The sequence below is a fragment of the Zea mays genome, chromosome 2, assembly GCF_902167145.1.
Source record: "Zea mays cultivar B73 chromosome 2, Zm-B73-REFERENCE-NAM-5.0, whole genome shotgun sequence".
NCBI lineage: Eukaryota > Viridiplantae > Streptophyta > Magnoliopsida > Poales > Poaceae > Zea > Zea mays.
This window is the reverse complement of record NC_050097.1, coordinates 40,209,008-40,281,096: the sequence shown is the minus strand read 5'-3', so window position 1 is coordinate 40,281,096 and position 72,089 is coordinate 40,209,008. Positions and strand designations below refer to the sequence as shown.

Here is a 72,089-nt window from a genome sequence, read left to right as displayed (position 1 = left end):
TGCGGTCTACTAAGGTTTATAGTCCTCAGTTCATGCTTGTTATTTTGCAAATCTGAGCAACATTCATAGTATCTCATATTTCTTATTTTTGTATATGCATTTGCTAATTATCTTTTATAGTTTCATAACAGATGGTCTCATATGAGACATGAATATGCCTAGTTTATGTCTCTTATATTCTTGAAAATATGCTAAATTCTTAGTGTACTAGATTTTCATTTTTGTGTGGATATTACTTCATATGGAACATAGTGCATTTCCCTGTTCACACCACATGTAGTCCGCTTGGCTTGGGGTTTTATAACTAGAACATAATGCTTTCATCTATGGTGAAGCCATAAATAGAACCTTTGGGTAACTTATAAGCTATTGCATTCTGTTAAATGGCAGTAGTACTATCTGTATTTTCCCTTTCTGTGTCTACCCCAATATAATTTGAATGTCCCACAGTTTTGCTTTTCATGATTGATAGTATAGTATTCTAAAGAATTGTAGTTTGTCCCAATAATGAAAATCCTATAACTTGATTATAGCATAGACACCAATTTGTGCAAGTCGAAAGGAAACGGTAAAAGCTTGCCATATTGTCCTAATAAAGATAGTACATGATCAGGTTTCAAAGTTTAAGCTACAAGTTTTAGATCCTACCGGCAAGAAGATAACAGCTACCACTATTAATATGCAATCTATGTTCCATTATATAGCATGTGCTTGCTCTAGTTACAAATAAGTGATGTTTTGGGTTGTCTTAAGTCACCGGTTTCAATCTTCGGTTGTGTTCTACTTTTTATGGGTTGAGTTTGGATAGTTAAAAATGGACAAATAGTATGAGTAGATTTGTCTTGAAATGTAGTTTTGCAAGATTACTCTTTTACTCTGTTTTATAATTATCTTGTGATAAAAAGTACTAGTGAAAGTTGAGTTTTGAAGATCGTGCGGATGTCCAAAAATCACTTATTTGTGTCTGGAGGGAGTATTTTAGAACCCTCTATCTAAACTATGCAAGTAGATGCTTAACATCCTCTACATTTGGATCTAGATGATGTCAAAACTGACTGTAAATGGTAATTCTGGTCACATAGAAATTGATTCCATGTCGATATGCAGTCATGTGAGGGTTAGGTGTTCATAAGAGGTGAGGATAATCTGTGAATCAAATATTTGTATATTCGAGAAATCTACAATAGAGAGTTTGACTATAGTGCTTGGACCAACTTTAAGAAAAACATGGTTCGATGGTTGTGTGCTTTACTTCTTTATATTTTTTATTTCTCACTCTGTTTTAGATTACGTGATGTTTAGGATAAGCTAATTATTTTATTTTTTATGAACTAATTAGCTTGTCCTCTACTGCATATATTTTAAAAGGCTCTGTAAGTTCTCTTAATGGAAAAAGCTTCCTTTTCTGCCAAGCCTTTTTCTTTGTTGTCTGTGATAATATTTTAATGTCTTCTGATGAAATATGGCTGTGCGCATTATCTTGTTTATTATTATAACATTGCTGATATGATATATGAACTGCTGTAGACCTGTAGTATCTTTCAATGGAAGTAACTTCCTTATTTCACCTTCCCTTTCCTTGTTTCTTTGTGATAATACTTTTTACACTTTTCCAGAGTGCAACACACCCAGTTAATGGTGCACCACGTCGGCTTCTTCAGTTTGCTGTTCGTGATGCTGTCAGAACTGTGCCCCCAGTTACTTCTGGTTCAGAATCAGCTTCCAAGCGACTTTGTTCTGTAGTGTCTACATTGGCTTCAGATTCCACACTTGATATTACTCATATTAGGTTACAGAAAACAAATTCAGATTTGAGAATACCAGTTGCCACAGCAGCACTAAGAGCTGCAGCTGAGGCTGCTGAAGATGCTCTCAAGGATAGCTTTTGTGGAAGTGTTTTTAGTAGATTGGGCAGAATGCCCACAATAAATTCTAGTGAACAATCACCTGATCGTAGATCACAAGATCTTGAAGGCAAAGAATATGAGAATATAGATAACATACAAGCTGAAAATCAAGTTGAATTTTATGGAAGAAATCAACATGGTGGCAGTGATGTTTACATGCGTGATCGGAGAACAGAGGAAGCCACAGGTTCTCTTTCTAATATTGATGAGTATGGTCACAACAGTTCTGTTAGGTATAATGGATTGGGTTCTCTCCGAAGTGCATTGCCTGCTAGTGGAGGTAAAGAGTCATTAGTACTGGGGTACGTAAGAGGAGCTTCTGAAGTACGAAGCGGAAGATTGATAGCTCAGGGGCCACCTGCTGGTTCAGGACCAAGATCATCTGAAAAGATCCTAAATGTTTCTGGTAACACTAAGACACAGAAGCTTCGAACTCATGTAACTAGGGATGCCCTTGCATTTGACCCTCAAGTGCCAATGGAGAAGGTTTCTGGTGCAAGGAAGTCGATAGGTCAGGGGCCACATGCTGGTTCAGGACCAAGACCATCTGAAAGGATTCTAAATGTTTCTGGTAACACTAACACACAGAAGCTTCCAACTCATGTAACTAGGGATGACCTTGCATTTGACCCTCAAGTGCCAATGGAGAAGGTTGCTGATGCAAGGAAATCACATGTGAAGATTGCACATGCTAACGATATGTCCATGACAACTGATAAGTCCAAAGTACGCTTTTTATCTGTATTTTCAAGGGCCCCTATCCCTAAAATTATACATTTGATTTACTTTAAAATTAGCAAATGTTTCATTCCATTATATGTTCAGTGCTTAGAGGTGTCGTCATCCCTAAATTTAATGTTGAGTAAAAATGCACCACAGGTACAAGAACTAGCAAAGTAGCGAGGTGGGTAAACTTATATAACTGCTCAAATCTGTCAGGAAACTTCTTTAAATTATGCAAGATAGGTCAAATTTGGAGACCATGTCATGTCTGTGTGCACGTAGTACTAATTTCCTTTGGATCGTAATAGTGACGTACAAAACACATATAACCAGAACAATGATAATTCTTTCTAGCACCATGAGCAAAACATTCAAATCTTCTGTCAAACTAGCTAGATAATGATAACAAGAGTGGAACAATAGGCATGTACCTATGTTGGGTACCCCAGCCAGTGCTTCATGTGCTCCTTTTTTTGTCATATTTTTTACCTACATGAACCATTTAAACAAGTTAAAAGAAGTTATTTGAGCAATTCCGAAGTTTTATGACCCATGTGTACCCACCTCATAAGTTATGCCCGTGGTGTCATTTACTCTTCAATGTTTGAAGTCAATGCATCTAGAGTCCAGACCGGCATACCATGGCATGTTATGTCAATTGGCACAAAAAATAATCATATCACCAAGTAGAGATTTTAAAATTCAACTCAGGAACTAGTTAAGTCAGTTGTTAAAAGTTTGTTGAGGTCAGTACTCAGTAATTCTCATCAGTTTGTTTGGCTGCAAAACACTTCCATTTGTCAAGAACTGCATCAAAATTTTGAACTGTAGTCTTTGTATCTTATTCATTCTCTTCATTTATACTGTCTATAAATGTTCATTTTGTGATGCTGCATTTTATTTTCTGGGTCATTTGTGATTCATCGTCTATTCTATTTTCAAAATACAATCCAGGATTTGATACAGTCAAGTTCAATGCTGGAGGCACAAAAGGCTACATCAGGTGGTATGTAAAACTGCTTGCTTTTATGAGTGATAACTGATTTAGTTGGTTTACTTTGGCCAGATATGCTTGGAAAGCAGTCCTTTTATACCTTTTTGCCTATGGCAGTGCTTTGATTCTTTTGATTAGTGTTTCCTGCTGTGCTTGATATCAATTAAAAACAATTTATTAGGAATTTGGAAGGCTAGATTCCAGGTCTGGTGTAGGGGTGAGCTTTTTTGCTGAGTCACCAGGTCATGGGTTCAAATCAGACTCTTTGGTGGAAGGCTTGCCTCGGTTTATCCTTTCCCTAGACTCGACTCATGTGCGAGCTTCTGGCACTAGGTTTACCTAAGGCGATGAACCATTCGGTGCATCACCTGGACGACTGGACCTACGGTCCAACCGAACTGATTAACTAGTCAACCAGCCGACCAGTCGGTGGAACCTGCCCACTTGACCACGGAACGGATCTGATTAATCTGCTTAATTGCTCTGTGCTCATCGATTATGTTGGGGCGACGGTTTCAGTCACTCCGTTAGCAGTTTCAGTCTTTCTGTTACAGTTTTAGGAAGTAATTTTTAGTCCCTTCATTTTGTTCCATTTAGTACCTAAATTTTCCGCATTTGGCAATTTAGGACTAAAATGGAATAAAATGGAGGGACTAAAAATTAGTCTCTAGAAACCAAACACCCCATTAATCATTATGTCACAGTTTCAGTCATTCCATTACAGTTTCAGTCATTCCATTACAATTTCAGTCATTCCATAACAGTTTCATCCATTCACTCATTCATCCACTCCGTTACAGTTTCAGTTTTTCCGTTACAGTTCAGTCGTTCCATTACAGTCTTATCCATTCAATCATTTCATTCTGTTACAGCTGCAGCCGTTCCATTACAGTCTCATCTATTTACTCATTCAACCATTCCGTTACAGTTTCAGTCATTTCGTTATAGTTTCTCTTACAGTTTCAGTGATTCTGTTACCGTTACAATTTCAGTCATTTTATTACTGTCTCAGTCATTCACTCATTCAGCCTGTCAGCCATTACGTTACCGTTTTAGTCATTCTGTTAGTTTCAGTTATTCCGTTACAGTTTCAGTCATTTCGTTACATTTTCAGTCATTCTGTTACCGTTACAGTTTTACTCGTCCGATCGGAGCATGGGGGTGGGGCGTGGTGCGCGGTGGGTGCTTGCAGCGTGCGGGCTGATCGGGTTGCGGCAGTTAGCGTGTCGGTTGGCGTGCGGGGATGCGTCTGGCGCGCGAGCTAATTAGACGAAGTCGGTAGCGCGTTTGGGGGGATCGATTTGATTGGTTTAGGTGATGGAACCTCTGATCCATCACCCATAGCGCTGCCATTTGCTATTTGTCACCTCAGGTGATAAACCCAACAATCCATCGCCCGCACTTAATGGCGTAGTTGAACCAATTAACGGGGGCTAACTCGATCGGATAACGGATATGTTTAGTTGGGTTCGGGTGATGGACTATTGGTTTATCTCCCTAGGTGACAAATAACGATATATATATCGTCACCTTAGGTGATGATCACCTACTCTGAAATGACTTAAAAATAACTTACAAAGATCACAAATAACTTAAATTTGTTAAGTCATTTCAGGGTGGGTAGTTGATCATCATCTAGGGTGACGAATAGCATATATATATAACTATTTGAGACTTTATCAGTTTACCTGCAATTTGTTTGGAGGCACTTGTTTTTTCATAAGCACTCTTTTTGTATAGTAGATAATGAAAAAAAATTGCAGAGATTTGACATCTGCTTACTATGCTGATGCATTAGGCTTTGATATGAGGACCAAAAAGTATTTTTTTTCCTTTAAAAGGTTACTATTGTAACATCACTTGACTCATCATCTTTTGAACCCTGTTAAACTACTATGTTTTTCATATTGTTTCTTTGCGTTTCAATCCTCCTTTGTGATTGAGGATGTTTTTGTTCTTCTTTCCCTTTAGCTGCTGGATCAAATACTACAGGTCAACCCGAAGGTGGCTCTGATTCTAGAACTGTCTTTGTTAGCAACGTAAGTGCTCCTCTGCTTTTCTGCTTATGAACATATAGACTTGGATTTCACTAGTTTTTGTTTCTTTTTAGGTACATTTTGGTGCAACAAAAGATGCTCTTTCTCGACACTTCAATAAGTTTGGAGCGATCTTGAAGACCCATATTGTGACCGATGGTGTCACTGGTCAGTCAACTGGGTATAAATTCTAAGTCTTGGATAGAATTCTTAAAAAAGAATAGCTTTGTTGGATTATATTTTGAGTTTTTTAGATCTCCTTTCGATTGATCAGCTCAGCGTATATTGAGTTCTTGCACAAAGAATCAGCAGAGCAGGCGTTAACCCTGAACGGGGCATCATTTATGTTACGCATTTTGAAGGTAAGATTACATTGTCCTACCTTTTTTTTGTAATTGTACAGTAAGGCTTTTCGTGAGACTTTTATGGATTGTTACAAGTGTGACATGGCCTAGCTGCTTTGTTAAGATTTTACTGTACTTTCTATGGTTGAAGATGTTACCATGTCTAGGGATGCCATTAGTTGAGTTGTGTATTTTGTTTTCTATTATTCATGAGATGGTAGCACAAAAATGTGCCAGTAGCTTTTATTACCTTTTTCATATATTGGTAAAATTATGACAGTAGAAATTATACTCAGGCAGTTTATGCTGTCGATTTTGTATTTTTGAGCATTCTGTCTGATCTATTCTCAGCATCTAGATCTTAGAAGTACTTCAATCATTTTTACACAGGTCGTTCGGAAAAACTCCACTGAAGCAACCCGATCGCCTGGCTTGCTTCGTGTTTCGCGGGGATCACCATTTGCTTCAAGGCTCATTAGAACTGCATACCCAAGGCCAACGTTTCCTGGTGCAATCCGTGGACGACTGCCACTCAGGGGTGTTGCCCAGAGCTTACAGTGGAAGCGCAGTGCCACAGATTCCTCAAATGCTGTAAAACCAAGTCAGGCTGCACCTTCAGCTCCTGGGAATCAGTTGGTCACCCCGACCCCACGAAGCTTCACCTACACACGCACGGAGCCAAAACCAAATGACGGTGCGATGGCTTGACTGCTCAGCTGCAGCATGCCGCAGCTCCTGATGAATCTCGCAGAAAGAGTTCGTGATACTGTTACGTGGTTCATTCAGCTGCTTTTGGTAAATATTTAAGTAGCTGCAGATGTTAGTTTGTAGCAGGCTGGTTTTTGTGGACCAAAACCTTTGAGCGATATTCTGTGAGGTTTTCTGTGCTGTTTTTCACCGTCAGCACATATTCTGTGCTGGCTGGCTGTTCGGAGTTCGTGGATGGAGAGTAAAATATATATAAAAAAAGTGGTAGTAAAGGAAAACACGGACGCGATAAAAACGTTGCAACATTTGTTATTATTTTTTGATGGATTATTTAGCCTCCACGGTTTCCTTGTCAAGGGGGGTGATCTGTGAGATTGATCATAATATCCAAACTACCGGATGGTCTTGCTGTCTCAGTTTTGTAAATAGAAAAACCTTCACCTGTGGGGTATGGTTGCCTACTGCACGTCTGCACATTAGCAAGTGATGGTGCGTGTTTCGACTCAAATGTTTTTTTGCATCCTGTCTTGTGTAGAAAAAGAAAACTGAAGACCTGTCTGTTCTGGGTGTCTGCTGTATCTATTTTCTCAGAGAGAAGTGCATTTTATCTTGGAATCAGCGGGACTCACGGGTGGCTGAAGTCCAAGTACTGTTCGCATTCACCATTGAGCCATGAAAATCAAGTGATTGGAGAATCAGAAGAGGACAACAGCTCTGTGGTAGCCCCTAATCTATCAATGTCCCCCTGCGTACTTCGTCCAATAATACAATAATAGTTGTCGTTTTAGACTTTGGTGTGTTAAAAAGAAAAAATATATTAGAACGAGAGATAAATTGAGAATGATAACTATTTTAAGACAAAAAAAATAAATTAAATGTTACTTCTGTTTCTTTTTAGTTGTTATTGGATAGTGCAAAATTAAACTAGAATGGAGAGTCTGCTAGCCGATTCCTGTGTACTAGTATTTGTGGATGCAGCAAAAACAATCCACGCGACAGCCTGTGGCGGTGAGGATTAAAATATCAATCAGGGCGGTGGTTCTCTTCACTATGATTGTACTGAAAGCCGATCGTAGGAAGCTTGCAGGATCTTATCTGCGCCCCGAAATTCACGATCTGCTGGAAGGAACGGATGTCGGATGAGATCCTGCACCAGACCAGACCCAGATTCAAATAGTTAGAGGCACCATGTACCTTGTGAATCGACACTATGAGCATAAAAGCGGCAGGTTCAGGCCACAAACATGACAGGGCAGGGGTATAAATTACTTTCCTCCCGGTGGACGTTGATAGTGCTCTTTGTGTTAACATTTAATTTAATGGCCAGTCAGCACAGAAACTGATAGTGCAATTCAGTACATTACCAATGCCCAGATATAATACATAATCCATCAAATTACTTCGACACAACGTCATGAAAACTAAGCATAAAGAGGAGAAAATAATTATTTGGTTACCTCAAGAGTTCAGAGCATCTATGACAACATAGCCCTTGCTTCTTGCATATAGCAGTGCACTGTGTGTACACATACAAGGGTGTTTGAGATGACTCCAGATTCTAGCTCCAGTGTAGAGCTATAGTTCATAATATCAATTTAAATAGTTTTAAAAATATTTTTAATCTAAATAATAAGTAAAATGATTTATCTAAATTCCTTCTAAATATTTACAGCTCTATCTCACGATTTTTTAGAGCGCCTAGTCACTTGATTCACCAACTCCACCAAATTTTCTACAGCTAAGAGGGTGTTTGAGTTGGCTCTAGGTTCTAGCTCTAGTGTGAAGTTATAGTTTATAATATCAATTTAAACAGTTTTAAAAATATTTTGAAACTAATTAATAAACAAAATGACTTATTTAAATGTCTTCTAAAGTCTTATAGCTCCAGTTCCACGATTTTATGAAGCACCTGATGACCTGCTCCACCAACTCCACTAATTTTTTTAGAGATAGAGCTGTTCTAAATATGGCATAACTCCATCAAATTTCATAGAGCTGGCCCAAACAGGGTCGTCACAGAACATACAAAGAGAAATAAAGGATCAGTGCAATCGCAAAGCTTATTCTGCGATTTAGATTAAATAACGAGCAAGTGCCATAGAAACTGGTAGTAAAATTCGGAGCATTACCAACTCCAAAAATATACATGATCCATTGAATTATGTCAACACACCAACATGAAAAACTGAGTATAGAAATACAATAATTATTATCCGGTTACATGGAATAAGCAAATAAAAAATAAAGAAGCTACAGGCAAGTAAACAAACTGAACACTATTTTAGGAAACAGGCTACACGAGGCAGTTCCTCAGCCTTCTCTACAAGATTTTGTTTCGCCTTGAAATCAAGCTCTGACTCCCAAGACCACAAACAATAAACTCAATTTCCACCAAGGTGCTTGGTGGTCCTCACTATGTCGCCGAGAAGTTCAGCGATGCAATCATTCTTCCATGTCTTGTCCAAGATCTGCTCGTGCTCTTGCTCGAGTCTGATAAACTTTTCTTCCTCCGCTGCTGCTGCTGCAGCTACTGTTGTAGCTGTTGTTGATGCTCATTAAATCGCTCAAGAAGTACCAGCAGATTGTGCTATGTGGATGCCCAGGTAAAAGGCTAACAGGAGGAGCCCTGCACGGCGTGGAGCTCCCAGATTCCATGTCAAAGACCATGCCTTGATCCCTACCGCGCCCACCTATCCAGTATACACAGTTGCCCCTCAATCCTGGCACACCCTCTGCATACATTGACACTGCATTGTTCCTTCCAACAAAAAGTGAGTGACCTCCCAGGTTCTTCACCACATCCCAGCAAGGCTGCCGTCGAGGATAATACCTCAGCACCAATATCTCATTTTCCGCAACGCGACGCTGACCTCCTGTAGGCAGCTGCAGAGTAACAGTGCAACTTGCGTTCCTCCAAACTTGGTACAGATTGCCCTCACAGAACACCAAGTTCTTTGCACTAGTGAACGACGACACTGTGTCATAAGGTGGAGGGAAGACAGTGGCAGGGTCGAACGGGAGGTTGGCCTCACACAACAGGGGCTCAACAGTGGCTGGCGCATTTAGGTGTGGTCCTTGCGATTCAGGTGGAAATTTCTTATATGGGATGAATGTCTCTGCACAGAACGTTACCCTCAGTGGAATAGTTGGATCCTGATCTCTTGTTTGGGCCTGTTCATGGCGCATCATCCGAAAATTGCGCAGATGTTGCCAACGCAGTGGACGGCAATTATTTGTGCGTTCAGCAGGCTGTGGCGGCTGGAGAACAGAGAATGGTGGCTCCGATGGCCCTGCTTCATCGGCGTTGGCAGGCTTTCGGCACCGTCGCTCGGGGAGACGGAGCACATGCACGTCCCCGCACTTGGTGAGGCAGTAGACCCTACCTTTGTCAGTGTAGACGACATCGGTGAGCTGGTCCCCGTTGGTGAGACGGACGGGGTCTATGACGGCCCACCTCCTGGCTCCGGCGGTGACGTACGCGATCCTATCGATATCGCAGATTGCCGCGGCGGCGAAGTCGTCCTTGGCGGGGTTCGGAGTGAAGACGACCTTGGAAACCCAGCGGCTTTCGTAGATCAGCGGCGGGAGGAGGATCTCCACGGCGGCGATGGGGTTGAGGAGCACGAAAATGGTCCCGCCGCTGAAGAGGACAACGGAGAGTGCGAGCCAGCCGTTGCTGGAGCCGACGCAGCGGCTTCCCGAAACGATGGCGGTGAGCTCGAAGGACCTCCGCGTGGGGAGGGAGGCGGCGTAGGGGCACCAGCGGGCGTCGTTGGCGACCACGAGGAGCGCGGGCGACGGCGGCGCGAGCGCGCATCGCCACGCCGTGCAGGCGCCCCGCGCGCTCGCATACCACTTGAGATCGAGCCGGTCTCCGATGCGGCACAGTAGATCTGCCGGCAGGTCAGCCCAGCGCCGGAACGGCGCCATGGCGACTGGCGAATTCGGGATGCTAGGGTTTGGGGAGCGCGGATGCAGGCCATTCCCATGCTGGGGAATTTTACGAACCATTGTTCGGGCGGGGGGTTTTACGAAGAGGCCCTCTCAGTTACGATTTGTTTGCGGAACGGTCCAGCGGCTGAAGGTGAAGGAACCGCACCACTCTTTCCGAGGCGCATATCCCAGCTGTGATTGTTGGCCCAATAAGGCCCAGTTTGGGACCGAGATAAAGGTAAGAGCTGTTTTAGGACTCATTTGGTAGTGTTTTGGGCTTAGAAACATTCCAACTTAACATTCATTTTCTCATTCTTGATTATATTATTTGAAAACGTTTAGCAAGGATATAGATTCAGATTTTTGAAATAAAAAACAAAGAGATGAATCAGAAACATCCGACACACTTCAGGATGATTCACCCTTTGATGTAGTAGTGTAAAAAATTGAGAAACGTTTTAGGTTATTTTTGGTGAAAAGATTCACGATTTAGCAGATTTGGCAGGCATTCTAGACATAACCTGCAAGGCAGGTTGTCCATAAGTATAAACCGAAGTTTTTAAAACTTGACCCATTTTCGCGCGCATTCCACGGGTGCTCGGGCCGTCGCTCGTCCCGACGCGTAGCCGCGAGTAGGACATGAAAACATCTTGCAGTTGGACTGAGCAGTCCGTGCCCTCTGTAGCACCCAAAAAACATCTTTTGATTTTGGAGATCAGATAAGTTTCTTTTCAAGATCTAAAGAAAATCTGTTTTCTCATAGTAACTAGATATATGCTCGTGCGTTGCTACGGAATCAACAAATTTTATTAAGATATATTAAGATTGTGAATATCGACTTACCTACTTACATAGTGGTTGCATTGAACAAATGCAACGACACTACAAAAATAAACATGAAAGCTAGTGCTATATTGTTGGTTTAAAACTAAAAAAATATTCCACAACTACAGACAAAATAATTGTTGCAACCTAAACATTCAACAACAAACTACTCCTAAATTGTATCATAGATGAACATACCAAGCTACTTCTATTGTTGACAATTTAAAAACAGAGCTAAGTTTCACAATTGTAGAGAAAAGCAAATAGCAATCCAACACAAGGTCCATTATGGAAATCACCAAACCTAAAAAAATAGCATTGAGAGTTGAAAAATATGATAAATAAACTTTTTGAGTATATTCTAAAACTCTAACATATAAGAGATTAAACAATGTGAGCATTTTCATGCAGCCAACGGTTGACTGATAGCTTCTTCATGTGGGGAGAGGGTTAGTTCAAAGTAGACACTTGTAGCAGCCTTCATTGCTCAGTGCCATGCATTTTGGAAAAGGTTGAGCATCATCGCCCCTCATCACTCATCAGCAGTTCAGCATGCCTTTCACAAATTGGACCCTACCAACAATCCAAAACTGCATTAGCCGTCAACACCAAGATTTCGATCCGAAAAGGCAAGGGGAGCAAAAGCATTCCTTTCACAAAATTGGACCCGGCCAACAATTCAAAACTACACACCACTTAAATGTTTATGAAGACTTACTTAGGCAAGCAACCAGTAAAATTTTTCAGAAATAAAATACAAATAGCCACACTATGAGAACTGATAAGTGATAAGTCTGTAAAACACAAAAAGGGCTCAGCATCACCCTTATTCTACCATGCAAACTGACTTCTCACTTTTCTTGCAGCACCACCTAATCACCTCAATGTAAGTGGAACTGTGCTGGTTGTCACATATTTGAATGACCATCCTAGGCACAACCACAAACCAAAAAGGGGTGATTAAAACAGGCTTCATGTGGGGAGAGGGTTAGCTCAAAGTAGACACTTGTAGCAGCCTTCATTGCTCAGTGCCATACATTTTGGAAAAGGTTGAGCATCATCGCCCCTCATCACTCATCAGCAGTTCAGCATGCCTTTCACAAAATTGGACCCTACCAACAATCCAAAACTGCATTAGCAGTCAACACCAAGATTTCGATCCGAAAAGGCAAGGGGAGCAAAAGCATTCCTTTCACAAAATTGGACCCTGCCAACAATCCAAAACTACATACCACTTAAATGTTTATGAAAACTTACTTAGGCAAGCAACCCGTAAAATTTTTCAAAAATAAAAATACAAATAGCAACACTATGAGAACTGATAAGTGATAAGTCTATAAAACACAAAAGGGCTCAGCATCACCCTTATTCTACCATGCAAACTGACTTCTCATTTTTCTTGTAGCACCACCTAATCACCTCAATGTAAGTGGAACTGTGCTGGTTATCACATCCGAATGACCATCCTAGGCACAACCACAAACCAAAAAGGGGTGATTAAAATAGGCTTCATGTGGGGAGAGGGTTAGCTCAAAGTAGACACTTGTAGTAGCCTTCATTGCTCAGTGACATGCATTTTGGAAAAGGTTGAGCATCATCACCCCTCATCACTCATCAGCAGTTTAGCATTCCTTTCACAAAATTGGACCCTACCAACAATCCAAAACTACATTAGCAGTCAACACCAAGATTTCGATCCGAAAAGGCAAGGGGAGCAAAAGCATTCCTTTCACAAAATTGGACCCTACCAACAATCCAAAACTACACACCACTTAAATGTTTATGAAGACTTACTTAGGCAAGCAACCTGTCGGTACCCTAAATCAGGGGTACCCTATCCTACAACATGAAGACATCGCACCCTTGCGGCGTCTCCTAGCCACACGGAGGACCGCGCCTGACCCTACCGGATGGGCAGGCCAAAGGGCGCCACGTGGCAGGAAAAGGCACCACACCTCAGTAAGTCCGGACCCCCACGGAAGGACACCGAGCCCCTATATACATACAGGTCTGGAGCCCCCGGGTAGGTCCGAACCCCAGCAGGGTTCCGAAACGAGAAGGACCTTGGTGTGTGCAGGGGTCCGGTGCTGACACGTGTGCGGGCCTTGCTCTCCACTTCCCGCATAGGCGGAGACCCGCTGCTTGTGGTCCATGACATAAGCTACCTGGCCGAACCTGATGAAAAGTCGTGCAACCCCTGCATTTATTGAGGAAAAGACGCGCCGCCTGCCACTGCGCTGACGGGCAACGTGCCCTCTCAGCATTTAATGCGTCCCGTCCCATCCGCTGGCAGGCGGCGTCAGGGTCATCCAGCAGGCGGCGCGCCTGCTGGGTCTGCCGGCAAACAGTATGCCTGGGCCGAGCGGCGCGCTATACTAACCCTCTCTCCCACAAGAAGCTTCCTCTGTACGCCAAGGATACGCAGATCTCGGGCGTCAGGGAAGAGAAGATTGTCTCGACAACAGGCATTAGTATCCAAGTGAGAGCACCTAGAGGGGGGGTGAATAGGTGATCCTGTAAAAACTTAAAACTTAAAGCCACAAAACTTGATTAAGAGTTAGCACAATGAAATCAAGTGGCTAAAGGAGAGCTCTTGTGAAACACAATAGACACAGTGAGAACAAGCACAAGAGACACGAGGATTTATCCCGTGGTTCGGCCAAGTACAACACTTGCCTACTCCACGTTGTGGCGTCCCAATGGACGAGAGTTGCACTCAACTCCTCTCAAGTGATCCAATGATCAACTTGAATACCACGGTGTTCTTCTTTCTTTTAATATATCCCGTTTGCGAGGAATCTCCACAACTTGGAGTCTCTCACCCTTTCAATGAGGATCAAAGTGAAAGCACTAGAGTAAGTGAGGGAAGTAAACACACACAAATCCACAGCAATACGCACACACACGGTCAAGACTTGAGCTCAAATGAATATCACAAGGTTCTCACTAGAACGAAGCTCAAATCACTAAGAATGTCAAACGAGTGCGCAAAGACGAAGTGTGAATGATCAAGAATACTCAAAGTATGCTTGGTGTCTTCCTCCATGCGCCTAGGGGTCCCTTTTATAGCCCCAAGGCAGCTAGGAGCCGTTGAGAGCATTCCAGGAAGACAATTCTTGCCTTCTGTCGACTGGTGCACCGGACAGTCCGGTGCACCACCGGACAGTCCGGTGCACCACCGGACAGGCACTGTTCATTGTCCGGTGCGGATTGCTTTCCTATTTTGGCGCAGCCGACCGTTGAGGATTTGGAGCCATTGGTACACCGGACAGTCCGGTGCCCCCTTCTGACCGTTGGCTCGGCCACGCGTCACGCGCGGATTGCGCGGCCGACCGTTGGCGCGGCCGACCGTTTGCTCACCGGACAGTCCAGTGATTTATAGCCGTACGCCGCCGTCGAGTTCCCGAGAGCGGCCAGTTGACCAGCGCCAGCCTGGCGCACCGGACACTGTCCGGTGCACCCCGACTGAGTAGAGTCTTGGCTGCTCGAGCCAAGTCTTTTCCATTTGTCTTTCTCTGATTCTAGCACTTAGACAAATATGTTAGTACACAAAAACCAATGTACTAAGTCTAGAATCATACCTTTGTATTGATTTGCACTTTGTCCACCCTTTGGCATAGATTAACACATAACCATTTGTGTTGGACACTTAATCACCAAAATACTTAGAAATGGCCCAAGGGCACATTTCCCTTTCAATCTCCCCCTTTTTGGTGATTTATGCCAACACAACAAAAAACAACATATAGAAGTGCAACATCAATGCAAATGAGAACAAGAATTTGTTTTGATTCAAATTTGGCATATTTGGATCATTCTTTGCCACCGCTTGGTTTGTTTTTGCAAATCAAACTCAATTTCCTATCTCTAAGTCAAATTCACTTATTGAGGCATAGAGAAAGGTATTCCAAGAGAAATTGATCAAAGATTCAACCCCCTTTTCCCCATAATCAAACATTCTCCCCACAAGAGACCAACTTTTGACAAGAAGAGACATTAAGAGGATTTTGACAAAACAAAAACTCTAACTCTACTATTTTCAAAATTCTCAAGTGGTAGCTGATCCATTTCTTGCTTTGGCCTTATTTTCTCCCCCTTTGGCATCAAGCACCAAAACGGGATCGATCTTGGCCCTATTAACCTCATTGCCACACCAAAATTGTCAATTAAGAGCAAAAGGCAATAAGAGACATGGAGATGAACTTGGAGTAAGTTACCCTCTCATCGGAGTGCAGTGGAAGTCTTTCATGGTCCAAGTCCACCTTTCCCTTTCAATCCACCTTTGAGACTAAATCAAGTAAACTCAAGCACACGGTTAGTCTCAAAGGGTCAAGTTGTAGCATATCTCCCCCTAAATATGTGCATCACTCACACATGGACTTTTGAGGTCCGGGGAGTGCTTGTGCAACTTGAGCACATTAATTAACAACAAAATGTATAAGGAACATGATCAAGGCATAAAACACATGTATGCTATAGATCAATCCAGGTTCCGCGAATCTAAGACATTTAGCTCACTACGCAGCCTGCAAAAGGTCTTCTCATCTAGAGGCTTGGTAAAGATATCGGCTAGCTGGTTCTCGGTGCTAACATAAAACACTTCGATATCTCCCTTTTGCTGGTGGTCTCTCAAAAAGTGATGTCGGATGTCTATGTGCTTTGTGCGGCTGTGTTCAACAGGATTATCCGCCATGCGGATAGCACTCTCATTATCACATAGGAGCGGGACTTTGCTCAGATTGTAGCCAAAGTCCCTGAGGGTTTGCCTCATCCAAAGTAGTTGCGTGCAACACTGTCCTGCGGCAACATACTCGGCCTTAGCGGTGGATAGGGCAACAGAGGTTTGTTTCTTAGAACTCCAAGACACCAGGGACCTTCCTAAGAATTGGCACGTCCCTGATGTACTCTTCCTATCGACCTTGCATCCAGCATAATCGGAGTCTGAATATCCAATTAAGTCAAAGGTAGACCCCTTTGGATACCAGATCCCGAAGCAAGGCGTAGCGACAAAATATCTAAGAACTCGCTTCACGGCCACTAAGTGACACTCCCTTGGATCGGATTGAAATCTAGCACACATGCATACACTAAGCATAATATCCGGTCTACTAGCACATAAGTAAAGCAAGGAACCTATCATAGGCCGGTATGCTTTTTGATCAACGGACTTACCTCCTTTGTTGAGGTCGACATGTCCGTCAGTTCCCATTGGAGTCTTTGCGGGCTTGGCGTCCTTCATCCCAAACCGCTTGATCAAGTCTTGCATGTACTTTGTTTGGGAGATGAAAGTGTCGTCCTTGAGTTGCTTCACTTGGAACCCAAGGAAGTAGTTCAACTCGCCCATCATCAACATTTCAAACTTTTGAGTCATCACCCTGCTAAACTCTTCACAAGACTTTTGGTTAGTCGAACCAAATATTATGTCATCGACATAAATTTGGCACACAAATAAGTCACCATCACAAGTCTTAGTGAATAAAGTTGGATCGGCTTTCCCAACCTTGAAAGTATTAGCAATTAAAAAGTCTCTAAGGCATTCATACCATGCTCTTGGGGCTTGCTTAAGTCCATAGAGTGCCTTAGAGAGCTTACACACGTGGTCGGGGTACCGTTCATCCTCAAAGCCAGGGGGTTGCTCTACGTACACCTCCTCCTTGATTGGCCCGTTGAGGAAGGCACTCTTCACATCCATTTGGAACAACCTGAAAGAATGGTGAGCGGCATACACTAACAATATGTGAATTGACTCTAGCCTAGCCACAGGAGCAAAAGTCTCCTCAAAGTCCAAACATGCGACTTGGCAATAACCTTTTGCCACAAGTCGTGCTTTGTTCCTTGTCACCACCCCGTGCTCGTCCTGTTTGTTGTGGAACACCCACTTGGTTCCCACAACGTTTTGCTTGGTACGTGGCACCAGTGTCCAAACTTCATTTCTCTTGAAATTGTTGAGCTCCTCCTGCATGGCCAACACCCAGTCCGGATCTAGCAAGGCCTCTTCTACCCTGAAAGGCTCAATAGAAGAGACAAAAGAGTAATGCTCACAAAAATTAACTAATCTAGAGCGAGTAGTTATTGAAAGTCGCCTAGAGGGGGGGTGAATAAGGCGAAACTGAAATTCTCAAAAATAATCACAACTACAAGCCGGGTTAGCGTTAGAAATATAATCGAGTCCGCGAGAGAGGGCGCAAAACAAATCGCAAGAGAATAAGGAGTGTGACACGCGGATTTGTTTTACCGAGGTTCGGTTCTCGCAAACCTACTCCCCGTTGAGGAGGCCACAAAGGCCGGGTCTCTTTCAACCCTTCCCTCTCTCAAACGGTCCCTCGGACCGAGTGAGCTTCTCTTTCTCAAATCACTTGGGAATCAAACTTCCCGCAAGGATCACCACACGATTGGTGTCTCTTGCCTCAATTACAAGTGAGTGTTTGATCACAAGAAAGAATGCCAAAGAAAAAGAAGCGATCCAAGCGCAAGAGCTCAAATGAACACTACAAATCACTCTCTCTAGTCACTAAGGCTTTGTGTGGAGTTGGGAGAGGATTTGATCTCTTTTGGTGTGCTTTGTAATGAATGCTAGCTCTTGTATAGTGGTTGGAAGCTGGAAAACTTGGATGACTTGAATGTGGGGTGGTTGGGGGTATTTATAGCCCCAACCACCAAACTAGCCGTTTGGTGAGGCTGTCTGTTCGATGGTGCACCGGACAGTCCGGTGCGACAGCCACGTCACCAAAAGCCGTTGGGGTCGACCGTTGGAGCTCTGTCTTCTGGGCCCGCCTGGATGTCCGGTGGCGCACCGGACATGCACTATAGATTGTCCGGTGCGCCAGCATGGGCGTGCCTGACCTCTGCGCGCGCTGCGCGCGCATTTAATGCGTCGCAGGTAGCCGTTGGCGCCGAAATAGCCGTTGCCCCGCTGTTACACCGGACAGTCCGGTGTACACCGGACAGTCCGGTGATTTATAGCGGAGTAGCCGAAGTGAAATCCCGAGGCTGGCGAGTTCCGGAGGCCGCTCTTCCTTGGAGCACCGGACATGTCCGGTGTACACCGGACAGTCCGGTGAATTATAGCGGAGTCGCCTCTGGAAATTCCCGAAGGTGACGAGTTTGAAGTTTGAGTCCTCTGGTGCACCGGACATGTCCGGTGGCACACCGGACAGTCCGGTGCGCCAGACCAGAGGTGCCTTCAGTTGTTCCTTGCTCCTTTGTTTGAACCCAATACTTGGTCCTTTTATTGGCTAAGTGTGAACCTTTGGCACCTGTATAACTTATGCACTAGAGCAAATTAGTTAGTCCAAATATTTGTGTTGGGCAATTCAACCACCAAAATTAATTAGGGACTAGGTGTAAGCCTAATTCCCTTTCAATCTCCCCCTTTTTGGTGATTGATGCCAACACAAACCAAAGCAAATATAGAAGTGCAGAATTGAACTATTTTGCAAAATGTAAGTGCAAAGGTTGCTTGGAATTGAGCCAATAAATGTTACTTACTAGATGTGTATGGATTGTTTCTTTATTTTTAACATTTTGGACCACGCTTGCACCACATGTTTTGTTTTTGCAAATTCTTTTTGTAAATCCTTTTCAAAGTCTTTTTGCAACATAGTCAAAGATAGATGAATAAGATTTTTGCAAAGCATTTTCAAGTTTAAAAAATTTTCTCCCCTTGTTTCAAATGCTTTTCCTTTGATTAAACAAAACTCCCCCTAAATGAGATCCTCCTCTTAGTGTTCAAGAGGGTTTTGATATATCATTTTTGAAATAATACTTCCTCCCCCTTTAGAACATAATGAGATACCAATTTGAAATTGACCAATTGAAAATCTCCAACTTTTTAAAATTAGGTGGTGGTGCGGTCCTTTTGCTTTGGGCTCATATTTTCTCCCCCTTTGGCATGAATCGCCAAAAACGGAATCATTAGAGCCCAACAAAATACTTTCTCCTCCTTTGGCCATAAAATAAATGAGTGAAGATTATACCAAAGTCGGAGAGTGATGCGGAGCAACGGCGAAGGATGAGTAGTAGAGTGGAGTGAAAGCCTTTGTCTTCGCCAAAGACTCCAATTCCCTTTCAATATACCTATGACTTGGTTTGAAATACACTTGAAAACACATTAGTCATAGCATATATCAAAGAGACATGATCAAAGTTATACTTATGAGCTATGTGTGCAAGTTTAGCAAAAGAAATTCCTAGAATCAAGAATATTGAACTCATGCCTAAGTTTGGTAAAAGATTGTTCATCAAGTGGCTTGGTAAAGATATCGGCTAATTGATCTTTAGTGTTAATGTATGAAATCTCGATATCCCACTTTTGTTGGTGATCCCTAAGAAAATGATACCGAATGGCTATGTGTTTAGTGCGGCTATGCTCAACGGGATTATCTGCCATGCGGATTGCACTCTCATTATCACATAGAAGGGGAACTTTGGTTAGTTTGTAACCGTAGTCCCGCAGGGTTTGCCTCATCCAAAGCAATTGCGCGCAACAGTGGCCTGCGGCAATATACTCGGCTTCGGCGGTGGAAAGAGCGACCGAATTTTGCTTCTTTGAAGCCCAAGACACCAAGGATCTTCCCAAGAACTGGCAAGTCCCTGATGTGCTCTTCCTATTGATTTTGCACCCCGCCCAATCGGCATCCGAATAACCAATCAAATCAAATGTGGATCCCCGAGGGTACCAAAGCCCAAACTGAGGTGTGTAAGCCAAATATCTCAAGATTCGTTTTACGGCCGTAAGGTGGGATTCCTTAGGGTCGGATTGGAATCTTGCACACATGCAAACTGAAAGCATAATGTCCGGTCAAGATGCACATAAATAAAGCAATGAACCAATCATCGACTGGTATACCTTTTGATCGACGGATTTACCTCCCGTGTCGAGGTCGAGATGCCCATTGGTTCCCATGGGTGTCTTGATGGGCTTGGCATCCTTCATTCCAAACTTGGTTAGAATGTCTTGAGTGTACTTTGTTTGGCAAATGAAGGTGCCCTCTTGGAGTTGCTTGACTTGGAATCCTAGAAAATACTTCAACTCCCCCATCATAGACATCTCGAATTTTTGTGTCATGATCCTACTAAATTCTTCACATGTAGATTCGTTAGTAGACCCAAATATGATATCATCAACATAAATTTGGCACACAAACAAATCATTGTCAAGAGTTTTAGTGAATAAAGTAGGATCGGCCTTGCCGACTTTGAAGCCATTTGCAATAAGGAAGTCTCTAAGGCATTCATACCATGCTCTTGGGGCTTGCTTGAGCCCATAAAGCGCCTTAGAGAGCTTGTAGACATGGTTAGGGTACTCACTGTCTTCAAAGCCGGGAGGTTGCTCAACATAGACTTCTTCCTTGATTGGTCCATTGAGGAAGGCACTCTTCACGTCCATTTGGTAAAGCTTGAAGCCATGGTAAGTAGCATAGGCTAATAATATGCGAATTGACTCAAGCCTAGCTACGGGTGCATAGGTTTCACCAAAATCCAAACCTTCGACTTGTGAATACCCCTTGGCCACGAGTCGAGCTTTGTTCCTAGTCACCACACCATGCTCGTCTTGTTTGTTGCGGAAGACCCACTTGGTTCCTACAACATTTTGGTTAGGACGTGGAACCAAATGCCATACCTCGTTCCTCGTGAAATTGTTGAGCTCCTCTTGCATTGCCATCACCCAATCCAAATCTTGTAGTGCTTCCTCTACCCTGTGTGGCTCAATAGAGGAAACAAAAGAGTAATGCTCACAAAAATGTGCAACACGAGATCGAGTGGTTACCCCCTTATTAATGTCGCCTAGGATGGTGTCGACGGGGTGATCTCGTTGTATTGCTTGGTGGACTCTTGGGTGTGGCGGCTTTGGTTGTTCATCCTCCTTGTCTTGATCATTTGCATCTCCCCCTTGATCGTTGTCGTCATCTTGAGGGGGCTCATATCTTTGATCTTCTCCTTCATCAACTTGAGCCTCGTCCTCATTTTGGGTTGGCGGAGATGCTTGCGTGGAGGAGGATGGTTGATCTTGTGCATGTGAAGGCTTTTTGGATTCCTTAGGACACACATCCCCAATGGACATGTTCCTTAGCGCTATGCATGGAGCCTGTTCTTCACCTATCTCATCAAGATCAACTTGCTCTACTTGAGAGCCGTTAGTCTCATCAAACACAACATCACAAGAAACTTCAACTAGTCCTGAGGACTTGTTAAAGACTCTATATGCCCTTGTGTTTGAGTCATATCCTAGTAAAAAGCCTTCTACAGTTTTAGGAGCAAATTTAGATTTTCTACCTCTTTTAACAAGAATAAAGCATTTGCTACCAAAAACTCTAAAATATGAAATATTGGGCTTTTTACCGATTAGGAGTTCATAGGATGTCTTCTTGAGGATTCGGTGTAGATATAACCGGTTGATGGCGTAGCAGGCGGTGTTGACCGCCTCGGCCCAAAACCGATCCAGTGTCTTGTATTCATCAAGCATGGTTCTTGCCATGTCCAATAGAGTTCGATTTTTCCTCTCCACTACACCATTTTGTTGTGGAGTGTAGGGAGAAGAGAACTCATGCTTGATGCCCTCCTCCTCAAGGTAGCCTTCTATTTGTGAGTTCTTGAACTCTGTCCCATTGTCGCTTCTAATTTTCTTGATCCTTAAGCCGAACTCATTTTGAGCCCGTCTCAAGAATCCCTTTAAGGTCTCTTGGGTATGGGATTTTTCCTGCAAAAAGAACACCCAAGTGAAGCGAGAATAGTCATCCATAATAACTAGACAGTACTTACTCCCGCCGATGCTTATGTAAGCGATTGGGCCGAATAAATCCATGTGTAGGAGCTCCAGTGGCCTGTCACTTGTCATAATGTTCTTGTGTGGATGATGAGACCCAACTTGCTTTCCTGCTTGGCATGCGCTACAAATCCTGTCTTTCTCAAAATGAACATTTGTTAGTCCCAAAATGTGCTCTTCCTTTAGAAGCTTATGAAGATTCTTCATCCCAACGTGGGCTAGTCGGCGATGCCAGAGCCAACCCATGTTAGTCTTAGCAATTAAGCATGTGTCGAGTTCAGCTCTGTCAAAATCTACCAAGTATAGCTGACCCTCTAACACACCCTTAAATGCTATTGAATCATCACTTCTTCTAAAGACAGTGACACCTACATCAGTAAAGAGACAGTTGTAGCCCATTTGACATAATTGAGATACAGAAAGCAAATTGTAATCTAAAGAATCTACAAGAAAAACATTGGAAATTGTATGGTCAGGTGATATAGCAATTTTACCCAATCCTTTGACCAAACCTTGATTTCCATCCCCGAATGTGATAGCTCGTTGGGGATCTTGGTTTTTCTCATATGAGGAGAACATCTTCTTCTCCCCTGTCATGTGGTTTGTGCACCCGCTGTCGAGTATCCAACTTGAGCCCCCGGATGCATAAACCTACAAAACAATTTTAGTTCTTGATTTTAGGTACCCAAACGGTCTTGGGTCCTTTGGCATTAGAAACAAGAACTTTGGGTACCCAAACACAAGTCTTGGAGCCCTTGTGTTTGCCCCCAACAAACTTGGCAACTACCTTGCCGGATTTGTTAGTAAGCACATAAGATGCATCAAAAGTCTTAAATGAAATGCTATGTTCATTTGATGCACTAGGAGTTTTCTTTCTAGGCAACTTAGCATGGGTTGGTTGCCTAGAGCTAGATGTCTTACCCTTATACATAAAAGCATGATTAGGGCCAGAGCGAGACTTCCTAGAATGAGTTCTCCTAATTTTGCTCTCGGGATAACCGGCAGGGTACAAAATGTAACCCTCGTTATCTTGAGGCATGGGAGCCTTGCCTTTAACAAAGTTAGACAGGTTCTTAGGAGGGGCATTAAGTTTGACATTGTCTCCCCTTTGGAAGCCAATGCCATCCTTGATGCCAGGGCGTCTCCCATTATAGAGCATACTTCTAGCAAATTTAAATTTTTCATTTTCTAAGTTATGCTCGGCAATTTTAGCATCTAATAATGCTATATGATCATTTTGTTGTTTAATTAATATCATGTGATCATGAATAGCATTGATATCAACATCTCTACATCTATCACAAATAGACATATGCTCAACGGTAGATGTAGAGGGTTTGCAAGAATTAAGTTCAACAATCTTAGCACGTAATATATCATTTTTATCTCTAAGATCGGAAATAGTAACATTGCAAACATCAAAATCTTTAGCCTTAGCAATCAAATTTTCATTTTCTACTCTAAGGCTAGCAAGAGAATCATTCAATTCCTTAATCTTAGCAAGCAAATTATCATTATCATTTCTAAGATTGGGAATTGAAGATCACAAACATGAGAATCAACCTTAGCGATTAATTTAGCATTTTCATTTCTAAGGTTGGCAATAGTGTCATGGCATGTACTTAGCTCACTAGATAATTTCTCACATTTTTCTACCTCTAGAGCATAAGCATTCTTAACCTTAACATGTTTCTTGTTTTCTTTGATTAGAAATTCCTCTTGGGAATCCAAAAGGTCATCTTTTTCATGAATAGCACTAATCAATTCATTTAACTTTTCCTTTTGTTCCATGTTAAGGTTGGCAAAAAGGGTACGCAAGTTATCCTCTTCATCACTAACATTATCATCACTAGAAGACTCATATTTAGTGGAGGATTTGGATTTAACCTTCTTCTTTTTGCCGTCCTTTGCCATGAGGCATTTGTGGCCGACGTTGGGGAAGAGGAGTCCCTTTGTGATGGCGATGTTGGCGGCGTCCTCATCGTCGGAGGAGGAGTCGGTGGAGCTCTCGTCGGAGTTCCATTCCCGGCAAACATGGGCATCGCCGCCCCTCTTCTTGTGGTATCTCTTCTTTTCTCTCCTCTTGCCCTTCTTGTCGTTATCCCTATCACTATCACTTGATAATGGACATTTAGCAATAAAGTGACCGGGCTTACCACACTTGTAGCAAACCTTCTTGGAACGGGATTTGTAATCCTTCCCCTTCCGTTGCTTTAGGATTTGGCGAAAGCTTTTGATGATTAAGGCCATCTCCTCATTGTCGAGCTTGGAGGCGTCAATTGGTTGTCTACTTGGTGTAGACTCCTCCTTCTTCTCCTCCGTTGCCTTAAATGCCACCGGTTGCGCTTCGGACGTGGAGGGTTCGTCAAGCTCGTTGATCTTCTTTGAGCCTTTAATCATACATTCAAAGCTCACAAAATTCCCGATTACTTCCTCGGGAGTCATTAGTGTGTATCTAGGATTACCACGAATTAATTGAACTTGAGTGGGGTTAAGGAAAATAAGTGATCTCAAAATAACCTTATCCACCTCGTGGTCATCCCATTTCTTGCTCCCGAGGTTGCGCACTTGGTTCACCAAGGTTTTGAGCCGGTTGTACATATCTTGTGGCTCCTCCCCTTGGCGAAGACGGAAGCGACCGAGCTCCCCCTCGATCGTTTCACGCTTGGTGATCTTGGTGAGTTCATCACCCTCGTGTGCGGTCTTGAGTAGGTCCCAAATCTCCTTTGCATTTTTCAACCCTTGCACCTTGTTGTATTCCTCCTTGCTTAGAGAGGCGAGGAGTATGGTTGTAGCTTGAGAGTTGAAGTGCTCGATTTGGGCCACTTCGTCCGTATCATAATCTTCATCCCCTATGGATGGTACCTGTGCTCCAAACTCAACAACATTCCATATCCTTTTGTGGAGTGAGGTTAGATGAAATTTCATTAAATCACTCCACCTAGCATAATCTTCGCCATCAAAGGTTGGCGGTTTGCCTAATGGAACGGAAAGTAATGGAGTAGGTCTAGATGTACGAGGATAGTGTAAGGGGATCTTACTAAACTTCTTGCGCTCTTGACGCTTAGAAGTTACGGACGGCGCATTGGAGTCGGAGGTCGATGTTGATGAAGTGTCGGTCTCGTAGTAGACCACTTTCCTCATCCTCTTGTGCTTGTCGCCTTTCCGATGCGACTTGTGTGAAGAAGATTTTTCCTTCTTCTCTTTGTGGTGAGAAGAAGAGGATCTTTTCTCCTTCCGTTTGGAGGAGTCCTTATTCTTCTCCTTCCTCTTGGTGCGGGACTCTTCGGATGAAGTGCTCCCTTGGCTCGTAGTGGGCTTGTCGCCGGTCTCCATCTCCCTCTTGGTGTGATCTCCCGACATCTCTTCGAGCGGTTAGGCTCTAATGAAGCACCAGGCTCTAATACCAATTGAAAGTCGCCTAGAGGGGGGTGAATAGGGCGAAACTGAAATTCTCAAAAATAATCACAACTACAAGCCGGGTTAGCGTTAGAAATATAATCGAGTCCGCGAGAGAGGGCGCAAAACAAATCGCAAGAGAATAAGGAGTGTGACACGCGGATTTGTTTTACCGAGGTTCGGTTCTCGCAAACCTACTCCCCGTTGAGGAGGCCACAAAGGCCGGATCTCTTTCAACCCTTCCCTCTCTCAAACGGTCCCTCGGACCGAGTGAGCTTCTCTTTCTCAAATCACTTGGGAATCAAACTTCCCGCAAGGATCACCACACGATTGGTGTCTCTTGCCTCAATTACAAGTGAGTGTTTGATCACAAGAAAGAATGCCAAAGAAAAAGAAGCGATCCAAGCGCAAGAGCTCAAATGAACACTACAAATCACTCTCTATAGTCACTAAGGCTTTGTGTGGAGTTGGGAGAGGATTTGATCTCTTTTGGTGTGCTTTGTAATGAATGCTAGCTCTTGTATAGTGGTTGGAAGCTGGAAAACTTGGATGACTTGAATGTGGGGTGGTTGGGGGTATTTATAGCCCCAACCACCAAACTAGCCGTTTGGTGAGGCTGTCTGTTCGATGGTGCACCGGACAGTCCGGTGCACACCGGACATGTCCGGTGCGACAGCCACGTCACCAAAAGCCGTTGGGGTCGACCGTTGGAGCTCTGTCTTCTGGGCCCGCCTGGATGTCCGGTGGCGCACCGGACATGCACTGTAGATTGTCCGGTGCGCCAGCATGGGCGTGCCTGACCTCTGCGCGCGCTGCGCGCGCATTTAATGCGTCGCAGGTAGCCGTTGGCGCCGAAATAGCCGTTGCCCCGCTGTTACACCGGACAGTCCGGTGATTTATAGCGGAGTAGCCGAAGTGAAATCCCGAGGCTGGCGAGTTCCGGAGGCCGCTCTTCCTTGGAGCACCGGACAGCCCGATGAATTATAGCGGAGTCGCCTCTGGAAATTCCCGAAGGTGACGAGTTTGAAGTTTGAGTCCTCTGGTGCACCGGACATGTCCGGTGGCACACCGGACAGTCCGGTGCGCCAGACCAGAGGTGCCTTCAGTTGTTCCTTGCTCCTTTGTTTGAACCCAATACTTGGTCCTTTTATTGGCTAAGTGTGAACCTTTGGCACCTGTATAACTTATGCACTAGAGCAAATTAGTTAGTCCAAATATTTGTGTTGGGCAATTCAACCACCAAAATTAATTAGGGACTAGGTGTAAGCCTAATTCCCTTTTAGTTACTCCCTTGCTAATATCACCCAATATCTGGTTGACGGGATGATTCCTTTGAATCGTCGCTCGAACCTAAGTTGGAGGGGCTTGTGGTGCTTCTTCCTCCATAACATCATTATCTTGTGCTCCCCCTTGATCACACACCTCTTCTTGATGAACCTGTTCATCGTCTTGAGTTGGGGGTTGCACCATTGTTGAGGAAGAAGGTTGATCTTGATCTTGGTGTTCCTGTGGTCGCACATCTCCAATCGCCATGGTGGGTATTGCAGTCGTTGGAACGTCTTCTTCATCTACATCATCAAGATCAACAACTTGCTCTCTTGGAGAGCCATTAGTCTCATCAAATACAACGTCGCTAGAGACTTCAACCAAACCCGACGATTTGTTGAAGACCCTATACGCCTTTGTATTTGAGTCATAACCTAACAAAAACCCTTCTACAGCTTTGGGAGCAAACTTAGAATTTCTACCTTTCTTCACTAGAATGTAACATTTGCTCCCAAAAACATGAAAGTATGACACATTGGGTTTGTTACCGGTTAGAAGCTCATACGAAGTCTTCTTGATGAGGCGATGAAGGTAGACCCGGTTTATGGCGTGGCAAGCCGTGTTCACGGCTTCCGACCAAAACCGCTCGGGCGTCTTGAACTCTCCAAGCATCATCCTCGCCATGTCGATGAGCGTCCTGTTCTTCCTCTCTACCACACCGTTTTGCTGTGGTGTGTTGAAGCGTCCTGATCCTTTGGGACTCAAATGTGATACAATTACTAGTCCCAGGAGGCTAGTAATCACATTCATTACTTCAAATAGTTACAGAGTCTGAATAATGTTATTACAATACCGGGGATACAAGCTCGAAAGTGAGCCGAAAAATAAAGCGCAGTGGAAGATAAAATAGCCCAGGCCACAGGCAGAACTGGGTGAAGACACAACCCCATCAATCAAGCATAGCAGAAAAGAAGTCTTCAGCTGCTGAAAAACATAAATAAATCTGGGTGAATACACTAGGTATTCCGCAAGCCCACCCGACTCCCGTAAAGAGAAAGTGACCTATATTGTACATGCTTATTGTGGTGGAGTTGAAGTCACTCATACTTTTTCAGAGAAAGGCAGTACTCAATAGTTAGGGTTTTCCCAAAACAATAGAAGTAACACTTGCTTGACTACCACTGAGCTTCCCGCTCCCGTGGTACTACTTTCTTTCCAGAACATACACACACATTTCCCTGTTCCCAGTTGTAGTAGAAAACACTAATTGTCATACCATACCAGACTCGTCCATACCAGTGGACACGGACTATTCGAATAGGTTTAGACTCTGCGCAGAGGGGTACACTTTACCCACTAGTCCGGCTCTGCGATCTCATGGCCAATGAGATCCGAATCCGAAACTCTTTCCTTCCTTGTACGTCTGAACCTTAATGGTTATACCGGAAGGAGTCAGGCCACCACCATGTCCATTCCCCTTCCTTATCCTCCCAGTGCTACCCCAGCCTTCATAACCCTAGGGTGGGACCGTACGAGTTCAGATTGAGTGGCTGCCCACACAGCCTCGAGTGGTTGTACTTTTTGAGAGTACATGTAATGAAAGATGACAAACCGGTCCTTATATGAGAGGACGATCCTTCTGCTCACGCCTAAACCAGCTGAGCCAACACCTTAGGACCTCCCCTAAACCAGGGAGTCCCTGATCATCCTACTTCGCTAGGTGATGAGGGTGAGTACCCTTCATCGCACTCTTTTTGGAAAACATTTCACTTATACCCCTTTTTACTTGTCCCATATCTTTTAGTCGAAATAATAGTTAATGCGGGCTCTCTCAAGCTTACCATGCAATTTGATTCCCATCCCATAATCCAGGCATAGGCAGTGGTAGAGAGAAATAGGTAAATAATGCATCAAGGGAAGGATGGACTTGCCTTCGTCGAAGCTTTCCTGGCACAAAAGGTTAATCTCGGAGGGGTCGGGTTCCTGCCCTTCTTCCGGAGCTAAGAGTTCCGGAGGATCGGATCCCTCTTCCACTAATTAAAACATAGCCAAAAACAATACATCAAACATGGTGACTTTTGTGGAGTGTGCAAATCGTTATACTTTATTATTTTTGTGCCCTAATAATTTATTTAAACTATTTTTGGTGCATAAAATATCAGCATATAAGTATATATGGGAAAATGGGAAAAAGAAATGAGAAAAGAAAAAGAAAAAGGATTTCCTTTCCTTGTGGGCCGGGGGGGGATTTTTGGCCCACATGGGCGCGGGCGCTCGCGCGGGCGAGGCTGGCGGCCCAGCTGGCCCAGCTGTGCGGGGGAGATGGCGGGGGACGGCGTGGAGGCGCGGGCCCACCAGCCAGCGAGAGAGGAGGGGGCTGACGGCGTTGGCGACAACGGAGGGGGGGAGGGGCCGACCGGCGGTGAGGATCCGCGGCGGTTCTCCGCCGTCGGTCCGGTTTTGCGACGGGGAGGCGGTGGCGGAGCATGTGTGGTAGATGAGGATCATAGGGGCGGGGCTAATTTCGCCCGCGGGGGCCTAGGGCGGCCGGTCCGCGGCACGGTGGCGGGCTTCCGCGACGGCGAAGCCGCCGGTGAGTTTTCCGGTCGAGATAGAGTGGGGAAGGTGGCGTGTCGTGAACGTGGAAGTGTGGCGGAACTCTTGGCACTATTTAATTGGACGGAAGGTCGCCAGGGAGGGAGAGGGGAGCTTACCGGAGCGGTGGAGGGAAGCACGGCGGCGCTGCTAGCTCAATTGAGCTCGGGGAGGTGTGGAGGAGGAGGCCGGGGCTGGTGTGGAGTGCTCGGGCTCGGCTGTCCCTTTTATAGGCGCCCGGGAGGGGGAGAGGGATGGAGGGAACGACGAGCTCCGACGAGCTTCCATGATGGCGGGCATGGAGCAAACGGCGACGAGACGGCTCGGGCAGGCTGAGGATGAGGGGACGGCTCGGGCACAGTGGCGGGGTTGTCGCGGAGGGGCTGGCGAGCATTAATGGCGAGGCGACGAGGCGAGGGGTGCTCGGCGGCGATCGCGCCGGGGAGGGATGGGCGAGGGAGAAGGAGCTGACAGGTGGGGTCGGGCTGCCAGTGAGAGAGGGCCGCGCGAGAGAGAGAGGGGCGAGGCGCTGACGGGCGGGGTCGGGCTGTCAGCGGCCGGAGGTGGCGCGCGGGTTGGGCCGCCTGGGCCGGAAAGAGAGGGGAGGGAGGCGGGCGCGCGCGAGTTGGGCTGGAAGTCGGCCCAAACGCGAGAGGGGAGAGGAAATTCCTTTTTCTTTTCTTTTTCTAATTCTTTCCTTTTTCTTTTCTACTTTTGTGACATTTTGTTTCTTTTCCTCTTAACAAAAATTCTCTAAATGAACTTGGTGATAAATGTGGCCTATGTGGAGTGCTTCAAATCATTTTAAGTATATGCAAATGATTGGGTGACCTAGGGGTAGGGTTAGGGAGAAGAATAAAACCAAGGGGGGGGGAGATTAGGGGGGGTTAGGGTTTCAAACCTGGGTTGGGATTTTGGGATGTTACAAACCTACCCCACTTAAAGGAATCTCGCCCTCGAGATTTAGACTGGATTTGGGAACAGGTAAGGGTATTCCCTCCTCAAGAAGTCCTCACTCTCCCAGGTGGCTTCCTCTTCTCCTTCTCTGCTCCACTGAACTTTACAGAGCTTTACTTCTGAGGTGCGGGTCTTTCTGACTGCCGAATCAAGAATCTTCACTGGTTTCTCACGATATTGAAGGTCTTTCTGAATCTGCACTGTCTCTTCTTCGAGGTGACTTTCTGGTGCTTGCAGGCATTTGCGGAGCTGGGACACGTGGAACACATCGTGGATGTCGGACATGGATTCTGGTAGTTCCAGGCGGTATGCGGCGGGTCCTACCTTGCCAATGATGGGATAGGGACCTACAAAACGTGGGGCTAGCTTCCCCTTGACTTGGAACCTTCTGACCCCACGCATTGGAGAAACCTTAAGGTAGACGAAGTCTCCTTCCTCAAATCGGAGTTCCCTCCGCCTGTTGTCTGCGTAACTCTTCTGTCGACTCTGAGCTTCAAGCAACCTTCTGTGGATCAGTGCAACTTTCTCCTCTGCCTCCTTGACAAAAGCAGGTCCTTCTAGTGCTTTTCCCCCACGTTGGACCACATGAGAGGGGTCTGGCATTTTCGTCCATACAGTGCTTCGAATGGTGACATCTTGATGCTGGACTGATAGCTATTGTTGTAGGAGAACTCTGCGTAGGGTAGACTGGACTCCCAACTTCTATCAAAAGCTAACACACATGCTCTTAAGAGATCTTCAAGGACTTTGTTGACTCTCTCTGTCTGCCCATCTGTCTGAGGGTGATAAGCGGTACTGAAATCTAGCTTGGTGCCCATAGCTTTCTGAAGGCTTGTCCAGAATTTGGATGTGAACTGGGTTCCTCTGTCTGATACTATCTTCCTTGGGATGCCATGGAGTCTGACTATCTCCTTGAGGTAAATTCGGGCAAGGGTGGCTCCTCCAAAGGTAGTTTTCACTGGAATGAAATGGGCTACCTTGGTGAGGCGATCTATTATTACCCAGATGGAGTCATTCCCTTTCTGCGTTCGGGGTAGTCCGGTTATGAAGTCCATGCCTATTTCTTCCCACTTCCATTCAGGTATCGGGAGGGGTTGTAACAGGCCAGCAGGTTTTTGGTGTTCGGCCTTCGTCCGTTGGCAGATGTCACATCGGGCCACATACTGAGCTATTTCTTTCTTCATCCCCTTCCACCAGTATCTGGTCTTGAGGTCCAGGTACATCTTGGTAGTTCCGGGGTGGATGGAGTAGGCCGAGTCGTGAGCTTCCTTGAGTAGGACTTCTCGGGCCTCCCCTTTTGGTACACACAGACGGTGTTTGAACCAAAGGACTCCTTGGTCATCTGTCCTGAGATCCAGGAGTTGTTCCTTGCGGGCTTTCTCCACAAGCCTTGCCGTCTCTGGGTCTAGATGTTGAGCTTTGCAGATGATGTCTTCTAGCATTGGCTTGACTTCGAGACTGTCGTTGTTTCCCAGACATGCATTTAGTTGTGCTGATTCTTCCTTCCAGTCTTCTAGAAAGTTAGTCCCTTTTATTCCGAATGGTTTTCGACTGAGAGCGTCGGCTACCACATTGGCCTTCCCGGGGTGATAGTGAATTTCGAGGTCATAATCCTTGATCAGTTCTAACCATCTTCGCTGACGGAGGTTGAGATCAGGTTGAGTGAATATGTACCTCAGACTCTTGTGATCGGTGAAAATGTGGCATTTGTTTCTGATTAGGTAATGCCTCCATATCTTTAAGGCATGCACTATGGCTGCCAATTCCAAATCATGGGTGGGGTAATTCTGCTCGTGCGGCTTGAGTAGGCGTGATGCGTAGGCAATGACTCTCTCGTTCTGCATTAGTACACACCCTAAGCCTTGCCTCGAGGCATCACAGAAGACGACAAAATCTTGATGAATATCTGGCAGTGATAGAACGGGTGTCGTTGTGAGTTTCTCTTTTATGATTTGGAAACTTTCTTCACATTTTGGGGTCCACACAAATTTATGGTCTTTCTTGAGAAGTTCTGTCATTGGCCTTGCGATGCTGGAGAATCCTTTGATGAAGCGGCGGTAATACCCTGCCATTCCTAGGAAGCTTCGAACTTCACTGACGTTGGTTGGTTGCCTCCATTTTGACACTGCTTCTACTTTGGAGGGGTCCACTTCTATTCCTTCTGCGGTTCAGATATGCCCAAGGAAGGCTATCTTTTCCAACCAGAATTCACATTTACTGAGTTTGGCATAAAGTTGGTGTGCTCGGAGTTTTCCAAGGACGATCTGAAGGTGACGCTTATGGTCTTCGCGGTTCTTGGAGTAAATAAGGATGTCGTCGATGAAGACTATGACAAACTTATCTAGCTCTTCCATAAACACTTTATTCATGAGGTTCATGAAAAAGGCGGGTGCGTTTGTCAGTCCGAACGGCATTACTGTGAATTCATATTGCCCGTACCGAGTGACAAATGCAGTCTTTTGGATGTCCGCTTCCTTGATCCTCAATTGATGGTAACCAGACCTCAGGTCTATCTTGGAGAAGTACTTGGCTCCTTGAAGCTGATCGAAGAGGTCGTCGATCCGAGGAAGTGGGTATTTGTTCTTGATGGTAACTTCATTTAACGATCGGTAATCAATACACATTCTCATGCTTCCATCCTTCTTGGAGACAAACAGGACTGGTGCTCCCCAAGGTGATGAGCTGGGACGAATGTACCCTTTTTGCTGAAGATCTGAGATTTGAAGCTTTAGTTCTGCTAACTCAATTGGAGCCATGCGGTATGGTCTCTTTGCGATGGGTGCTGTTCCAGGAATTAGATCTATGTAGAACTCCACTTCTCTTTCTGGTGGCATTCCTGGCAATTCTTCGGGAAACACATCCATGAATTCTTCTACTACTGATATATTTTCCGTTGATATACTGAACATCATTGGGTCACTAGCGGGTGGCTGTGCCTGGCAAGAGACTGACTTTCCCTGCTGGTCGGTGAGGAGGACTGTCTTGTCTACGCAACTGATGATGCCCTTGTGTTTAGTTAGCCAATCCATCCCTAGGATTACATCAATTCCCTTGGATGGCAAGACGGTTAAGTCTGCCAGGAATACTACCCCACTTAAAAGGATTCTGACTTGGGAACATTTTAGCTGGCATAGGAGGTCGGACCCTGGGGTTCGGGTGACCAAAGGAATCTCTAGGGGAGTAGAGGGAATGCCATATTTTTCCACAAAGCTAGCGGCTATGAAAGAGTGGGATGCTCCAGAATCGAAAAGTACGGTAGCGGGAGTAAATTCAACAAGGAACTCACCGAGTACTATTCCCGGAGCCTGCTGAGCTTCCTGGGCATCGACGTGATTTACACGTGCCCTTCCTTGGTATGGAGTCTTGTTCTGCTGGCTGACGGCGGAGGGCGCCTTGAGGGCGGGTGCCGAGGTATTCTTCGGGCCATTCACCGAGTTGGAGTAGGCGGGTCCCTGTGGCTTCAGCTGCGGACAGTTGTTCTTGAAGTGACTTGGATCACCGCAGTGCCAACATGCATTAGCCGGAGGTTGGTTGCTCGCCATCGAGGGAGAATGGAAAGAGCTCTGACTCTGCTGGCTGAATCGTGACAGAGTGGGTCCAGCTGGCCTACTGAAGTTGGGCCCCTTGGGTGGAAACCCAAATGATCGAGTCTTCTGGTGCCGGTCCTGCTGTTGTGCCCGGAGAACCTGGAACTTCCTTTTGAGGTGCCCTTTTTCTTCCTCCTTAGCTCTTTCAACTTGCATGGCCTTGTTGGAAAGGTGAGAGAAGTTGAGGAAGTCTTGGCTAGCCAGAATTGTCTTGAGTTCTGGCCTGAATCCCTTGAGGAAACGGGCCATCTTCTTGCTCTCAGTATTGACATCATCTAGCGTGTAGCGGGCTAGCTCCGTGAACTTGTGCACATATTCGCTGACAGATCTTCCGTCTTGAGTCAATTCTCGGAACTCGTCCTCCTTAAGCTGTACCAATCCTTGGGGCACATGGTGCTCCCGGAAAGCTGCCTCAAATTCCGCCCAGGTAGCATCTCTGATGGTGACGTTGAAGGTGTCCCACCAGGCTAAGGCCATCCTAGAGAGTTGATGGGCAGCCAGTTGAACACGCTGATTTTCTGGGCAACCAATGGCTTCCAGCTTCCTTTTGATCGTTCGCATCCAATCGTCTGCATCGAGGGGGTTGCTTGATCCGGCGAATGTGGGAGGTTTGAGTCTCAGGAAGTCCCCCATTCTGTCTTGCGGTCTTCCACCATTTGGCCGTTGATTTTCCAGATTTCGAGTGAGGACCTCGATGAGTCGGGTCTGATTGGCTAGAACTTGGGCTAGGTCTAAGGGTAGGGGTGGAGGTGCGGGGAGGTGGGTTTCACTTTCCTCTCTAACGACTTCCCCTTCAGCTCTTCGGGGGAAACCTGCTCCAATCCCTGAGGCGGTAGGCGTGGTTTTATCCGAAGCCATCTGCCAGGGAAGAGAGTCACTATTATGCACATGCAAATTGTTCTCAACCAAGTTATTTTATTCATTACACCATCACATTACAAGCATAAGACTACTACAGAGGAAGACTACACGAGGGCGTTCTTCGAGGTGCTAGCGAGTTCCTTGTCTAAGGTGTCCCCAAATGCCTTGAGAAGATCATCGAGGCTGGCTAGGGATACATCTTCTTCGTCGGACCAGTCATCGATTCTGGGGGGAGGTAGGGCTAGAGGGGCCTTCTTCTTCTTCTCTGTCTGGCATCCTTGGTTAGTGGTCTTCTTCTGGATCTTCCTTTTGGGGGCGAGTGCCTTTAGCTTCTTGTCAAAGTCTATCTTCAAGGTCCGATAGGCCTCACGGGTGTTGGCTTCCTCGCCTTCCGCTATGCTAAGACTCTCCTGGAGGGATACCTTCTCTTGCGTAAGCTCTTTGACTTGCTGCTCTAGGCATTCCAGTCGAGAGTTTAGGTGGGTACAGTGGGAGGAGAGCTCATCGTAGTGGTTGTCGAGGGTGTGGAGGTACCCGGCCATGTAGACGATAGTGGGATCATCTTCTATGGGATCTCCTCCTGACAGAGCCTGGAGTCTTTTCTTCCAGGTGGGGGTGTTTTTGTTGCTGGGTAGGAAATATCGGAGGGGAGTCTCAAAGGTCTCTCAGCTATAGTTTTGGCACAGTTGTTTGAGGGCTTTTCGAGCAACGCTCTGGCATGTGTCTGGGAAGCGGTGCCCGATGAAGGTAATTTGGAAAGGAGGGTGGTTTGGGTAGTTCCGGCTTTCTCCCAAGTAGACTGCCATAGAGCATTTTTCCATTCCATTTTCACGGTACTCCTTCCAGACATATTCGGGCTTCTTGCGGATCCCCAAGCGCAGTGCGCAGCTTCGAAGAAGGTGAGGAAAGCCTTCCTCCTCTGAGCAATAGGAAGTCCTAATCACCCAGGGGTTTTCCATCTGGTAGACGAAAAGAAGGGTCTATTAATATCGGGAAAAGGGGAAAGAGTGTTTCTTGGAGGTAAGAGGTGTTTTCTTGTTAAGGCAACTTTTAAGGTCAGGGCTGTGGTCTACGGCCAATCCTATAGGCTCTGATACCACCTGAAGTGTCCCGATCCTTTGGGACTCAAATGTGATACAATTACTAGTCCCAGGAGGCTAGTAATCACATTCATTACTTCAAATAGTTACAGAGTCTGAATAATGTTATTACAATACCGGGGATACAAGCTCGAAAGTGAGCCGAAAAATAAAGCGCGGTGGAAGATAAAATAGCCCAGGCCACAGGCAGAACTGGGTGAAGACACAACCCCATCAATCAAGCATAGCAGAAAAGAAGTCTTCAGCTGCTGAAAAACATAAATAAATCTGGGTGAATACACTAGGTATTCCGCAAGCCCACCCGGCTCCCGTAAAGAGAAAGTGACCTATATTGTACATGCTTATTGTGGTGGAGTTGAAGTCACTCATACTTTTTTCAGAGAAAGGCAGTACTCAATAGTTAGGGTTTTCCGAAAACAATAGAAGTAACACTTGCTTGACTACCACTGAGCTTCCCGCTCCCGTGGTACTACTTTCTTTCCAGAACATACACACACATTTCCCTGTTCCCAGTTGTAGTAGAAAACACTAATTGTCATACCATACCAGATTCGTCCATACCAGTGGACACGGACTATTCGAATAGGTTTAGACTCTGCGCAGAGGGGTACACTTTACCCACTAGTCCGGCTCTGCGATCTCATGGCCAATGAGATCCGAATCCGAAACTCTTTCCTTCCTTGTACGTCCAAACCTTAATGGTTATACCGGAAGGAGTCAGGCCACCACCATGTCCAAACCGGACAAAACATTCCCCTTCCTTATCCTCCCGGTGCTACCCCAGCCTTCATAACCCTGGGGTGGGACCGTACGAGTTCAGATTGAGTGGCTGCCCACACAACCTCGAGTGGTTGTACTTTTTGAGAGTACAGGTAATGAAAGATGACAACCGGTCCTTATATGAGAGGACGATCCTTCTGCTCACGCCTAAACCAGCTGAGCCAACACCTTAGGACCTCCCCTAAACCAGGGAGTCCCTGATCATCCTACTTCGCTAGGTGATGAGGGTGAGTACCCTTCATCGCACTCTTTTTGGAAAACATTTCACTTATACCCCTTTTTACTTGTCCCATATCTTTTAGTCGAAATAATAGTTAATGCGAGCTCTCTCAAGCTTACCATGCAATTTGATTCCCATCCCATAATCCAGGCATACGCAGTGGTAGAGAGAAATAGGTAAATAATGCATCAAGGGAAGGATGGACTTGCCTTCGTCGAAGCTTTCCTGGCACAAAAGGTTAATCTCGGAGGGGTCGGGTTCCTGCCCTTCTTCCGGAGCTAAGAGTTCCGGAGGATCGGATCCCTCTTCCACTAATTAAAACATAGCCAAAAACAATACATCAAACATGGTGACTTTTGTGGAGTGTGCAAATTGTTATACTTTATTATTTTTGTGCCCTAATAATTTATTTAAACTATTTTTGGTGCATAAAATATCAGCATATAAGTATATATGGGAAAATGGGAAAAAGAAATGAGAAAAGAAAAAGAAAAAGGATTTCCTTTCCTTGTGGGCCGGGGGGGATTTTTGGCCCACATGGGCGCGGGCGCTCGCGCGGGCGAGGCTGGCGGCCTAGCTGGCCCAGCTGTGCGGGGGAGACGGCGGGGGACGGCGTGGAGGCGCGGGCCCACCAGCCAACGAGAGAGGAGGGGGCTGACGGCGTTGGCGACAACGGAGGGGGGGAGGGGCTCGACCAGGGCCGACCGACGGTGAGGATCCGCGGCGATTCTCCGCCGTCGGTCCGGTTTTGCAACGGGGAGGTGGTGGCGGAGCATGAGTGGTAGATGAGGATCACAGGGGCGGGGCTAATTTCGCCCGCGGGGGCCTAGGGCGGCCGGTCCGCGGCATGGTGGCGGGCTTCCGCGACGGCGAAGCCGCCGGTGAGTTTTCCGGCCGAGATAGAGTGGGGAAGGTGGCGTGTCGTGAACGTGGAAGTGTGGCGGAACTCTTGGCACTATTTAATTGGACGGAAGGTCGCCAGGGAGGGAGAGGGGAGCTTACCGGAGCGGTGGAGGGAAGCACGGCGGCGCTGCTAGCTCAATTGAGCTCGGGGAGGTGTGGAGGAGGAGGCCGAGGCTGGTGTGGAGTGCTCGGGCTCGGCTGTCCCTTTTATAGGCGCCCGGGAGGGGGAGAGGGATGGAGGGAACGGCGAGCTCCGACGAGCTTCCATGATGGCGGGCATGGAGCAAACGGCGACGAGACGGCTCGGGCAGGCTGAGGATGAGGGGACGGCTCGGGCATAGTGGCGGGGTTGTCGCGGAGGGGCTGGCGAGCATTAATGGCGAGGCGACGAGGCGAGGGGTGCTCGGCGGCGATCGCGCCGGGGAGGGATGGGCGAGGGAGAAGGAGCTGACAGGTGGGGTCGGGCTGCCAGTGAGAGAGGGCCGCGCGAGAGAGAGAGGGGCGGGGCGCTGACGGGCGGGGTCGGGCTGTCAGCGGCCGGAGGTGGCGCGCGGGTTGGGCCGCCTGGGCCGGAAAGAGAGGGGAGGGAGGCGAGCGCGCGCGAGTTGGCCTGGAAGTCGGCCCAGCCGCGAGAGGGGAGAGGAAATTCCTTTTTCTTTTCTTTTTCTAATTCTTTCCTTTTTCTTTTCTACTTTTGTGACATTTTGTTTCTTTTCCTCTTAACAAAAATTCTCTAAATGAACTTGGTGATAAATGTGGCCTATGTGGAGTGCTTCAAATCATTTTAAGTATATGCAAATGATTGGGTGACCTAGGGGTAGGGTTAGGGAGAAGAATAAAACCAAGGGGGGGAGATTAGGGGGGTTAGGGTTTCAAACCTGGGTTGCGATTTTGGGATGTTACATGTGTAGGGAGCGGAGAACTCGTGTTTGATTCCTTCCTCCTCAAGGTACTCCTCCACTTGAAGGTTCTTGAACTCGGACCCGTTGTCGCTCCTTATCTTCTTCACCTTGAGCTCAAATTCATTTTGAGCTCTCCTTAGGAAGCGCTTGAGGGTCCCTTGGATTTCAGATTTATCCTTCAAAAAGAATACCCAAGTGAAGCGGGAAAAATCATCAACTATAACAAGACCATACTTACTTCCTCCTATGCTTAGGTAGGCGACGGGTCCGAAGAGGTCCATATGAAGTAACTCCAAAGGTCTTGACGTGGTCATCACATTTTTGATATGATGAGAGCTTCCCACCTGTTTACCTGCTTGACAAGCTACACAAGGTCTATCTTTTTCGAAATTTACATTTGTTAGACCTAACACATGTTCTCCCTTTAGAAGCTTGTGAAGGTTCTGAAAGGGAAATGTGACCTTGGGCCATTTCTATAAGATTTTGGTGATTAAGTGCCCAACCCACATTAAGGGAATGAGTATACATCAAAGGATGGACAAAGTGCAAATCAATACAAAGGTATGATTCTAGACTTAGTACATTGGTTTTTGTGTACTAACATATTTGTCTAAGTGCTAGAATCAGAGAAAAGACAATTGGAAAAGACTTGGCTCGAGCAGCCAAGACTCTGCTCAGTCTGGGTGCACCGGACTGTCCGGTGGTGCACCGGACAGTGTCCGGTGCGCCAGGCTGGCTCTGGTGAAAAGGCCACTCTCGGGATTTCGTCGGCGGCGTACGGCTAAAATTCACCGGACTGTCTGGTGAGCCAACGGTCGGCCGCGCAATCCGCGCGTGACGCGTGGCCAGGCCAACGGTCTGAAGGGGGCACCGAACTGTCCGGTGTGCACCGGACAGTGTACGGTGCGCCAACGACTCCAAACCTTCAACGGTCGGCTACGCCAGAACAAGAAAGAAATCCGCACCGGACAGTGTTCGGTGGTGCACCGGACTGTCCTGTGCGCCAGTCGACAGAAGGCAAGAATTGCCTTCCTGGAATGCTCTCAACGGCTCCTAGCTGCCTTGGGGCTATAAAAGGGACCCCTAGGCACATGGAGGAATATACCAAGCATACTTTGAGCATTCTTGATCATTCACACTTAGTCTTTGCGCACTCGTTTGACATTCTTAGTGATTTGAGCTCCGTTCTAGTGAGAACTTTGAGATATTCATTTGAGCTCAAGTCTTGGCCGTGTGTGTGTGCATATTGCTGTGGACTTGTGTGTGTTGCTCATCCCATCCTTACTTCCGTGTTCATTTGTGATCATCTTTTGTAAGGGCGAGAGACTCCAAGTTGTGGAGATTCCTCGCAAATGGGATATATTGAAAGGAAGAAAAACACCGTGGTATTCAAGTGGATCTTTGGATCACTTGAGAGGGGTTGATTGCAACCCTCGTCCATTGGGACGCCATAACGTGGAGTAGGCAAGTGATGAACTTGGCCGAACCACGGGATAAACCACTGTGCCTCTCTGTGTTGATATCCTTGTGGTTATTGTGTTTTGCAAGAACTCCTCTCTAGCCACTTGGCTTTATTGCTCTAATACTTAATCAAGTTTGTGGCTTTAAGTTTTAAGTTTTTACAGGATCACCTATTCACCCCCCCCCCCCCCCCCTCTAGGTGCTCTCAGGTTCTTCATCCTCACATGTGCTAGACGGCGATGCCACAGCCAGCCCATGCTAGTCTTAGCAATTAAGCATGCATCTAGACCGGCCTCCTCTTTTGCAAAATCAACTAAATAGAGTTTGTCGTCTAGTACACCCTTAAAAGCTAATGAACCATCACTCCTTCTAAAGACAGACACATCTACATTTGTGAATAAGCAATTATATCCCATATTACATAATTGACTAACTGACAACAAGTTATATCCGAGCGATTCAACTAAAAGCACATTAGAGATGGAATGCTCGGAAGAAATAGCTATTTTTCCTAGTCCTTTAACCTTGCCTTGATTCCCGTCACCGAATATGATTGAGTCTTGGGAGTCTTTGTTCTTGACGTAGGAAGAGAACATCTTCTTCTCTCCCGTCATGTGGTTTGTGCATCCGCTGTCGATAATCCAGCTTGATCCCCTGGATGCATAAACCTGCAAGGCAAATTAGGCTTGGGTCTTAGGTACCCAACTCTTGTTGGGTCCTACAAGGTTAGTAACAATGATCTTAGGGACCCAAATGCAAGTTTTATCTCCCTTGCATTTTGCCCCTAATTTCCTAGCAATCACTTTCTTATCCTTTCTACAAATTGCAAAGGAAGCATTGCAAGCATGATAAATTGTAGAAGGTTCATTAACTATTTTCCTAGGAACATGAGCAACATTTCTCCTAGGCATATGATGAATAACATTTTTCCTAGTCAAATTTCTATCATGCATAATAGAAGAACTTGAAGCAATCATGGCATGTGAATCAACATCATTGTTTCTTCTATCATAATGAACATTCCTAGAATATCTCCTATCATGGTACATGAAAGCATGGTTCTTTTGAGCACTATTAGCCATAGGGGCCTTCCCTTTCTCCTTGGCGGAGATGGGAGCCTTATGACTTGTTAAGTTCTTGGCTTCCCTCTTAAAGCCAAGCCCATCCTTAATTAAGGGGTGTCTACCAATCGTGTAGGCATCCCTTGCAAATTTTAGTTTATCGAATTCATTTTTGCTAGTCTTAAGTTGAGCATTAAGACTAGTCACTTCATCTTTTAATTTAGAAATGGAAACTAGGTGTTCACTACAGGCATCAACATTAAAATCTTTACACCTATTGCAGATCACAACATGTTCTACACAAGAGGTTGATTTATTAGCTATTTCTAACTTAGCATTCAAGTCATCATTGATACTCTTTAAGCTAGAAATGGATTCATGGCATGCAGACAATTCACCTGAAAGCATTTCATTTCTTTTAACTTCTAAAGCAAGAGAATTTTGCGCACTTATAAATTTATCATGCTCTTCATATAAAAGATCTTCTTGCTTTTCTAAAAGTATATTCTTCTCATTCAAAGCATCAATCAATTCATTGTTCTTATCAATTTTAGTTCTATCTAATCCTTTGAATAAACATGCATAGTCTATTTCATCATCACTAGATTCATCATCACTTGAAGAAGCATACATAGTATTATTTCGAGTACTTACCTTCTTCTGCTTTGCCATGAGGCATGTGTGATGCTCGTTGGGGAAGAGGGACGATTTGTTGAAGGCCGAGGTGGCGAGTCCTTCGTCGTCGGAGTCGGACGATGAACAATTGAGTCCCATTCTTTGCCAAGGTGTGCCTCGCCCTTCGCTTTCTTGTAAGTCTTCTTCTTTTCCCTCTTCTTCTCTTGATCCTGGTCACTATCATTGTCGGGACAATTAGCAATAAAGTGACCAACCTTACCACACTTGAAGCAGGAGCGCTTTCCCTTCGTCTTGCTTTTGTTGGGATGCTCCTTGCGACCTTTGAGCGCCGTCTTGAAGCGCTTGATGATGAGGGCCATTTCATCCTCGTTTAGCCCGGCCGCCTCAATTTGCGCCACCTTTCTAGGTAGTGTCTCCCTGCTACTTGTTGCCTTGAGAGCAATGGCTTGAGGCTCATGGATTGGGCCATTTAGCGCCTCATCAACATATCTCGCCTCCTTGATCATCATCCGCCCGCTCACAAACTTCCCAAGTATTTCTTCGGGCGTCATATTGGTGTACCTAGGATTCTCACGAATAGAGTTAACAAGATGAGGAGCAAGGACAGTGAAGGACCTTAGCATAAGTCGGACGACGTCGTGGTCTGTCCATCGCGTGCTTCCATAGCTCCTTATTTTGTTGACGAGGGTCTTGAGCCTGTTGTACGTTTGGGTTGGCTCCTCCCCCCTAATCATCGCGAACCTTCCTAGTTCGCCTTCCACCAACTCCATCTTGGTGAGCATGGTGACATCGTTCCCCTCATGTGAGATCTTGAGGGTGTCCTAGATCTGCTTGGCATTGTCCAAGCCGCTCACCTTATTGTATTCTTCCCTGCACAAGGATGCTAAAAGAACAGTAGTAGCTTGTGCATTCTTATGGATTTGTTCATTGATAAACATAGAATTATCCGAACTATCAAATTGCATTCTGTTTTCTACTATCTCCCATATACTTGGATGAAGAGAGAACAAATGACTACGCATTTTGTGACTCCAAAATCCGTAGTCCTCTCCATCAAAGTGAGGAGGTTTGCCAAGTGGAATAGAAAGCAAATGAGCATTGGAATTATGCGGAATACGAGAGTAATCAAAAGAAAAGTTCGAGTTAACCGTTTTCTTTTTCTCCTCGTATTCGTCGTCCTTTTGAGAAGAGGAAGATTTGTCGCTGTTGTAGTAGACAACCTTCCTGATGCGCCTCTTCTTCTTTCCGTCTTTCTTCTTTTGACTCGAGCCGGAGTCATTGATTTTATCATCCCTTGGCTCGTTGAAGATGGACTCCTTCTCATTGTCGTTGACCACCATCCCTTTTCCCTTAGGATCAATTTCTTCGGGCGATTAGTCCCTTTCTTGAAGAGAACGGCTCCGATACCAATTGAGAGCACCTAGAGGGGGGTGAATAGGTGATCCTGTAAAAACTTAAAACTTAAAGCCACAGAACTTGATTAAGAGTTAGCACAATGAAATCAAGTGGCTAAAGGAGAGCTCTTGTGAAACACAATAGACACAGTGAGAACAAGCACAAGAGACACGAGGATTTATCCCGTGGTTCGGCCAAGTACAACACTTGCCTACTCCACGTTGTGGCGTCCCAATGGACGAGAGTTGCACTCAACTCCTCTCAAGTGATCCAATGATCAACTTGAATACCACGGTGTTCTTCTTTCTTTTACTATATCCCGTTTGCGAGGAATCTCCACAATTTGGAGTCTCTCACCCTTACAATGAGGATCAAAGTGAAAGCACTAGAGTAAGTGAGGGAAGTAAACACACACAAATCCACAGCAATACGCACACACACGGCCAAGACTTGAGCTCAAATGAATATCACAAGGTTCTCACTAGAACGGAGCTCAAATCACTAAGAATGTCAAACGAGTGCGCAAAGACGAAGTGTGAATGATCAAGAATGCTCAAAGTATGCTTGGTGTCTTCCTCCATGCGCCTAGGGGTCCCTTTTATAGCCCCAAGGTAGCTAGGAGCCATTGAGAGCATTCCAGGAAGGCAATTCTTGCCTTCTGTCGACTGGTGCACCGGACAGTCCGGTGCACCATCGGACATGCACTGTTCACTGTCCAGTGCGGATTGCTTTCCTATTTTGGCGCAGCCGACCGTTGAGGATTTGGAGCCGTTGGCGCAACGGACACTGTCCGGTGCACATCGGACAGTCCGGTGCCCCCTTCTGATCGTTGGCTCGGCCACGCGTCATGCGCGGATTGCGTGACCGACCGTTGGCGCGGCCGACCGTTTGCTCACCGGACAGTCTGGTGCACCACCGGACAGTCCGGTGATTTATAGCCGTACGCCGCCGTCGAGTTCCCGAGAGCGGCCAGTTGACCAGCGCCAGCCTGGCGCACCGGACACTGTCCGGTGCACCACCGGACAGTCCGGTGCACCTAGACTGAGCAGAGTCTTGGCTGCTCGAGCCAAGTCTTTTCTATTTGTCTTTTCTCTGATTCTAGCACTTGGACAAATATGTTAGTACACAAAAACCAATGTACTAAGTCTAGAATCATACCTTTGTATTGATTTGCACTTTGTCCACCCTTTGGCATAGATTAACACATAACCATTTGTGTTGGACACTTAATCACCAAAATACTTAGAAATGGCCCAAGGGCACATTTTGTAACACTCCAGGTTCCACAAACAACCCGGAATGCTACTGTACTACACTTCCGACGTCCATATATAAAATTTCGGCAGCATCCCCTTTGCAAGATTGCATAAAAGAGGGGGGCAACAGAGTATAAACATATATCATGACTAAAACATACTAAGTATTATTAATCGGCTAGCAAGGAAAGATAAACATAAGACCTGAACTGAATTAACCAGTGCGCACGACCATATAAAAAAATAAAAAAAATAAACAAACTTCCTTTGACAATAAGTTTCTAATTAAATCATGGTTGCGCCTGGGCAGCGTTATAGTGAGAGTGAAAGTGGACGTGCTGCTACTCCCCTCATTCCCAACATGTATCAAGTACCTGCATTGAGTAATGCAAGAGTGAGATGACACATCTCAGCAAGTAAAATAATATCAAACAGTTTAACCACATAAGAACATTGTTTTACCACCACTTGATTCCACAACCTTCCTATTACGAAGGTGCAGCACGTATACAACGTACAATGCACCTAGTTACCACACCTCGCAGGTAGAAACCACAATAGTAACATAGTAATGTCACACTTCATATATTCCTCATGAGTGCAAATGTCTGCAAATGCAAGGATGACTTCTGCCTTCATACCTCTAAGGATATGAAGCCGCATCGTACCCCTCCTCGGGCAACGTACGATGCTAAAAAATGTACCGGTACGGTCGGACCATAAGATCACGACATAACTTCAAAATCTTTACTACATATTAAGGCTGTAAGGGGTAGGCTGCCTCCCCTGGTTCTGCCTTCGGTGAATCTGCACCGTCCGCTCGCTTCGGTAAATCTAGACCGTCCATCCGCGCACGCCCACGTTCGTTCCCCACCTCCCCCACCCCCACCCCGCGTGAGCCGCCGCCGCCCCGCCTCCCACCTCCAGTCCGCCGCTCTCCCGCGGATCGTGCTCCGCCCCGTCCACCTGCCGCTTCTGGTAAACGCCTCCGGCCTCCCCGGCACAAACCCTAGCCCTCAATCACGCCGAGCTCGACGGAACCAGCCCAATCCGAGCCCATTTCTGCTCGGGTCCCGGCCGATCCGATGGCTCCTCATCAGCACAACCCGGGGCCGGGGCAACGTCCCCCAGTGGATGCTAGCCTGATCGGGTCCCCACGGTCGATGGGTTCGCCTTGGTCCGCCAATGGCAGACGCGACGAGTACGTGAGGATCCCTGAGGAGGTGGAGGTGGCGTCCAAGGGGGAGGGAGATGCTGCGGCGGCCATCAAGGCGGCCGTGGCAGCGGAGTGCCCGAGGGTGCTGCGGTGCCGCGCGATCCGGTGGTGGGCCAAGGTCGCCGTGCTTGGGATCTTCCTTGCAGGGGCCGGAGCTGCTGCCGTGGTCTTCCTCGGCCCGCTCGTTATTAAGAAGGTGCGTGTTCTCGCCTCGCCCCTCCTGCTCCCCCTCCGGCGGCGCCTCCTTTGAGGGGATTGCTTGCATCACGAATCGTGCGGAAATTCCTCGCGAACGCGAGATCCTTCCAATCTCTTGTAAATTCTGCTCCTGCTGTGTCCGTCGAATCGTCGGTTGTGATGCCGTTTCGATTTGTGCAGGAATGCAGGATAAATGGTGGGCGTGCGGAGTCGCACGCACGATCTACACTACACCACGCGGCGAGGACGGATGGAAGAGGATAAAGCGGACGTGCAGCAACGGAAACCACCTCGGAGAGAGCGATTCAGTCCACAGAGAGGAGGGAGAATACTACAACGGGTTTCTCCATCGCGGCGCCGGAGTCGACGCCCACGCCGACGAGGACGCACAGTTCATCGCGAGCACGCGGTGGCGGAGTCGACGCCCACGCCAACGAGGCCGCACAGTTCATCGTGAGCGCGGGGAGGTGTTCCCGTTGAGAATTTGTTGCGACTGAAGAGGGAGGAAAAGGAGAACCTCGCCGCCTATCCACTCGAACCGGCGTGCCGCTTCCCCAACACGCGACACTTCCTCCTCTATCAGCGCGACAACATCAGCTTCACATTCGGTACAGCCGTACAATCCAACTCCACTTCCACTGCTATGGTCTAGGTAGTCTCTCTTACTGTCCTGTGCTTGAAGCCGAGGAATCAAATATTGGGTAAGGACGAGTTTCACCAAAATGTAGATTTTGTTGTCCAATGGCTGAAGAAAAACAATATCCTCGCTATTTTCATGTGTCTATGCGTAGAAGAAAAATGCACAATTCAGTTAGCATTAAACCACTTAGCTTGCTTGTTCAACGATTTGTTGAAGATTTGTCCCATTTCTTTTCTGGATCGTCTTTGGTTCATCTATTGGCATCTCTGATTCAATTAATTCAGTGCACTCATCACTCAGTGAGTCATAGGCAGAGCATCCTGGTGAGTTCTATAGTTCTATTCAGTTCTAGCATTTGAGAATTTAGCCTCTTGCTCCTAGGCCTTCACAATACTAGGTCTGTTCTGCTCCTACCCCCAATTTTCAGACTTTTAGTGCTATAGAACAATGAAGATATTCAATTAGTATTCACTATGAATTTTAGTGCTACAGGCTTTTAGTGTTTGAGACGTGCTGCCAGGCCTCGTAATCACTATGAATTTCAGAGTTTCATACTTTTTATAGGTTGTCAAAGTTACATTTTCTCTAAAACAAAATACAGTCTGCCAACAAATTCATGCCCTGTCACCTATTTAGAGCCACAGAACCATGAAGTGATCAGAGTTTCAGACTTTTTAGTAACTTGATTTTTTTGTTCAGTTAGTTGCAGTCTGTTTCAAACTTTTAGGGTTCAGTTAGCTGCAGTCTATTTGAAATTTTCATAGTTTTTAGTTACTGAAAATCCAATTGTGGCACATCCTTTATGTTGATTGTCTAGAATTCAGTTAGCTGCACAGTTGATATTAATAAAGTTCAGTTAGCTGCAGTCTGTTTCAGACTTTTAGTGTTCAGTTAGCTGCACAGTTGATATTAATAAATTTCAGTTAGCTGTAGTTTGTTTCATACTTTTAGTGTTCAGTTAGCTGCACAATTGACGGTGTTTTCCCATTGTTGTATCTTTATTTTTTTCCTAAATACATAACCATTTCTTTACAATCTAGCAAGTAAGGCATGACAGATGTTGCTGTTCCAAGTCAACAATAGAACTGAAACTAATTGGATTATATACCCATCAAGCAACAAACTAGATAAGCAACAATGGTCCAAATAGACAACATGTAATTTTCTAGATATCAAATACAGTCAGGATCCAGATGACTCCAAAAAAATGTTACAAATGTACCAAATGTGTCAACAAAATAAGTATCATTCCAAGATTCTAACATTGGAAGGCATTACCAACTAGAAATACTATGAACCCAAATTGATAAATACATAGCAAATAAGATTAATAGATTATCCAGAAATCCATATCAATAACTCCAAGCACTATGTGCTATAACAGGAAATGTACAAATTGACATTCCAAACTCAATGTTACAATCAACAAGGATGGATTATCAAATGTGACATAGTCAAGAAGCACAGAAAAAAAGAAATGCAAAAACCAAATGGTGAAGTATTGTATTGGGTACATGACACACATGGACTTAACCAATAAAGCAAAACAAAGAAATGAGAATAGCACAAAGCAAATAAAGATAAGTTTGGCATTGAGCACAACTGGCATCAGAAACTCGAATCTGCATCATCCAATTGATGTCTTGAATGGGAATCCAAGTATGATCATAATTTGTTAAGCTCAATATTGCCAGATCAAAATCAAAAGAGTATAAAGGCAGAGAACGAGGGTAAACAACACTCAATCCAACAATGTGGCAGCCCAGTGATTCAGACACCAGGCTCGAAGGAAATGGTACCTGGTTTGGCTGTGCAACATCAGAGAAGATAACATCAACCATGCCAACCAACATCTGGTACCTTGCCGGATGCCTGACATCCTCAATAATGGGGATCACATTGGTCCTCTTCTTTGCCATGTTGACAAGGTCTCTTCCACTCCTGTGAGAGAACTCAACAATGTGGCAGCTGTTTCGCTCACATTTCTGAATAAATGTCCAGTGGTTTCTGTGAGCGCTGAACGCCGAAATGTTCAGACAACAAACACGAGTTGTCCATCGATCATTTATGGAGCACGCATTTGACGACTGGAGATCATGAGGACATCTGGATTCAGTCTTATACCAGTTACAAGGGCAAACGAAAGCCTGAACGGTCGGTGAAAGCATGATTTCTTTTTAATCCTGACGATCCAAGCAGCAACTTTGATTGCAGGCACAACTCTGGGTCTGGGGCCAAGACTGGGGACGCTCAAAAATGCCAAATTCACAGAGTGGCAGACAAATGCAGCTCGCTTTCCGGGCGTTGGCTCAGAGCCCACGGTATGCAACTTCTTCGAGGCCTCTTTGCCGCACTGCACACACTGGCTGGCTGCATCAGGTATGGCCACTCCACCGCTGCTAGACTGCCTGCCACTTTGCTCCGGCCGCAGTCTCCTTCCTCCTTTTCAGATGATCACTGATCAGTCCATCGGGGACGGGCTGGGCCTGGGCGTCGCCACCACCGCTCCGTGCGTGTGGTGTTTGGGCTCCTGGTCCATTTCAGTCGCTCAGTGGGTACTCTGGGCCAGTGACAAAAGAAAGGCTACAACAGTACAACGCCAAAGCTGGTGACTGATAAGGTTCCCAGTGTATCGGGTGCACCTCTAAGATCTGGTCAAATGATTGTTGTTGTACAACAGCAAACACCAGATTACGTGGCTTTTTTTCTTATTTTTGTTGATTAAACTACATGGCTTCTTATTTTTGTTGCTAAAGAAAAGTAAAAGAGAAGGTTACTTTGCACAGGGACATGTTCCAAGTTTTTCTATGTCTTGGGTAAGCAAGTGATTTGGAAATGTTTATACATGACAGGTGTTGCATGTCTGTAATAGCAAACTCTGGTTATTGTTCTATTGTTTTCTGTCAGAAATTTTGTTTTCAAATTGAACTTCGTTAAGTGGAAGTATAATTTACTCATCTCGAGGGAATGAAACATGTTTGGTTGATTGTCGTTATAGCTAGCCACTTAGCCTCTCTGATAATATTCTTAGATGTACTTCTATATATGTTGCAGGACATTGAGAGTGATGATGAGGACCTTGATGATGAGGTTGATGATGGAGCTGAGGATGAGGACCTTTGCTTATATTATACCGAATCCTTCTACAAGGAATGGGAATTCATGTAGGCAAACTTGCTCTATACACTGCTCTTGGAGGATTTGATCCATCGGTTGTAAGCGTTCATCATCCTTTACTTTATTGCCTTCAGAATTGTACTGATTTGAAAATATGAATGTTTGCAGGGCCAACATCAGTGGTCCTTGCAGGTTTATTAGCAACACTCAAGATGGTTCGTGGTACCCTGACAGAGCAGACTTATTTGTTCCTTAGTGCTGGGGAGGTTAGTTAAAACATCTTTCCTGCTGAAAAAGAAGTGTGTTCAGTGTCCATGCATTGATTTGAAGATGTTTCTGTTCAACGGAAATAATTATGTCTGTATTTTCTTTTAGAGATTTCAAAATTAATTTTGTATGCATTGATCAGATAAAATGCTTCTGTAATTTGGCTCAGTCGTATCTGATGTACTTATGTATAAACAGTGACACAAGGCATACAGAAATACAGTACCTAACCCTAGGCACTGGTCTCAAAAGTGGAAGTTCTTGCAGGTTTGTGTCTTTCAACTCATCAATTTAATTTAATTATGGGCGCTTTATATTTGCTGGAAGCAGTTAGTAACTTAGTAGACATTACATATTGTGTTTGCATTCTCTTCTCGGAGAGTCATTGAGGGTGTGGGGGTGTGGGAGTAATCCAAATTCACTAAAGAACAGTTGACGCGCCTTCAAGGACGCACAACGATATTTTTCGTGCTTTTGTTCGTGCTTTTGCATGCTATCTGTGTTATGGTTACTGGTATTTTTTCATTGTGTTAAAGACTTCGACAGATACATGTTTACGTGCTTTTGTTCCTTCCACAGCGTGGTCCGGCCCGAGGAGATTCCGAAGGTCTTGGAAATCAGCGGCAAGAGCAGCCTCATCGACAACTTCTTCTTCTCCTACCACGTGTAATAATCACGGTACACCTGTTTACGTGCTTTTGCATATCTTTACTACTATTAAGGCTGTAAGGGGTAGGCTGCCTCCCCTGGTTCTGCCTTCGGTAAATCTGCACCGTCCGCTCGCTTCCGTAAATCTACACCGTCTGCCCGCTCACGCCCACGTTTGTCCCCCCGCCTCCCCCTCCCCCACCCCGCGTGAGCCGCCGCCGCCCCGCCTCCCCCTCCACGGGTCGAGATCGATCCTCCTCCCAAATCAAATCTCCAAACCCCGGGCCACTGCTCCGCTCCTCCTCCTTGCCGCCGTGCGGTTGAGCGCCGACGAGCAAGCCCGACGCACCCTATGGCTATGGAGGTCCGTCGCAGGGTTCCGCCGCCGCACGGGAGCTCCCTACGGCGCCAGCAGGCGACCGACGGCGAGGGGCAGCAGGTGCGTGTGCAGGCGGGGGACGCGCTGCCGATCCGGCACACGAACCTCATCTTCTCGGCGCTGGGGACGCGCTGCCGCTGCCGATCCGGCACACGAACCTCATCTTCTCGGTGATGTTCGCCGCGTCGCTGGTGTACCTGATGCGGCGGTGGCGGGAGAAGATCCGCGCCTCCACGCCGCTCCACGTGGTCTCCCTCGCCGAGATCTTCGCCATCTGCGGCGTCGTGGCATGTCTCATCTACCTCCTCAGCTTCTTCGGGATCGCCTTCGTGCAGTCCGTCGTCTCCAACAGTGACGACGAGGAGGACTTCATCATCGACTCCCGCCACGGACAGGCTAGCTGGCTAGGCGGCCGAGTCCGTTCGGTGCTGCCGTGCGGGAGCGCTTGCTGTCTCCGATTCCGTCCCGTTTGCTTTCGTGGACTGGTTCGGAAATCGGAAGGCGTTGCGATGAGATGCTGCGGAGGCGGCGAGAAGCTCACTCCTCGGCGATGAGCAGAATCACAACAGTATCTTAATCTCCCTTGCCTCCTCGTTCCCTGTCTCCCCGGCAAGCCTTCGGTCGCATCGGGGTGGCGAGCTTGCGCTGTCAGCGGCGAACCCCTCCCCTGCCCCCGCAGTGCTTCCGCCTGCTGGCTGGACTCAGGTGAGCAGTGTGGATTTTCGGGTTCGTGCGATGCGGTCGTGGGATTGACGGATGAATTTTCCCATTTATTTATTCAATTTTGAACTGCCAATTAAAGTTCTACTCTTGATTTTTTGTTCTTCAGTTCGGCCCTTAACAAGAGAACGAAGACCATGCCGATGTGTGGCGTCGATTTCAAGTGGTGCGTCTGCACCCTCTCGTCTCGTTGTTTCTTCCCTAACTCGCCCCCCTTTTAATTTGAAGATCCATTCTTCTATAATGACTCAAAGGTTGACTGATTGAGAGGCTGGGTTTGGGATTCATTGCAGGTATGACGGGTTCTTCCTCTCCATGCTGGCCACTAGCGTGTATCCTACTCCACCCGATAATCCCTTACCAACTTCATCTATACACGTGGAACTCAAATTACATTTTTTTTCTAAGTGTATGTTGATATGTTCTTCTAATTATTAGTCGGCTAATAAGTTATTAGCTAGGTTAAAATTATATTATTTGTGCTCAAGTTTTTAAGCTTTCATTATACAACCTATCGTTACTGAAGAGAGCGTTATGCTATTAGTATTTTACTGTATCTAAAATTATTGTACCACCACTCACAGAGAAGGCCAATATTCATGGCCTCCAGATTTTTAATACCAAGGCCAGCAGCTCACAAGTCACAAGATGGTATTTCTTTTTGTCCACCCCTCCTCGCCAAAAAAAAATCTCCTCCTTTTTGCCTCTGAACTTTTAATGGTTGTTTTTGGGAGAAGATACATAGACATAAAGTGATCTGTGTTGAGCGTAAGGTGGGAATTTTTGGCCATTTTAGGGCTAATTTGGGAACTCCATTTCTTTTAAGGAAATTTTCTATTTTCCCGAGAAAAATGAACTAATTTTCTTTGGAAAAATAAAAAAATCTTAAGAAAATGGGGTTTCTAAACTAGCCCCTAAACATTTTTTGCAAAGTAGAATTGTGTAAGATACTATCTTCAAGCGTGTGAACCAGGCATTGAGAATTGAGTTCAACACGAACTCGGAAAAAGGGCCAAACTGGATCTAATTGTGGTTTCTTTACAAGGAAGTTCGGATGATGAACATGAATTTGAAAGATCTGATAATATCATGCAAGAACTTTTTATGTTTAGTCAACTAAACATGAAATTTTCTTATTTTCAACAAAGGCATATTTTATTGTGTGTCACCACTGGTTAGTGGTTACTGAAACATGAATGTTTGTTTTCTGTTGTACCTTGTAGGTGAGTCGCGTTGTGCTATTAGGATTTTATTGTATCTAAAATTATATTGTCTGAAACATGACGTCTGTCAGGCGCGCAAAGACATTATTTGAAGTTTTCACTTTTCTTGGGCTGATTACTATCACAGGACAGGCAGATGGTTGACAAAGCCATCCAGGTATGTTAAAACCTAGCTGACAATTACTGAACTCTGCAACAGGTTGCTCGTAGTTTCATTGATATGTTGCCTATGTGTTATATAGGCAAACTCTGGCGATAGTGATGATGAAAAGGTATGCATGTTGAATCAAGTGACAGGATGTGTAGGCTCATATTCTTGTGGCATGCAACTTCCATCTGACCTGATATCAAACTGCCCCACAACGGTTCATCCAATGAAGGTAAAATACATACATGTCATGATATCGAGACTAGAGAAAAAGATGTGGTCACATGCTATTTTCATCTCTTATGTTCCTGCTCCAGTTTTGTGCTTCGCCTTAGCAACTCACAAGGACTGTCACGTATTAAATGGTTATTATCATGTTGCTTGAGGCAATTTCTTCCGTGCTATTGATGCTTATACATTGGTCTTCTCTGTGTTGTGTCTTACCTGGAGGTAGGCATCTTATATTTGTAGTGAACGGGCATAAGCCAAGCTAGGAACAAACAAAAAGGTGAATAGATTTTTGTAGTGCTAGCAAATGAAAAATGTTACGCTTCTAGAAAATTATAGCAGATCCTCTTCTAAGGGATTGTTATGAGTTGCATGCATGATTGCATCCACATGTTCTGTCAGAGACCTACGAAATGAACAAATCTCCATTTTTCTTATCTGGTCATGCATAATTCCTTAGTTTCGCAATGCTAATTGTCAACAAAGCCATCTTTTGTTTGTGAGTTGAACAAAATAATGAACATGGTTTAATGTTTCCCCCTCGTTCACTATATTTCTATGTGGTGTTTATTCTTGATTAAATTGGTGTGGTGAATCTACAGGGCTGAACCATCATTGTCGGAGAAAGATCAGAAGGAAAGGGTTCAAATGAGCAAATTCGTCCGAGGGCTTGTGCTCTCGACAATATTTGATGATGATAACTTGTAAAGGGGGTCATCAAACTTGATAACAGCATCACAGTAGTTAAGGAACACGAAGAGAATCATCAGACTTGTGCTGCTGCTGTTGTCGTGATCACACAAGAGGTCCATCTAAGTTCGTATACATACGGATGGAATATTTATGCATGTATGTATTTATGTTTATCTCCCTGCATTTACCCTTAGTGCAACAGGGTGGTAGGGGACTGTTGTAGTATTCCAAATTTCTGTATCCAATAAATGAGGACACTGTCCTTGGGGTGCAATTGTGTATATGTTATAATAATAGGGAGCTACTCGCCATGATTTAGGATATTTTATTTAACTGTTGTAATAATATGCAGTGTTTTGTATGATGACATCACCCCATTTTTTTTTATATATAAATGTTCATTTTAGTCCTTTAATGATTTTGATGTCCTCTCTTATCCGTGGTAAATGCCCGTGCGTTGCTACAGAATGAACATATTCTGATAAGATGCACTGAAATTCAAAGATACTAATTGCCATTTTATGCTCTTGTTAACATCTTTTAAAAATTAATTCATTCAGTTGGTCTTCTAGGTTGATAAGCATGCACTTGGTGGGGTACAAATATCTTGTTAATTCATTCAGTTGCCACTGTTTATAACTGTAGAAGGATATAAGTTTTTTATATGAATTCACAACTCATGTTTGAATCGTGGCACTCAGTTCATGTTGACAAATTGTTATAACACAAACCCTGGCCTGCTTATACTAACAAACTTGACCACTTTGGATCTCATCTCACTCGGTCGCGGTTATAGCGACCTGATCTGTGCCACACATTCTTGATGAAGATATGGAGATCCAATAAGGAGGCTCATGTGTCTGCTTCCTGCGGATTCATGAGTTTGAGTTGAACCAAAGTCAGTTTGACGAGAGGACAAAGAGTGGCCTACACTCCGATTTCTACTTGGTAATTTTTTTGTTTGAAGGAAAACAGGAGGGTTCTATCTTCTGTCGTGCCTTGTTAAAAGATGTAAATGAAACATGGTACAAAACTTCAAGAAACAAAAAACAAAGAAAATGAGAAAGATTGTGGGTAAGCTTCTAACCATGGATCAATTTGGGGTTGATATTTTCCTTTTGCCCTTAGAATATCAATCACAGTTTTTGAGCTCAAATTTGGCTTGCGGAGTAACTAAGCTGGTGGTTTTTATGCATATGTGCTAATGAATATATAATATATACTGTTTCTAAAGTGATACAATATGACGAATTAAGATCACACTTTTTTATGCATTATGTCATATGTGAATTACTAAACCTTTAATTTTTCTTGAATCTCAAATTTATCAACACTTGGCTTACCGCAGCTGGCGACACGGGTAAGTGCTGCTGCTGAGTTCAATTCTTTTGTTCTTTCTATTTCACTGTTTTACTGGGAGAATTTTCTTACCCTGGTAAACAGCACTCATGTCGTGCCTTGTGTACTACGCAATTCACAGATCCAGAAAAGGGTGCGCAAGAAAGACACGACTCAATTTAATAAATCCAAGATATGCTCCATTGTTGCTTTTAAAATCAGCTTTCGAGAGTGAGATTCTCATCGACTGTTGTCACGTTTGTGTTTCTATGTTATCCATTTTGAAGGATCAGAAAAGGAGTATGCTAATAGTTCCTACAACACACATGATATTGTGATAGGATCAGCTTGGTTGGACTACCTGAACTGCTAAACCTGATCAGCTTGGATGTTTGAGCTCCTAATCCACAATCTTGATCCTTTTCGCTATTCATATATATACTAGATCAGTAGTTTATATTTTCTGCTCATATAATATGAGGAAATTGCTTTCTTTTTACTTTATTCTGCTTACATTATAGAACAGGGAAATGTGGAGTGTTGTTTACAAGTTCACCTTTGTCGTAATTTGACTGCTTATGTACGACAACAAATAGTCATGTTCCAAAATCATGCATTTCTGGTCATGATATGTGTTTTTCCAAATCTATCTGACTCCATTCAAGATTTTTTGAGTGCTTTGGTGTTTATTGTTTCATACTCTTTTTATCTAGCTCATTATGAGACTTCCCTTTGTGGGTTGTCATGATAAATGTTTTTCTTTATATCTGAGCTCATTCAAGATTTTTTTTAGTGCTTTAGTGTTTTCTATTTTCTTAACAAGATGTGTGATTTTACCTATCTATTTAGTCATTTGTACAACGGGCGTAGTCTGATTTGTTCTGCATTAGTACATTGTTCCCAAGCACACAATAAGGTGTACTTAGACAAATCTAGCAAGCAAGGTATCACCATTTACCAATTAGACTCAAAATAGTAAACAAAGAGAATAAAAATTGGGGATTTAGGACTGTGCGGGAGTCATCTTTTGAGGGACACGGAGAGAAGATTTACTGGACAAATATGAGTAAATTGGGGAAAATTAGGTGTTTCTCAGTCTATATTTTTTATTGCGCCTAATATTTAGTTATATACCTTCAACACGTTTCATCAGGATTGGAATTAGATATATTGCGGCGATGTGTGATAGATCATCGGCGAGGCAAGATACTCGGTGGAGGACATTTCAGGAGCTGTTTATGTTAGTTGGTCCAACAACATCGCTCGGACCAGAGAAAAAATGTATGTGTTTTTATGGACGCCCTTTCAGGTTTATGCATGCCTAATTCATATGAGAATGTTGGGGCATTACACTTGTGATGTAAACAATCTGTGACTTTTGTTTGGTTTTCAGGTAATCAACCAATTATAGTATGTGGTCCTGGAGTTCATAGTTTTGCTACTTTTCTGGCGCGACGATGTGGCAGAGGTGATGACAGGGCCTAGAACGGATTGGTCGTCCTGCCCTGTGTCGGAAGTTATGTGAATTTTCTGCCTCCTAGCGCTAGACAGATGATTTTCTTCATTTTGCCAACTCCTTGCCATTGCTTTCTACTGTTGTTTGTTTATTTTAGTGCAGCAACGGAGCCTATGAAGAAGCCCTATTTTCTGCTGCTGTTTGCCAACTCCAAGCAGATCGCCCACTAAAGAAGCCCACCCTCCTCGCTATAGAAGGTATGTGTTTAGCATATATGAAATGTTGTTCTGTTGTCTGTGTCTGCACCGCATAGCAAGTTCAGAAGGTTTAATTTTCATTTTTAGTGTTGGTATGGACTATTGGCATGAGGTACATGGGACAGAGAATTAGCAACTCATCAACACAAGTTGTCATCCTTTTGGCTCCCCTCTTAAGCAGCAAGATAGCAGTAGCTCGTTTATCTGATGAAGCTGTGATGCTCTAGCCCACTCTAAATTCCTTTTTTCTTTTATCTACTTCTCCAGAACCGTGAAATTTTGTTTCATTGCCATAGTGGAAATTGTAGCTGCAATGCGTGAGGGATGGCTGTCGGGTGTGTTTCCCTGCCTATATATGCCTTGAGATATTTCCATGAGGAGGCAATCAATCCCTGACATCATGCCTCATCATTGGGTAAGAATAGTACTTGTTTTCTTATATTTATCTTTCATACTCTAGAACTGTTGAGCTCAGGTATGAGTACTCCTTTTTTGGACAGGAGAGAGGATACTACTCTACAACTTTCACATTTAGGAAGCATAAAAGAAAACAAGCAGAGATCGATTATATGCGTATCTAATCATTATGTAGTTGATAATAACCTGCCTTTGAGTGATGATTTGTGATGTAATAACCTCCCATTTTTATAAATAACAACCAATAAGTGTTTACTTCCCTTCCATTTTTTAGATATGTGTGGTGCACACATATTAATAATATATAGATATAGTTGCAGACCCTTTTGTCCAGTTGAGCATCAAAAACTATAATGCTTGGCCTCGATTTAACCTAGCTTCTTGAATTTGAGGGCAATGATCCAACCATTTTAACTTCATTTATTTGAATATATTATCCTTTTGTTGATTTCTTTAATGCAAGTTAGTTCTAAGTTTTATTCTTTAAATTTAGTGAAGAATTGGAGCGAAGAGGTTTCACTAATATGCTTGTCTCTCTGTTTCACAGATCTTACTAGCCAATTTCAACTATTCTACTATGTGTTTGCTTTTAATATAACAGTGAAAATTGACAGGAGAACAAAGGATCAAGTTTGAACAAGTTAGACATTAAAAATACTATTTTCTTTAATAAGCACATAAGGTAAGGCTAAAAATGATGCCCATAAATTGATTCTATCCACATATTTGAGAAGCCTGTCTTGCCTGCATACCTTGTAGGTTCTATATGTCAACATATAGAATGCTCTGTTTCAATGGTTTAACTTGCATGGCTTTATAAGACTTGTAAATGACATGTTCCAATAGTTGTGTTTTATGCATCTTTCCTCTTAATTTAAAGTATTCAACATTTGGTTCAGGATTGCTGTGATTTTAATAGTGGAATTTGTTGTATGTAATGACAGGCTCTTTGTATTGTGGAGGAGGCTAATATGATGTATGAAGCGCCTACTACCTGGACATATGCTGCTTCTGCCACAATGATGTATTTGCATTCTACCAAATCAAATTGTAACCTACTTAATCTATAGTGTTAACTCTTTTATATGTATTAGCTTTTTTGTGCTGCTTTCAAACTAATTTCTATGCTACAACAAAAGGTTACCACATCCATCATTTATTCATCATTTAGAAATGAGGGGCATTACAAGGTCGGGTCCCTGTTGCCCGCTGTGGAGTCGATTCCCGCGTGCTGCTTCTACTACCCCGGGTATGCTACGATGTTGCCGCCCTCTGGCTGATGTAGCGTGAACAAGGTGACTGTGATTGTTGTTTTGATGCCCGTAACAAGCTAATTCTGATTTTGGCTCTATCATTGTACTGACCGCTCACCTGATAAACTGAGAGTTATGAGTATGGTTTCAGGTCAGGTTATGTACCTATGTTCCACTCTTTCATCATATCATATTTTCTTTAGATAGAAAGGTTTACGTGCAATGGAATCCATATTTCCATATTGCAAAGTACTTAGTTTATTTTGGGTGCTATTGGTAGTTTTTATTTGTTTTTCTTTTTCTTTCCTTCTTTGGCTATTTTTTGTGTTATTTTTCTGCTATATTAATAAATGTGTACTCGCTTGTGCCATTTGTTTGAGAAATTACAATGGAACTACAAGTATATATCTCTGCCAATTTTGTCTCCTTTGCTTTTCATCTATGCATACAAGGTTCGCTAGATGTATGGGAGAAGATTAAATCACAAGGAATACTAAAATAGTGACAATTGATGGTTTTCATTACATAGGACATGTGAAATACTATTATAAGAACATCTGCGTATAAATAATTATCTTTTAGATTTTTTGTCTTGTTAGCATGACCTCTCTCAAACATTGTCTCTGCAGAGGACTACAATGTTGATTATAAATTATGTGTTGTTTTTCTTACTGTAATCATTGTAGGCTAATATTTTAACGAATAATTTATGTTCCGTTGCAACGCACGGGCACTCACCTAGTGCAAGATTGATGATGCGATGTGCATGTCATGCCTACAACACTTCATATACATGATTCAAAAGACACTTCAACTTCATCCAGATGGGAATCAACCACATATATCATTACCGAATTATGATCATCCACAATATTAGACAATTGAGAATTAATACTTCCAAACAAATAAACTTCATCATAGAATTCAATGATTAACATAATTAAAACTTATGCATACTCAATGACAGGGAATAGGATGCAAACCAAACGGTAGCAACCACCACTGTATTTACTTGCCTTTACCGGAAGTTCGGGCAAATCCCTAAGTACGATCCGGAAGTCCACCACCTGTTTTTGACACCCAACTTAGTACACCAATTTCACATAATCAGGCTCATAAGCGACGCCGCACCTACGCACAAACTCAAACCCCGTCGTGGGTTACATCTCTCCCTACACCCACCAAACTGCAGCGGCGCTGCTTAATAATTTCATAACTTTAAAATTATGACAGCAGTGGTAACAAACAAAAACTCCAGAGGCATCTACATAAAATTACCCACAAGTTTTGTATACAATTTATAATTAAATTCTAATATCTAATTAGCCCAAAACAGTCCACAAGATGAACCCTGTAATCTGTTTTTCTTTATCTTTTGGACAGCGACATACCCAGATTCAAACAGCGATATCTTTTAAAATATAATTCCAAATCAAGCGCATAAGTACTCATTGGAAAGATAAGACAAATCCCTACATGATTATCATACTGGTTAACACTAATTACCCACGAAAAATTCCCAGAAACTGCTAATACCACTGCTGTTCACCCACCAGAAAAATCTGTTTTTTTGGACAGCAACATAACCGGATTCAAACAACGATATCTCCTGAATTATAACTCCGAATCGAGCGCATAAGTACTTGTTGGAAAGATAACATAAAGCCCTACATGATTCTCATACTGATTAACACTAATTACTCCCGAAAAATCCCCAGAAACTGCTAATACTGCTGCTGTTCATCACTCTGAAAAATCTGTTTTTTGGACAGCCACATACCCGGATTCAAACGATGATAACTTTTGATTTATAACTCCAAATTGAGCGCATAAATACTCGTTGGAAAGGTAAAACAAAGTTCTACAAGATCCCCAAATTGATCCCCATTAATTCTTCACGAAAAAACCCTAAAAACTGCTAGAACTTCCGCTGTTCGTCCACCACGTAAAATTCTGGACAGCCCCCTCTATCTAATCGCAAACGCAACATCTATTCAATTGAATCGCAGCGCAAATGAACAAGGGATGAACACAAAAATCACCTTGGGTTCTCCCCCTCTTCTTCCTCCCTTCTTCCCTCCACCAAAACGGTTGGAGATTCGCACCACGAGACGATGATCCGAGCGGCAAGGATTGGCACCTTGGGAGGAGGGGATTGAGGGGGGGGGGGGGGGCGGCTAGGGTTTGGTGGCTGCAAAAATTGAGAGAGGAAGAGATGGGCAGGGGGGCGGCGGCCAAGGGGAGGAGGAGAAGTGGGGGGGGGGGCGGCTGCACATGGGAGGGAGGGGTTAGGAGAGAGGCGGCTAGGGTTTGGGAGGGTTAATGGGCCGAAACTCCAATTGCGGCCCAACTAACCCACGCGACAGCTCCCGACCGCAACGCAAGCGTCAAACCAAATAAATTCTACTGCCCTAGTTGTGAATGTTTTCCACAAAATCCCAAATCCCCAAAACAACAACCGGATGAGGAAAAAAACAAAAAGAACAACCCCCAACTTCTCTTCTTTGCAAACCGGGTATCACACTCTACCCCTCTTAAAAAGAATTCGACCTCGAATTCTGACGCTTCTATCGGAACAACAAAAGAAAGGTTAGTGAATCAACAAAACTCACACATAAAGAAAAGTTCGAGTACTTCTGCCGCATCAGCTCCTCAAGCTCCTAGGATTCTAAGATACGCAGTAGACGACACTCTAGAGTCTGCTCTTGCTACAGAGGAATCGGCTCTAGCTCGATTTGATGGTCTGGATTCCGCAAATACTTCGTCAACAAAAAGACATGGAATACTTACTCTGATCACAGATTCCGACAATTACATGTGCTAAGCCCAGCTGCCAACTCGGCCAAGATAGCAGACGGTCCTATACACCTCGGACCAAGCTTTCCTGACACCAAATCAATCATGGACATATGCAAGTACTTCAAGGAATGTATATATGAATGCAAGGCATATAATGTTCCTATAGGCTAAACCAAACTTAGCCACACAAGAGCAACTTCAAGAGAGCAACTTAATGCTTGCATATTTCTAGATAGCAGCACAGTGGTTGATTGTTTTGCTCCTAACTCACAAAATATGCATCGAAAATTAGTAAACTAGGACTTTATGGAAAACTTATAAAGTCCACTATACCCTTGGTATTATCATCACAACAAGATTTGACACTTAGAAAGGTCAAACAGTGCTAAACGTAAATTCTGTCCAGACTTGGACATAACTCAACTACTCAATTCAAAAATCCATAATTGGAGTCTCAATCATCCAATTCAGGTGCTCCCAGACTTTTTATTAAGCTAGTAGAATTGTCTATAATTCATTTATAAACATATCAAGTTAATTCAATGCATATTAAGGTCAAAAGACACGAGAAAGGCTCTGCTGTCCAAATTTGGACAGATTCAGAGATCACACTTAAATCAGCTGTAACTTAACTTATAGATCTCCAAAAAAAATTAATCCAAAATTTGTTGTAACGATTAAGAAAAAAGTACTACAACTTCTTTATAATTTATAATAAGTTATTCGAAGTTTAAATTGGGCAAACAAGGTCAGCTTTGAAATCTGTATAGAATCTGCACATATTTCAAGACTGGACTTGAGAAAATCATAACTCCCAAACTACTAGACCTATGGTCATGAAATTTTTACACAAGTAAGATAAAGAAGTTGGCTACAACTTTTATATATAACATCTCGACAGAAAAGATGGTTTACTTCACTGAACTAGCTGCATAACTACAACTGGTCATGCAGTCCCAATAGCAAGCAATAGATTTTATCAGGTTCATTACTCTTCTAAGATTAAGCGTTCATTGAAAGGCTAATAACTTTCGGTTCTTCATTACGAGACACCTAGAACAAATATAAGTATAGAAGCAATATGATAACTTTTTAAATCATTTAAGCCTAATCTCACATCATGCAAACAAGAATCAATCTAAGCATGTTATGTCTGCCCACATATTCATTCAAGCACATTCTATACATGATATCATAACTCCCTGCAGCTAACAAAATTTTGCAAATATAAACTCACTGAAAAGATTATAACATTCCCTAGAACTTTTATTATAATGAGTGTCTCGGAATTGGTTTCCAAACCGATAAAACAATGCAACTCTTTTGTTTCAAAACTGATAAGATTGAAACAATGGACAACTAAAATTCAAAAACCTATAACTCCTGCTATACTCAACTTAAACTACAACGAACCCGCGTTGGAAAAGTTTTGAAAATTGTCCACGACTTTTGCAATAAAGTTGCACCCAAATTTATCCTTATAGCCCACAACTCTGCATGACCTACAGCTAAACTCAGCCTGAGATACTGCACATTAGAGATTCGACTTATATTCGGGCAACCACCTCTCCAAATCTATTTAACAGACAGTTATAAGTAAATACCCATTAAAAAGGTACTGAAAAGACCTACAAGTTTTGCTTAAAGAGAATTCGCAAATTTGTGCTCTGCAACTATCAAAACGCGGTCGATTTATTGATGATTATAACGACGCCTAAAGTTCAGACACAACAGTGCAACACTTCAGAGCAACCTAACTCCAATTATATGCAATGAGAATTAGAAACCCATACTCTTTGAAAAGATCATGAAATTACTAAAACTTTCATAATCCACAAAGACCAAATTATACTGTCTTCAATGTCTACTCTTCCGTACAAAATTAAAGACCCACTCTGCTAGAGACACCAACAAAGATGTTTTAAGAAACCCATATCTCTCAAATGTTTAGACCAAACATGGTGATTAAGCATCCTATGGAAAGATGCAGAAACATACTACAAAACATTCTAGATAAGTGAAGCCTGATTCAGCCTCCAACTAATTTAAAATGCCTCCCGAAACCAAACAACACATTATCAACAATAAAAAAACAAGATAAAATCAAAACCCAAGTCATTGGCAGGTGCCATCAACACTAGGATTTTCCACTGCCAAACTGGGATGCAACTCCACAAAGTCTTTAAATAACACTCTACCAAATAGGTTAGAACACTAAGCACAACAATCAATGAATTCAACAACCTCATTTGTTAATGCCACTAAGGTCAAACATCCATGTATCGACAATGTATGAAACACCTGACATACCCGTCTCCAGCACTATAAAACATGGTTGTTATTACACTAGAATCCAACTACTAGAAATCTCCAAAACTATTCTGTTGATGTGAAGCAAATGGTGCTCATGTCATATAACATCTTTTCCCCCTCTCAAAAGAGATAAAATTTGCAATACTCATAAAGCAATGGAGGGATAACAACAAGAAAAATTAATGTACTTCTTGACACAGACTCATGCAAAAGCTTCATAAATATTACTTTCAACACTAAAATAATAACACGATACTATGCTCAACAGGAGTAATTGGACTTCAATAAGATAATCCACCTAACCCAACTACTTTGATTAACCTCACATACAACAATACCTCCTATTATTGCACTTGAACAATTTGTACCTAGTGATGTCATAGGATGAATTCAAAGTAGTGGACATACATGATCTATCAAACCATCATTCATATAATAAAAATCTCCATCTAATGCAACAACCACATCATTATAGAGATAGATGACTAACAAACATAAGCAACTTCCAGTTAAACATTGACTTTGTTTAAGATAAAGCGGTCCAAATAATAATTCCACAAGCATGCATAGAGAACTGATCATATAAAAAAACTACCATGTACCATCGGCGATTAAAAACAATATAAAACGGGTTGTCCGTATCGTCCGCATGACTAGCCTCCAACAAATAAAAATTATGCATAACCTTTTTGGCTATAGAAACAAACCATAGAAGGAAAACATGCATGCCTCTTCAACTATAATATAGACATAAAATCCACTTGAGATCACCCTATCTATTATTAAAGATAAGGTTGCACACAATAAGAAAACCTATCATGTAAACATGGTTGAACTTATCTATCCACGTCATCTTGCAAATTCACTTGAGTTCTTCTAGTCTCAAGATTTCATAGACAGTACAACATTGCCTTTGCTCTATGGAGACAAACCTATTGTACTCTAAGATCAAGTTGGCAAGTAGCCACACTAGCCCAAAACAAAAAGGTGAGGTGTAAAGCACTGCACCCATTGAAAAATCACATTGATAAGTTGGGTTGTAACCCAACAGTCAATCAAACTCAACAACACCATAAAACTTCATTGTATAGTGTTTTCACACTACACCAAGTCGGATTAGATCCTCTATACACAAGCTCAATAAACAATCGGTCCTACAATTACTAGAACCCAAGAATCCTTTTGGGGAAAAAAACATCCACAGTCAAGCATATAGAAATATATGATGGTAATAGCTCAGAGATTAGTAAACATTGCATCCCAAAAAACATCATGACGATATGTATATAAAAAAAGTACATTAGTAGCTTCACTCGCATAATAATTTCAATAACAACCACATCAAGAAACCAATATTAAATAGAAGTAACATTTCATATCAAGCATTACGTCGCTAACGACATACCTCATCAAACCATAAAGGGGTTTGGAGTAAGGAAATTCTAGTCATCTATACAATAAAATACTAATATGAAAGATATATGAACCCATACCCTTCCTATATGTGCAAGTGTGTCAAATTTATCTTCAAATTGCGTAGAATCTAAAGCCTATCCTCTGATACCAACTGTAACACTCCAGGTTCCACAAACAACCCGGAATGCTACTGTACTACACTTCCGACGTCCATATATAAAATTTCGGCAGCATCCCCTTTGCAAGATTGCATAAAAGAGGGGGGCAACAGAGTATAAACATATATCATGACTAAAACATACTAAGTATTATTAATCGGCTAGCAAGGAAAGATAAACATAAGACCTGAACTGAATTAACCAGTGCGCACGACCATATAAAAAAATAAAAAAAAAATAAACAAACTTCCTTTGACAATAAGTTTCTAATTAAATCATGGTTGCGCCTGGGCAGCGTTATAGTGAGAGTGAAAGTGGACGTGCTGCTACTCCCCTCATTCCCAACATGTATCAAGTACCTGCATTGAGTAATGCAAGAGTGAGATGACACATCTCAGCAAGTAAAATAATATCAAACAGTTTAACCACATAAGAACATTGTTTTACCACCACTTGATTCCACAACCTTCCTATTACGAAGGTGCAGCACGTATACAACGTACAATGCACCTAGTTACCACACCTCGCAGGTAGAAACCACAATAGTAACATAGTAATGTCACACTTCATATATTCCTCATGAGTGCAAATGTCTGCAAATGCAAGGATGACTTCTGCCTTCATACCTCTAAGGATATGAAGCCGCATCGTACCCCTCCTCGGGCAACGTACGATGCTAAAAAATGTACCGGTACGGTCGGACCATAAGATCACGACATAACTTCAAAATGCAAGATTGATGATGCGATGTGCATGTCATGCCTACAACACTTCATATACATGATTCAAAAGACACTTCAACTTCATCCAGATGGGAATCAACCACATATATCATTACCGAATTATGATCATCCACAATATTAGACAATTGAGAATTAATACTTCCAAACAAATAAACTTCATCATAGAATTTAATGATTAACATAATTAAAACTTATGCATACTCAATGACAGGGAATAGGATGCAAACCAAACGGTAGCAACCACCACTGTATTTACTTGCCTTTACCGGAAGTTCGGGCAAATCCCTAAGTACGATCCGGAAGTCCACCACCTGTTTTTGACACCCAACTTAGTACACCAATTTCACATAATCAGGCTCATAAGCGACGCCGCACCTACGCACAAACTCAAACCCCGTCGTGGGTTACATCTCTCCCTACACCCACCAAACTGCAGCGGCGCTGCTTAATAATTTCATAACTTTAAAATTATGACAGCAGTGGTAACAAACAAAAACTCCAGAGGCATCTACATAAAATTACCCACAAGTTTTGTATACAATTTATAATTAAATTCTAATATCTAATTAGCCCAAAACAGTCCACAAGATGAACCCTGTAATCTGTTTTTCTTTATCTTTTGGACAGCGACATACCCAGATTCAAACAGCGATATCTTTTAAAATATAATTCCAAATCAAGCGCATAAGTACTCATTGGAAAGATAAGACAAATCCCTACATGATTATCATACTGGTTAACACTAATTACCCACGAAAAATTCCCAGAAACTGCTAATACCACTGCTGTTCACCCACCAGAAAAATCTGTTTTTTTGGACAGCAACATAACCGGATTCAAACAACGATATCTCCTGAATTATAACTCCGAATCGAGCGCATAAGTACTTGTTGGAAAGATAACATAAAGCCCTACATGATTCTCATACTGATTAACACTAATTACTCCCGAAAAATCCCCAGAAACTGCTAATACTGCTGCTGTTCATCACTCTGAAAAATCTGTTTTTTGGACAGCCACATACCCGGATTCAAACGATGATAACTTTTGATTTATAACTCCAAATTGAGCGCATAAATACTCGTTGGAAAGGTAAAACAAAGTTCTACAAGATCCCCAAATTGATCCCCATTAATTCTTCACGAAAAAACCCTAAAAACTGCTAGAACTTCCGCTGTTCGTCCACCACGTAAAATTCTGGACAGCCCCCTCTATCTAATCGCAAACGCAACATCTATTCAATTGAATCGCAGCGCAAATGAACAAGGGATGAACACAAAAATCACCTTGGGTTCTCCCCCTCTTCTTCCTCCCTTCTTCCCTCCACCAAAACGGTTGGAGATTCGCACCACGAGACGATGATCCGAGCGGCAAGGATTGGCACCTTGGGAGGAGGGGATTGAGGGGGGGGGGGCGGCTAGGGTTTGGTGGCTGCAAAAATTGAGAGAGGAAGAGATGGGCAGGGGGGCGGCGGCCAAGGGGAGGAGGAGAAGTGGGGGGGGGCGGCTGCACATGGGAGGGAGGGGTTAGGAGAGAGGCGGCTAGGGTTTGGGAGGGTTAATGGGCCGAAACTCCAATTGCGGCCCAACTAACCCACGCGACAGCTCCCGACCGCAACGCAAGCGTCAAACCAAATAAATTCTACTGCCCTAGTTGTGAATGTTTTCCACAAAATCCCAAATCCCCAAAACAACAACCGGATGAGGAAAAAAACAAAAAGAACAACCCCCAACTTCTCTTCTTTGCAAACCGGGTATCACACATTTCCCTTTCACCAAGTGCTATATTCTTTATGTTCCTGGGCCCACATGTCGGGGCCCAGTCCCTTTTGTGCATGCCCCCTTCAGCTATAAAAGGGGAGGCAAGCGACGTTTCACACAACACACAATCTTAGACTCGCTAAGCTCATACAAGCTCTCGAGCAATACAACTCACAGTGGAGTAGGGTATTACGCTCCGGCAGCCCGAACCACTCTAAACCCTCGTGTGCTCTCGTGTGTTGATCCACCAGCCTTGTAGCAAGCAAAACGCTTAGGCCCCTCCTCTCTTCAGGATTTAGGGCGGGTGCAATCCGCCACCTGGCCGGGGAGATTTCCTCTCTGACATTTGGCGCGCCAGGTAGGGGCCTAGGCTTCAAGTTTTTGCTTGTTTTCTCGCTCAGCATGATGGTGCGAATCATCGAGCACCACGCCGAACCTTTGGAGGATTTCGTGATGGGGCAAGAGGTTGCATCCTCCGCGCCACGAGCGCCCGACCACCCCGACTCTGGGACTACTGTCGTGCATGCCATGCAGCAGCACATGCCAGCGCAGGCGTCCCGGACTCCGTCGAGGGTAGTGCCTACGACGCTGTCTGCGGCCAGAGAATTGTTGCGCCACCCCCTTAGCTCACGCCATCACCGGGGGCCATGAAGCAGTGGCGCGACGATGTCGACTGGCTGCTCGGAATGGCACATTCTACTTCGTCCAGGTCGAGGCCTCGATCATCCCGGCGCCAACGCGAGGCGACGGCGTCTGTGCGCTCGCCCTCCGTAAGGGGTGCACAGACCGACGACCTCCGGGCGGAGCTCAACCGTAGGCATACGGGAGAAGACACCCGGGTCTCTTTGGAAAGGGCGCGTGAGCGCCGTCAGAACATTGAGGGTCGCAATCTCGACCGAGATTTCGCTGCGGAGGCACCGCAGACACCAGTGGGCGCCCGGTCCCAAACGGGTGTCCCCTTGGCCGGCGTGGGCTGCGCCGCCCTCGCAGACCACCTTCGCGCGGCATCATGGCCGCCCAAGTTTCGGCCACACCTGCCGGAAAAATACGACGGAACATCAAACCCGTCAGAGTTCTGCAGGTGTACGTTACCGCCATCACGGCAGCAGGTGGAAACACCACTGTGATGGCAACATACTTTCATGTGGCCTTGTCTGGACCTGCCCGGACCTGACTCATGAACCTCACCCCGGGATTAGTCTACTTCTGGGAAGAACTCTGTGCGCGGTTCGTGGCGAACTTCACCAATGCTTACCAACAGCACGGCGTGGAGGCCCACATCCATGCAGTAAGACAGGAGCCTGGGGAAACCCTCCGGAAGTTCATCTCACGCTTCACCAAGGTACGAGGTAGGATACCTCGTATTTCTGATGCTTCCATCATCACGGCTTTCCGACAGGGAGTACATAATGAAAAAATATTGGAGAAGTTGGCCACACATGACGTGGAAACTGTCCCCACACTCTTCGCTCTGGTCGAGAAATGCGCCAGAGCCGCCGAGGGCCTTGCATGGCACTCGGCCCCACAAACTGGAGCTGCCCAGTCGGGTGGTACGGGGCCCGTCCTCTGGGACGGAAAGAAGAAAAAGAAGAAGGAGCGCGACTACCAGAAGCCGCGGTCCACTGCTCTGGTGGTCGCGATAGCAACCGGAGGCCAGGGCGACCGCAACAAACGCCCGCGACCGCAGAAGGGTAACAACGGTTCATGCCCTGTGCACCCACATGGTCGCCACAGCACCGTGGAGTGTCGCGAGATCATCGACCTCGCAAAACGCGTCAGCGAGCGGCGCGAGCAGTCCTCCAAAGACGGCTCCCCGCCTCGCCGTCGGCCCAGCAAGGAAAAGGTGGACGACGGTGAGGTGGTCGCGGATGAATGAGACCTCGGGTATCAGTCGCCCGAGGGGGACCTGAAGGATATCTTTGCCGGAGGCTCCTACTCCGGTGAAGACAACTAGACGGACCTCGGGGGAACTCCGTGTCCCCCGGTCTACGAAGCTGAAGCACGCCTTCCTCCGGAGGCTCTTTCGGACCTCCCACGGGTCCGAGCTGCAGACAGGTACATGCAGAAGTGATCACAGCCAGAGACAAGGGTTCCCGTGTCAAATGCGGATAGGAACCCTGGGTCGGCGCTTAGCCCCGCGGCAAGTGCCACTCCAAGAGGTGCTCCGCAACTCTCCCCCAGCTAGGAAGGACCCTCCAAGGTAACGGGAGTGCACCGACCCAGGGGCAACCATCTAGCTACGAGTGGAGGAGTACCTTACCTTGATGCCAAATATCTATGTAAGTTCTATCCATAGAGCAAGACAAAGGGTCGAGTCTGTTTCTTTTTTATAACTAAATGGCGCATACGTGTATGATAACCCGGTGGGGTCTGCCCCCATGAACCCGGACTGTTGGTCTGCACACATGCACGACAAGTTATGAAGAAGAAACTACCCCCCTCAGTCATGCTCTTGTGATAGTTCCATCTTGCTGCTCCATGGTCCCACCTTGCAATCTTTCAGATAATAACTTTCAGCTAACCCACCGTACGGGTTCCATCTGTCTAACATGGCGACATCCGAATTGAACAGCCAGGCTTGCAGTTTAGGGCCCCTGACACGAAAGTGCGGAGGTCCGACAGCCTGGGGGCCGGCTCTAGAAAACGAGACCACGTTCCATAGGGTAGTCTGAAGCCCGTGTAGCCGCTTAGCCAGGTCCTGTACCGTGGGCCTACATGCTCCACCACCCCGTGACGGGAACTTAGTATTTAGAGTTATAAGTCCTGCGGGTCCGACAACCTCGGGACCGGAGCTAGATAAGGGACATTAGTCTCCTGGGGTGGTCCGGAGCCCGCACAGCCGCTCAGCCTGGTCCCATACCGTGAGCCTGCACACTCCACCACCCTGCGATAGGTGTCCTAGTATCTAGAACCGCGACCCAAGGGGGTCCGGAAACATAACTTGGCCACCCGGACTAAAACCTGCAGGTCCCGAGCATGTATCAAAGGGCGACTAATGTCAGACAGAGCACCCTATGAGGTGTGCTACTAATGCTTTCTAGCTAAAAGTTGTGTACAGATCTAGATCTCGGCGAGTTGCCTCCCGAGGATTGTTGACAACCTTTTCAGAAACGATGGTATCCAACCTCAACACATCAAGCATGCATCACAGTCGGGGGGCCAGGGAAGAGTCAACAACATCGCACACAGCAAGAACATGCGTTACACAGATAAGTGTTAAATGCTGCTTAGAAGACAATATTTATTTGTTTACAAAAATAGGGAAAGGCCTGGGGGCCGGTTCTAAAAAACGGATGCCCGTTCCATAGGGTGGTCCGGAGCCTGTGTGGCCGGTTAGCCTGGTCCCGTACCCAAAACCCTGCACACTCCACCACTCAATGACGGGTGTCCTAGTATTTAAAACTATAGTCCTGTGCGTCCAACAGCCTGAAGGTCCGGCTTTGAAGAACAGACACTTGTCTCCTGGGGGGTCCGGAATCCATGTAGCCGCTCAGCCAGGTCCTGTGCCGTGGGCCTACATACTCCACCGCCCTGCGGCAGGTGTCTTAGTATTTGAAGCCACCATCTAGGGGATTCGGACACACAACTGGGCTTCCCAGGCTAAAATCCTGCATATGTTATTACATTTTGCTCTCAAAGCAAATGCCATTACATTCCCTTATAAGCGGGACCCTAGCTCCATTTCCGCAGGAATGGACTACATTGCACCAATGGGAGTCGCGCTGGAAGCTGGCTCCGGACAGACCCACCAACGACGGCGACCACCTCTGCATCGACGGATCGCCGGCGGTAGCGACCACCTCTGCACCGGCAGCGACAACGACCTCCGCCTCGGGCGGCTAGACAGCAGCAGTGATCGCCCCTAGGGCGAGCGCTACTGTGAAAAGGTCCTTGCCCCCGTCCTCCTACGGGGGGTGGCAACGAGGCCATTAAAGCCAAAGAGTCGGGGACTCAGCGGCAGATGGCTCTAATGCCCTCACTAGCGGAGGCAACCACCTCTACAAGAGGTAGCCTCACCAGCGGCGGCGACCACCTCTGCACCGGTGGGCGGCGGCTGCCTCAGCACGCACGAAGGGGTTCTCGCTCCT

The 72,089-nt window shown here is 44.8% G+C and overlaps 2 protein-coding genes, 1 long non-coding RNA gene and 1 other non-coding gene across 5 annotated transcripts in view; 1 reads left to right on the top strand and 3 right to left on the bottom strand.

The window, feature by feature from the left end:
- Positions 1–7,068, top strand: part of LOC103646328 (RNA binding (RRM/RBD/RNP motifs) family protein) — a 10,035-nt gene extending 2,967 nt beyond the window's left edge. For both annotated transcript variants that reach the window (XM_008671061.3, XM_008671059.3), the window contains 7 exons: positions 1–14; positions 1,617–2,633; positions 3,585–3,636; positions 5,596–5,663; positions 5,735–5,841; positions 5,935–6,022; positions 6,395–7,068. The exon at positions 1–14 is cut by the window's left edge and continues 407 nt beyond it. In XM_008671061.3, coding sequence (XP_008669283.1) covers positions 1–14; positions 1,617–2,633; positions 3,585–3,636; positions 5,596–5,663; positions 5,735–5,841; positions 5,935–6,022; positions 6,395–6,712 — 1,664 coding nt within the window. In that variant the 3' untranslated portion in view covers positions 6,713–7,068. The remainder of the gene's footprint in view (positions 15–1,616; positions 2,634–3,584; positions 3,637–5,595; positions 5,664–5,734; positions 5,842–5,934; positions 6,023–6,394) is intronic.
- A 1,835-nt stretch (positions 7,069–8,903) lies between these two features.
- Positions 8,904–10,699, bottom strand: LOC100381664 (uncharacterized). The gene has a single exon (NM_001174479.1). The coding sequence runs from the start codon at positions 10,640–10,642 to the stop codon at positions 9,155–9,157; it is 1,488 nt and encodes a 495-aa protein (NP_001167950.1). The 5' UTR covers positions 10,643–10,699; the 3' UTR covers positions 8,904–9,154.
- Positions 10,700–48,272: 37,573 nt separating this feature from the next.
- LOC111591057 (small nucleolar RNA snoR60) lies at positions 48,273–48,346 on the bottom strand. The gene has a single exon (XR_004856820.1). It is a non-coding gene; the product is annotated as a small nucleolar RNA snoR60 (small nucleolar RNA).
- An 11,294-nt stretch (positions 48,347–59,640) lies between these two features.
- On the bottom strand, positions 59,641–67,771 carry LOC118476304 (uncharacterized). The gene is made up of 3 exons (XR_004856177.1): positions 67,528–67,771; positions 60,855–66,552; positions 59,641–59,879 (listed from the first exon to the last, which is right to left on the bottom strand). It is a non-coding gene; the product is annotated as an uncharacterized lncRNA (long non-coding RNA).
- Positions 67,772–72,089: the final 4,318 nt, after the last annotated feature.

Coding starts and splice junctions, on each gene's coding strand:
- LOC100381664 (NM_001174479.1), bottom strand. CDS start 10,642: ATGGCGCCGTTCCGGCGCTGGGCTGACCTGCCGGCAGATCTACTGTGC.